At 47.5% G+C, this 70243-nt stretch overlaps 1 protein-coding gene across 2 annotated transcripts; it reads left to right on the top strand.

Moving 5' to 3' along the window:
• Positions 1 to 19774: 19774 nt before the first annotated feature.
• On the top strand, positions 19775 to 57383 carry RFT1 (RFT1 homolog). 2 transcript variants are annotated; one of them, XM_038589255.1, is made up of 13 exons: positions 19775 to 19916; positions 25081 to 25166; positions 27372 to 27488; positions 28725 to 28914; positions 29676 to 29777; positions 33207 to 33344; positions 39774 to 39852; positions 43107 to 43157; positions 44613 to 44743; positions 45891 to 46035; positions 50140 to 50245; positions 56522 to 56771; positions 57102 to 57383. In XM_038589255.1, the coding sequence occupies exons 1-13, from the start codon at positions 19854 to 19856 to the stop codon at positions 57267 to 57269; spliced, it is 1626 nt and encodes a 541-aa protein (XP_038445183.1). In that variant the 5' UTR covers positions 19775 to 19853; the 3' UTR covers positions 57270 to 57383. The 2 variants fall into 2 exon arrangements, with proteins under 2 accessions (XP_038445183.1, XP_038445184.1); XM_038589256.1 differs by lacking the exon at positions 43107 to 43157.
• The last annotated feature ends 12860 nt before the right edge of the window (positions 57384 to 70243 follow it).

Raw genomic sequence — 70243 nt, 5'->3', positions numbered from 1 at the left:
ACTGTGTCATGGGTGACTAAGGTCCCAACAAGCAAAGCAACTTGCCCAGGTTACCAGCAATGGACTCCAACAGATCCCGGAAGAGAACATAATTCATTTTTCTTTCCTCCCTGTGATCATTTCACAAGCACCTACTGTGTGCTAGGCCTTGGACTGGTATCTTACAAAGGTGCCCCCGGCCCAGGCTGGGGAGAAGGAGGAGGAATTCCTTCTGGGGTTGGTAGTGAGAAGCAGAGAAGCCACTTCAGGCAGAAGGAACAGCCAGAGCAAAAACACCCAGCTAATGAACTCATTACATCCAAGGCCAATTCCAGGAAACAGTGAGGTAGGCCTGTGGGGCTTGTACATGGTACCCGAGAGGCAGTGGGGGGTTCACATTCTCAGTGCCTTGGGCACCATGCATGTAGGCTCGTGCTGAATGAAGACAGAGGGAAATGAAGCCTTGGGGAAGGGGTTTTCCAGGCAGGCATGAGGGAGCAGAGCAGGAGGCCAGAGTGTTCTAGGCAGAGGACACGACAAAGCAAAAGTCTAGAGGAGGAGTAACAGCAATTAAGCACCTTTAAATGAATGGCTAAATGAAGGCATGGCCTTTATTGATCATATTCATGCTGCCTGACTTTCCTGGAGCCAACAGGGCAGGGACCAGAGTGCCCTGCCCCATGCGGGTAATGGCCCAGGCTGTGCAGAGGTGAAAGCACAGAGAGGACTCCACTTGCCCACAGGCCCAGCTTCCCTCCCCTGAGGCAGTGCCTGTGGCTGATGACAGTGTGCTCCTTGAGCACAAGGTCTGGCCACCTGAGCAGGCACGAGTGGGTGTGAGTCCAGGGAGCCTTCGCCAATCTTTGCCCTTCTGATCTTTGCTCTGGGAGCTGGGTGGCTCAGCCCTCAACAATGCGCTGCTGAAAATCTGACCAGTAGCTCATGGGGAAGGGTGTGGGTGTGTGTAGGGGGCTCCCAGGCCACCTCGAACACCCTTCCTTTCCTTCACTCTTGATTCTGGAACCTTTGTCCGTGGCCTCAGACTCCCTGGTGCCACCATTCTGGCATGTGACCTTCTTGGGTCTGGTAGGGGTTTTAGACCTAGATTGTGTGTGTCCTTGTTCCTTCCATAGCTGCAGGGTCACTCCCTTGATGGCCATGTCCTCTTCTCCTGGTCACTCCCTATGCACCACACATGCGGCACCACTCTGTGAGGGCCACGTACACTGTAGGTATTTAGCAAAGACTAGCTTTCCTATGGTGGCATCCCTATACCCAGAGATAGTACTCAGAAGTGTTTGCCCACCACACGTTTTTCGCTTCCCTAGCTCCAGCTCTGCCCTTAAGGCACCCTTACTCCTAGCTACACCAATGGGAGTCATGTCAGTCCCTTCCCGCATGAGACCAAGGCCTGGGTGGCCGAGGGCCAGGAGGAAGGGGGGAGGACAAAGCCCGAGAGTCCCCTCTGGGTCTCTGGCTCCCCAGCCTGCCTCCAAACTAAGGCTTCACACTGTGTCCAAGAGCGCCCTCAGCGCTCCCCATCGGCTCTCCCAGCTGCCTGCGTTCCCCAGAGCAGAGGTGGGTCTGGGGAGACTGTGGACTCCGGAACCCTTGTACCTGTGCTCAAAGGTCAGCCATTTTGGAAAGACCTCTTCCCTAAAGAACTCAATCTTTAATCATTAGGCAATGGCCAGCTAGTATGGGGCTGCCCAAGAGCCCTGTGTGGGCTTTAAAATAAAATGTGACAATAGTTGCTCCTGCTCAGTGCCCCAGAGCTGTGTTGGAAGAGAATTATAAGTTGCCTGGGATAGCTGGCTCTGTCCACGGCACAGAGCTCAGCAGGCCCAGGGGCCACAGGGCTGCAGGGAGCCCCTGCTTGTCTCATCTTACAGGGCCCCAGGCTTTCAGTTTCAGAGCATCCCAAGGGCCTGGCTCCAGGGCCCACCACCAGCCTACATGTCTACTGGGCTTGGAAGTGGTCCCCTGGGAGTCTGGGGGGGAATCTGAACTCTGCAGAGGATGTGGAGCATGTGAACTTGGTCTCAGATTAGAATAATAATTCCAGCCCCCACATAGCAAGTGTCCACAACCTACCAGGCCCAGAGCTAACACTTGATGTTCTTTTTTTTTTTTTTCAAGATTTTATTTATTTATTCATAGAGACACACACACACACACACACACACACACACAGAGAGAGAGAGAGAGAGAGAGAGAGGCAGAGACACAGGCAGAGGGAGAAGCAGGCTCCATGCAGGGAGCCCGATGTGGGACTTGATCCCTGGTCTCCAGGATCACACCTCAGGCTGCAGGCTGTGCTAAACCGCTGCACCACCGGGACTGCCCAACACTTGATGTTCTTTAAGTGACAGGCTTCCCACAAAGCCCTTATGACGTGGGCACCAACAGTAGCCCATTTCACAGGAGGGGAAACTGAGGTCCAGGGAGGCTGAATGACATGCCCAGGATACAACCAAACTGAGCCTCACACCCCACACGGCTCTGAATTCCAGACCAGACTTCACAGCCGCCAGGACAGGAGCAAGGGTGGGACATTTGGGAACTGGCCTAGGTGAAGCCAGACCAATGATGGTGTTGAGGCACTGGCAGCTGGCCAGGGTAGGACAGAGCTCCCTCTCCAGAGGCTTCTTCCCCAGAGACAAAGACTTGTACGGACCTTGCCTGTGTGGCTCCATGGGCTGGGTCTTCAAGGGACAGCGGGAGCCTGGGAAAACACTGGTAGCACCCTGGTGGGCTGCCTCAAGGTTGACCTTCTGGGTCCTGCCACCTCCCTCAGAGCCCACCCAGAGGGGACATCCTGGCCCTCCCTGCCTGCTCTGATTTCGCAAGATGCTTCCTGCACGACTTCGAAGCTGTGTGAGGGCAGGTGCTCACATAGGAGCCCTGCCCGACCCCATGTGCCCTCACACCTCACCCCTCGGGCCCACAGGGGATGCCTGGGCCCTGCCAGACCTACAAGGCTGGGCCTGCCCCCTGCAGCACAAGGCCCCGCTGCCTGGGCCCTTGCCTGAATCATCTCTGGAATTTGCCTTGGAAAACTCCTGGTTCCTGCTGACGGGTGAGGGCTGAGCCAGGCCTGCACTTGTTCCTGGGCTCAGGGTCTCAGGCACACCGCTGGGAAAGCCTGATGGGCATCTGACTTGTCACTTGCTCTGTTACTCGTTCCCATTCTCTCCTCCCTGTTTCCTCTCTGGCTCATGCAGATATACTGGTAAAGAGGCCATGCGTTCATATTTCCATCTCCACAAACGGTAACTCCAAAGGACTTCTGCACTGACCTTGTTGTTGGTAATCAGCAAGGGACCCACACTTTTTTATCTAGTCCTACTCCGTGCAGAGAGTGGAGGAGAGGCAAAAAGGGGAGGGGAAATCCTGACGTGGGCTAGTGTGCCCCCACTCTGTGCTGGTGGGGGCTATTGCTACCAGGTCACAGCACTTCCGGCTGAGCCTGGAAGGATACAGCTCAGAATCCTGCTTGACGTGCTTTCAGGGAGCCATCAGTCGAAACCCATTTATCTTTCTGCAGCCCACCTCCTGCGGAGGATTGAGGCCAGGGTCAGGCCAGGGCTTCTGTGCAAAGCTATCCTTGTCCTGTCCCACCTCACACTGCCTGTGCCCTGATTTCTTTGTCCTCGTTCTGACGCCTAACACAGGGTGGGGAGAGGGCAGACAGGATCGTCTGTCTTCGCATCTCAGGTTCCTGTGAGGCAATGATGGCCTGGTTAGGGACTTGGCCCCAAAGTGGTGCAGTGCCTTTAGCCCAGAGGCACCTGGGCTGCTACATCTGAGCACTCTCCACGGCTGCCTCTGTCTGGGAACCTGAGACCCATGCCTGATGCATGTCATCTCAGAGTTGCCCTGGGGCCCAGAGAACACAGGTCCACTTGCCTCCTGCTCCCTGGGCCCTCACTGTGCATACCCTCCCAGGCTGAGGCCAAGACCCTGACCACTGACTTGCCTTTTGTAGTCATTCAAACACATGAATTAGCACCTACTGAATGTCAGAGCCCCTGGCAGGGGTCAAGGGCCTCCCTGAGTGGAAGTAGTGTATCCCTGACTCAAGGAGCTGATGATCTACAGGGAAAAGAGGAGTGTTCCTAGATGGTTTTTTTTTTTTTAATTTTTTAAAAGATTTTATTTATTTACTCATGAGACACACACACACACACACACACACACACACACACACAGAGAGAGAAAAAGAGAGAGAGAGGCAGAGACACAGACAGAGGGAGAAGCAGGCTCCCTGCAGGGAGCCTGATGTGGGACTCGATCCTGGGTCTCTAGGATCACACCCTGGGCCAAAGGCAGGCGCCAAACTGCTGAGCCGCCCAGGGATCCCCCAGATGGGTTTTTGAGAAAGTATTATGATCAATCAGGTGGGAGGTCAGTCCCAGCACTGCCACTCAGGCCTCAGTTTTCTTGTCTGTAGCATGAGGATTACAGTAATAACATCGTAACACCTGCCTCAAAGACTTACGTAAGGATTAAACAAGATAATTTATTCCATCTTTCAACATTACTTGTTGAGCCCTTACTGTATGCCAAGGCTTGCATTCAACTCAAGGGATGTGATTGCTCTCTTAGAGCTGATGGTCAGAGGGAGAGCAAACAAATCACCAGGAAAAGACTAGACAGAGTGAGCAGAACCCAGAAGGGGGAAGCCTAGGTAGTGTGAGAACCAGAAGAACTCCTAACCCCACCTAGAAAATCAAAGAAGGCTTCCTGGAGGAGGTGACTCCTGAGGGAGGAGAGTGAATAGCCAGGCTTAGGGAGAAAGGTGCTCCAGGCAGAAGGAGCAGCCTGAACAAAGGCTAAGCAGTGACGATGGTGCACATGAAAGTGTCTAGCAGTGGGCTTCAGCGTTTGTTTAAAAAAATATAAGGCAGGAGAAGGGCCTAGACAGAGTGTCCTAGGTGCTGGATGTGGGACAGATGAACTGGGTCGGGTGTGTCCAGGGAGCTGCATTATTTACTGTCCCAGCTATAAAATATTTACACGGGCTTCCTGATGATTTATGGTGTTTGCTTTCCTACCTCCGGGCTCCTGGCAGGTAAACCACGTGCCCTAGAGCTCACCCTGGGAGGAGTCCTGAGCTGCTGGCGCCAAGCACCTAACTGGGCCAAAAGGAGGGCTCTGGTCCAGCAAGCCAAACTGTTCGGCAACTCTGAGTTCTAATGAAGTGTGGGACCCACAGGCCTGAAGCTCCTACCCAAGTCCCCAGGACAGAGCCAGGAATCCAGGGTGACAGAGGTCTAGGCTGCCAGGAGAGGCAGGCCTAAGAGTGGTCCAGTGCTCACAGGCTGTGTGGTCTTAGGCAAGGTGCTGGGCTTTTCTCACCCTGTTTTCTCCCCTGTAAAATGGGGTTAAGAGTAGTGCAGTGTTTTGAGGACATTGAGATCACATGGCACAGGCTGTGAGCTCAGTGACAGAAAGCTTGAAATTCCTACATGTTTCATTAAATGTCTGCAAAAGATAATATTAGGACAACTTGTCAACTGTAGCATACCTCAACTCTTATAAAGTGATTCAAAAAGTGTTTTATATGGGAAGCGGGTACATTGTAACCTGCTTGGCTTAAGAGCAGAGCCTGCAGAAACCTTAAAAGGGTCTGACCTTGGTTTTCATGGGAGGGAGACCAGCCTCCTTTGCTCAGCACCTTTCTTGGAATCTTTCTAGAAAGTGGCCCAGTAAAAAAAAAAAAAAAAAAAAAAAAAAAGAAAGTGGCCCAGTTTCCTGTTCAATAGTCTGGGGTGGGGGTGGGGGGACTCGGGTAGACCTCTGTCCAGGCCAGAAGGTACCTCTTATTCCTCTCAGCCAGAGAGCTGGAATCACTCCTGGCCCTGTGGGTGGGAGGTCTAAGCCATGGCTGATGGGCTCTCAGGCTCATGCAGATCAGGCTATGGGGAAGCGTGAGCACACGACCAGGTGGGCTCCAACCTGGGACAGCAGGGTGGACAGGACATTAGCTGAGCAGGGATGCTGAGGTCAGCAGATTCCTGAAAGAGGCTCCTGGAGAATCTTTGTCCAGTTGTGGATGTGGACCAGTGTCTTCTTCCAGGCTGAACTTCTTAGCCCAGCCTGACCATCCTCACAAATCAGAAGGCCACAGAGGATCAGAATTGGGACCAGAATTTGGAAATTATACCCTTGTTCTAAGAGTCATGGTCTCTCCTCAGAGACCATCTGATCTGACCCCCCATCATAGTGCACAAAAGAGGAATGTGCATATTCTGATCTGTTTGCCTTCCCCAGCTCTCAGGTTCCTGTGAGATCTTTGTCTATGGAAGGGGGCCAGTCTCTTCAGGCTGCATTCCCTGCCCTTCATTGTGGCTTGGTTTAGCCTATGGGGGTACTGCAGGGGCAGGGTGGGAAAGTGGACAGAGATAGGAAGAGAGACACTTTAGGCACATCTCCAGTGTGGTGTATCTTCTCCATGGCCTCGGATCCCCCTGGACACAGCCAATGAGGTTGTAGCTTCTTCTGTGTGACATAAGTATCAGTCAGTAATATTTTAGTGAGAATAAACTGGTTGGTTCCTTAAGTTCACTGCATTCCCAGACAGACCTCCATAAAGCAGAGAAGCTGGCACAGAGCTAGGGTGAGGAAAGCATATCACAAAGGGAAAAGGTGTAGAAAGTGAGTGGGCTGCCACAGGCAAGCTTTTTCATCCTAGATAAATGACCTCACCTTTCTGGACTTCAGGGTCCAGCAGGAAAAGATAAGCTACTTTAGGTATTTCTTTTTTTTTAAGATTATTTATTTATTTATTCATAAGAGACAGAGAGAGAGAGAGAGAGAGAGAGAGAGAGAGAGAGAGAAGCAGAGACATAGGCAAGAGGAAGAAGCAGGCTCCATGCAGGGAGCCCGATGTGGGACTCAATCCCGGGACTCCAGGATCAGGACCTGTGCCAAAGGCAGGCACCAAACCGCTGAGCCACCCAGGTATTTCAAATAGATGGAATTAAATGTAGGGAATCCATCACACAGGCAATGGAAAAGTGGAGATATTATACAGGAAATAGAAAGGCAGTCCAGAGAGTAGCAATGGTAGGAAGCCACCACCATCTCTAGGCTAAAGGGACAAAGGACGAAGGGGTGGTGTGCATGTGCTACCCTTGGAGATCCCCTCCCCAGAGCTCCACAGCCTGTTGGACCTTCCCCGTTATGTTTCTCAACCAGGGTGTTTGTGGCAGCAACTTCCCCATTTTGTACATACTTCCCTCCCACGGCTGCAGCTCTAGGGTACCCAGCTATCTGGAAAACTTTTGCTGCTCTGTCCAGCTTGTTTGGGACTGGAGATATTGGGACCTGTTCATCATCCCTACAGTGTCCAGAGAGAAAGCAGCAGGCCTGCTGGGCCAAAATGCTAGGCACTTGGGGCGAGGGCTGAAGACTGAGGCCCTCTGAGCAGGGCCCTGGAAACCCAGAAAGTTGAAATCTCCATCCCACCATCTAGACTCCAAACAGCACCAGCTCCTTGGGGTCTGGAGGCCAATGTTCAATCAACCAATGGATCCATAAGTATTTACTGAGCACCTACTGTGAGCCAGGCTTCATCATGCCACCTTGGTTTCACCTGACTCCAGGCCTGTGAGGTGAGCATTAAGATATAATCTCATTTTACACGTGGGAAATGGAGCCTCAGAAGGGTTAAGTCACTTGCCCAGGGTCCTGGGTCCCTACACTAAAGTGAGGCTGTGCTATTTTATATTTATTCCTTCACAGCCCTGAGGTATAGACATGGAGAACACTTGGCATGTAACATTTCAACATCAGGGGTTTCAAGTGTTTAGGAGTAAGCTCAAAAGTCAGGGATTTTCTGTCATTTATAGCGTGGCTGAGACATGAATTGGAATCTCGCCTAGGTGAAGGCAGGTGGTGGGAGGCTGATTTTGAGGCTCAAGCAAAGCAAAGTAGGCTGAGCTCTTCACTAGCGCCCTGTGGGAAGGCAGGCTCCGGGGTCAGGTTATCCCCCCACCCCACTACAGTTGCCTGACCTGGAGCCAAGCCCTTTGTCTCTTCAGTTATGAGATTCATCATCCTGACCTTGGTGGGTTCTTGCAAAGACTACGATCACATACATAAAGGTCCTAATGCTCTTGGTACATAGTAGGGGCTGTGAGAACAGTGATGTTGATTGTGGCCTTGCAAATGGTGGCATAATTCATGGCTACATGGCAGGCCATGAGGCCTGAGTCAGAGGGAGCTCCAAGGGCAGGAAGGGTGATTCTTTTTTTTTAATTTTTTTAATTTTTTTTCTTTATTTATTTATGATAGTCACACACACACAGAGAGAGAGAGAGGCAGAGACACAGGCAGAGGGAGAAGCAGGCTCCATGCACCGGGAGCCCGACGTGGGATTCGATCCCGGGTCTCCAGGATCACACCCTGGGCCAAAGGCAGGCGCAAAACCACTGCGCCACCCAGGGATCCCTCCATAGTCACTGTTATCCAACATCCGTGTTTACTAGCACATTCACGGCGGCTGGACAGGATCTTCAGGGTATAAGTAGAGGGTGACAGCCCTCCATGGCTCCAGCAGTGTTTCCTGGGGTCCGAGGCCCACTTGCTTCTCAGCTTTGGCCTCCTCTGCGGGAACATTCTTCTGGTTTCCCATCACTTCCCATCAGGCTTGGGTAGGTGAGTGGCCAAGACCTCCTGAACTGTGGTACTTCTGACAATTTCACACACCCCTACAAGGTCGAGTAGGAAATGGGTCTGGATACCCCACTGTGAGTAGCTGGCTCCCCTGCCCTGGCCTCAGCACTAATGTCACTCTGCAGACACCCTCCCTGACCACCCCACTGAAATAGGCCTCCGACTGAATCAGCCTGCCTTCCTGATTCCAAGGCACTTATTGGGATCTAGAGTTGTCAACTTGGTTATCCATTTGTGGTCCACCTCTCCACGTGAGGAGGAATGCAGCTTGAGGCAGAGTCTTGCCTGTACTTTAGCTCCCAGTTTGGCATGTAGCACTTTATGGGCACTTGGCAAACATTTGCTGAACTCATGAATGAGGGATGACCAGAGGTGGAAGGTGTATCTTGGTGGGAGCCACAAGAAGAACCCTAGACAGAGACGGGAAGGCCTGAGTTCCCAGCCTTGCTCCTCCCCAGCTGTGTGACTCTGGGCCTCAGTCTCCCCATGTATACCATGGATGAAGCTCTGGGGAGAAGAGATCAGAGATCCTTTCATTTTATGCTCCCAAGGGGTCCCTGCCAACCTGCAACTCAGAGAAGCCTCCTCTGCCACAGGGTGACAGGAAGTCCTTGTGACAAATGCAGCCAGGTCTATTTTGAAATATGTTCTCGAATTGGCCATGTCTGAGCCATGAATGACTAAGCCTAAAGAATTCTCCCTTTCCTCAGGGCTGCCTTCCATAGCACGTGACTTGGGGCACCACCACCCCCAACAGGAGCACATGCATACACACACATGTACACATGCATACAAGTTCATACACACTTACACATCCAATCACCCAATCTGAAGGCACAACTCTAACAACTGCATATACATGCTCATGTTCACCTGTTCACATACATACACCACATAGCACAAGTGAACACTCGCCCACATGCGTACTCGGTACATTCTTACTCAGACACATTCATACTCGCACATATACATGCATAGATGCTTACTCACACACTCACACATACCTACTCACACCTGCACACTCACACACGCTCACATTTACTGTCACACATGCTTACTCATGCAGTCGTGTACAAACTCATGCAGTCACACACACATACACACACTCATACATAATCACACACACCCTCTGTTGGACAACCCAACCCCCACCTGTCTGGCAGCTTGTCTTTCTAGATCCACACAGGCCTGACCTCATCTGGTGGCTGCTCCCTCCTCTTTTCCCTCTTGGTTCTATTATTTTCTTAGTCATGATGAGCATATTTGGAGAAGGATCTATTTTCACCCTATCTGGAAGCATATTTCCCCTTGGCCATGAGCTCTGCAGATCAGTGAGAAGGCTCCAGCTGCCATGGTATGGGCCAGGAGGGTTGAAGCCAAGCCAGGATGGAGACCAGAGCCACAGAGGCCAGATGGCTTCCTGGGGTGGTCTTACTGCCCAAGGTGGGACCCCCCCCCTGAAATTCTTTTTGGATAACTCTGAATTCAGGGCAGCTGCTCCCCACAGAACACAGGGCAACTGTGGTTGGGAGGGTCTAGCACTCCTCTTTGCTTCTTCCATCTGACCTAGGGGTATCCTTCACTCTTTACCAACCTCTCCTTTCTTCTTCTTCTTTTTTTTTAAGATTTTATTTATTTATTTATTTATTTATTTATTTATTTATTTATTTATTTATTTATTTGAGAGAGCTCACATGAGTGGGAAGAGGGGCAGAAGGGGAGGGACAAGCAGACTCTCTGCTCAGGGCAGAGCCCAATTCGGCCCTTGATCCCAGGACCTTGAGATTATGACCTGAACCAAAGTCAGATGCTTAACAAACTGAGCAACCCAGGCGCCCTGTCAACCTCTCCTTTCTATAAGGGAGTCAAGCCTATAAAGATCATCTTTTCCCTCACAGTTCTCAGATAATAAAAGAACATGAGTTATATTTAGTGAACATTTCCTCTGCCCTAGCCTGTGTAAAGCCCTTTACATGCATCATTTCATTTCAGCCTTATAACCACCTTGAGAGATCATGCTAGTATTCCCCTGTTTCACAGATAAGAAAACTGAGGCTTGGGGCACCTGGGTTGCTCAGTTGGCTGAGCGTCGGACTCTTGATTTCGGGCTCAGGTCATGATCTCATGGTTGTGAGATTGAGCCCCACATTGGGCTCAGTGCTCAGCAGGGAGGCTGCTTGAGCTTCTTTCCCTCTCCCTCTGTCTGTTCCCCCTGCTCATGCACTTTCTCTCTCAAATAAATAAATAAAATCTTAAAAAAAAAAAAGAGAAAGAAAACTGAGGCTCAGGGAGGTCAAAGAACATGCAGAAGGCACACAGCGGTGGGTGCAGAGCAGGGTCCTTCTGCCTTCCTATTGCTCAGGCCTCAGCAGAGCTTCACTGCCACCAGCACTCATCCTGCAGTGCTGCCCACAGGGGCTATGTGGCTGGCTCTGGTTGGGTAGTAGTAGGTTTAAATTGAGAATCCCTGAGGGAGCATACTCAGGAGACCTGCCACTCACAGTTAGCTTCTGGCTGCACAGTATTGATCACACTGGTTTCAGGTGTGGCAGGGCAGCCAATGGGCAGGTTGGCCTTTGGGAGGCTGCATCACAGAGACAGAGCCTCTGAAACCTGAGGCCCTTGTCCAATCTCTGCCTCCTCCCGTCTTTGGAGCATTGTCCCTTCCTTCATACACATGCTCCAATGTGATAGCCCTGGGAGGCAGAGCAGGACAAGCTTTCATGCCCCAAGCAGAGTCCCTAAGTATGTCAGCACATGGCAGGTGCTCAGTAACTGTTGGCTAAAATAAATAGAATTTTAAAATGGGCAAAGGAGGAACGCCTGGGTGGCTCAGTGGTTGAGTGTCTGCCTTCAGCTCAGGGTGTGATCCCCAGGTCTGGGGATCCCATCCCACATCGGGCTCCCCTTGAGGAACCTGCTTCTCCCTCTGCCTATGTCTCTGCCTCCTCTCTCTATGTGTGTCTCTCATGAATAAATAAAATCTGTAAAATAAAATAAAATAGGCAAAGGGGGGCACCTGAGTGGCTCAGTCCATTAAGCGTCTGCCTTTGGCTCAAGTCATGATCCTGGGGTCCTGGGGCAAGCTCCAAGTTGGCACCCTGCTCAGCGGGGAGTCTGCTTCTCCCTCTCCCACTTGTGCTCTCCAGTTTGTGCTCTCTCTCTCTCTCTCAAATAAATAAAATCTTTTAAAAATAAATGGGCAAAAAAAAAATAAAAATAAAAATAAATGGGCAAAGGATTTAAAGAGAGATGTCTCCAAAAAAAGACATGCAAATGGTCAATAAGCACATGAAAAGATGCTCAACATCATTAGTCATTAGGGAAATGCAAATCAAAACAAGACACAGCTTCACACCCACTAGCATAACTATGATCAAAATATGGACTATAGTAAGTATTGGTGAGGATGTAGAGAAATCAGAGCCCTTCTACACTACTGGTGGGGACATGAAATAGTGCAGCCACTGTGGAAAACAGATTAACAGAGTTAGCACAACCTCACACTTAGGTACCTACCCAAGAGAATTGAAAACATGTATGTCCACACAAAACACTTTATGCAAATGTTCATAGCAGCACTATCTATATCAGCCAAAAAGTGGAAACAACCCAAATCTCCATCAGCGGCTCAGTGCGTAAACAGAATGTGGTCTAGCTATATGGTAGAACAGTGTTCAGCCATAAAAACAAATGAAGTGCTGATACATTGCACAACATGGATGATCCTCAAAAAAACATTAATATTAGGGGCGCCTGGGTGCCTCAGTAGTTTAAGTGTCTGCCTTTGGTTCAGGTCATGATGCCAGGACCTGCATTAGGCTCCCTGCTCAGTGGGAGACCTGCTTCTCCCTCTCCCTCTGCCTCTTCCCATCCCTCATGTACACACACTCTCTCTCACTCTTGTTCTTACTCTCTCTGTCAAATGAATGGATAAAATCTTAAAAAAAAAAAAAAAAAAAAGGAAACCACCACATTATGTTAAGTGAAAGAATCCAGGTGCAAAAGGCCTCATTCTGTATGAGTCCATTTATATGAATTGCCCAGAATAGGCAAATCCAAAGAGACACAAAGTGGATTCTTGGTATCTAGGAGCTGAGAAGAATTGGGAAAGGGGAGTTCCTGCTGATGAACTGGGGTTTCTTTCGGGAATGATGAAAATGCTCTGGATGAGATCATGATTAACGGTTGCACAACTCTGTGCATATACTAATACCCATTAAATTGTACACTTTAGAAGGGGTGAATTTTATGGTACAGAATTATGAAAATATGAATTTATATTTTAAAATATTTAAATAAGTCTAACAAAAAAAAGTCAAAAGAATCTCTACGGGGGTGAGGAATGGAGGTCCAGAAAGATTCAGTGCTTTGTCAAGGTCATAGGGAGAAATGAGGTCAGCCCTGTTGTTGCAAATCCAATGAAAACGTCGCTGATAGCTCCTGTGTGTCAGGAATGCTCATTCCGTGTGCCTGGCAGTGTGGAGGCTTCTGCATGCATTACCTTATTTAATTCTTGCCATGACCCATGTGGCAGGGATTCTTGTTATCTGCATTTTACAACTGAGGAAGGGAGAGCAGAGAAGTGAAATGACTTGCTCAAAAGGCATTTGACTTATTTTTTTTTTTAAGATTTTATTTATTTATTCATGAGAGAGACAGAGAGAGAGAGAGAGATGCAGAGACAGAAGCAGGCTCCATGCAGGGAGCTCGACACGGGACTCGATCCCGGGACTCCAAGATCACGCCCTGAGTAGAAGGCAGGCGCCAAACCGCTGAGCCACCCAGGGATCCCCCAGGCATTTGACTTAGATCAGTCCATCTCCAAATGGTAGGGAAAATGACTTTGGGAGACCGTTTCCTTGTTTTTTTGTGTTGTTTTTTTTTTAACATGGCAACCTGCATCCTGAATGTGAGAAGAAAGACAGGAATGCAAGTTGGTGGGTGCTGCTGCAGCTAACAGGCTGTTAGGGCCCAGGGAGGGGTCCTGGGGATACTGGTCCCCAGGCTGGGATCCTAGACTTTTGCAGGAGCAAGTGCTTCTAAGCAGCCTCCAAGAAACTAGCATAGTAGAGTCTAGGGCAACTCTCCATGCTGGACTGCTGTTCCAAAGAGCAGGACACTCAACATTACTTAGGCTAGGGGCCTCTGCTGGCTCCAGCCCAAATTCTTTGGGGTTTTGGATAAACAAGGGCTGCCCCATTTCACCTCTGTGTGACCTTTCTACATGTGTAGCCCTGGATCTCAAGAACCAGGCCTCAGGGGCAGTTCCCGCTTAGCCTGAGAGTAGCCCTGGGTGTCTGTGTCATGTCGAGGCCAGCTGTATGCCAGTGCATCTCCTCACTAGGAGCTTCATCAATTGCTTAGCTGCAGCTTATAGGAAATGGTAAGGGGGGCACGGGGAGGGAGTTCTGAGGTTCCACAGCTTGGGTTTAGTCTTAACTCTGCTACCTGCTGGCTGAGTAACCCTAAGCAAACCACTTTACTCTCCTGAGCCTCAGTTTCTTCATCTGTAAAATGAGGAGTAATGACACACAGGATCATTATGTAACTATTATAAGCCCACCTCATAAGATTGATGAGAGGATGAATTGAGGTATTGCATGGAAAGTGGGGGCCTGACTCTCCAACATTAACCATGATTACACTTATAGGGGCTACGGACCCAGAATCAGGAAGCCTGAGGGCTGACTCCCAGAGCAGCACACGTGTTTGTATAATTGCATGTATCCACATCTTCATATCCTCACACGTTGCATGCTCTGCAGGTGACCAAACATTCACACTTACATATCCACACTCACATCTGAACTCACAAGCATGTGTACATTCATGTGCTCATACACACACATCCTCACACGGACTTTATGCATCTGAAGGCAGACCCTGGCAAGCAGGCCTGCTCACACATGTGAGCACATCCCCACACAACCCCTTCCCCCCACGCATATGAGCACATGTACCTGACGTTGTACTCATTCACACATGCATGCGCATACCCGTGAACTTGTTCTCTGGAGGCCACCAGCCCAACACTGGGCCCCAGAGCAGTCATAGAACTCTGCACTCCAGGGCAGTCAAAGCCAATCCCAGGGTCCTCCAATGGGCTCGGTCAGTTCCCTCCTACAGGCCCTCACTGCTATCGCTCTCTCAGCCCAGCATGTCCCTCGGTTTGACCAAGCCCTTTTGCCCTATCAGGCACAGTTCAAAAACAGCTTCTGCTAGGGATGCTTCCCTGACGCCCCAGCCCCCTAGCTAAAAGATCTGACCCCTCCCTCTGAATTCTCCTGGCCATTTTTTTTCTACCTCAGCCTGCCTGGTAGCACTCTTGTGTTCTGGAGAAGGACGCCAGGCTCTGAGAGTTGCAATGATTGTGCCTCATTCACCCATGCCCAGCACAGGGTGGTGGTTCTGAAATTGAGGCCACGCTGAGCTGAACCACACTGCATGCATGACAGGTCACTCTCCTGTCTCCGCACAAGCCAGTGCCCAGAGGAGCCAGCAGAATCAAGGGCCTACCGCTGCTCACCCACAACGTATGGGCCAACCCTGGGGCCCCAGGGCTGCACTATGTATACTTCCTGGCACGGAATTTCCCCAAGGCCCTTACCCAGCCACTGCCTTCTCCGACCCCTGCTGCCATGACCACTGACCTGCAGCCTAGTCCCGACAGCAAGACCCCTTGCAGCCTGGACAAATCTGGGGACAGATCTCAGGACTTGCTCTGCCAGCTTTAAGCAGACAGACTCTCAGCTCATCAAAGGAGGCAGCTTTTGCAGGGTGCCTGAAGACGTGCCCTCAGGCAGTGCTTCTCAGAGCCCAATCCACTGGTCTGAGCCACTCAGGGTGCTCGTTAGAACATATTCCCAGGTCCATCCCAGCCTCTTGAATCAGAACTGCTGAAGTGGAGACCAGGAATCAGCATGAACAGTAAATACTCTGGTATAGTTCTGTTTGGGGGTCTTAGAGCCACACTGTGGTGCGGGGGGCAAATTCCAGCACCACCATTTATTAGTCCTTGAGCAAGAGGCTCAGTTTCCTGATCTGTAAAATGGGGACAATAATGATGCCTACCTTGTGCAGCTGCTGGGGAGTAAAATGGGATCATGAAAGTGAAATGTCTAGCACAGTGGCTACATGGGCTCAGCCATGTTCTCATGCCCAGAGACTTCTGAGTGAGAGGCAGAGCCGTGAGCTTCCCTTGAGGGAGGGCCCCTGGGGGCGGTCCTCTGGGCAGCAGGGCCCTCATCCAAGACGCCCGCCACCTAGTGGCTGGTGCCTGGGACGGTGCCTAGCTCGGCCTCCATTCAGCTGAGGCCCAAGGCATAGCTTCCACTGCCCGCTGGCAGCCCCTCTCCCTGCCCTGCTGCCCGGGGAGCCTAGCTGGCTTGGCATCAGCCCTGGCACTCCCTCTCGCTTTGTAATAAAATAGGCTGCTTGGGTCAGCTTTCCTTGGCAGGGAGGCCACCTGGCACAGAGGGCAGGATGGAGGGGGCCAGCCTGGGGAAAGAGCTCCTTCAGTGACTGCCAATTATAGTCTGGTGTTCTCCAGGGATCACTGGTTCCTCAAACCAGGTGATCCCTGGGGAAGAACCCTTCTCATCTTCCTTCTTTTCCTAGTGTTTCATCATTCATTTATCCATGCATTCACTCATTCAATATCCAAATGTCTACTGAGTGTCAGGCACTGGGGCTTGATCACCAGGACCGGCAAACTTTTTCTGTAAAAGGCCAGACGGTATATATTCTCAGCTTTTAGGGGCACACTATTTGGCTCTTATAGCACGACAGTAGCCACAGACAGTATATAGACAAGTGGGTGCATGTGGTTGTGCTCTGATGACATTTTATTTGTGGACACTGGAATTTGAATTGCATATACTTCTCATGTGTCAGAAAATATTCTTCTTTTGGGACATCTGGGTGGCTTAGTTGGTTAAGTGTCTGCCTTTGGCTCAGATCATGATCCCAGGGTCCTGGGCATTGAGTCCTGCATCAGGGTGTCTGCTCAGTGGGGAGTCTGCTTCTCCCTCTCCCTCTGCTGCTCCCCCTGCTTGTGTGCTTGCTCTCTCTGTCAAGTAAATAAATAAAATCTTTAAAAATATATTCTTTTGACTTGTTCCCCCAACCATTTGAAAATGTAAAAACTGTTCTTAGTTTGTGGGCTGTACAAAAGAAGCAACAGCCAGCAGGCAGCAGTTCACCAGTCCTGAGCTTAGCCGACTACAAACAAACTGTGGATCGTGCCATACCCCCGTGGTGCCAATGCTTTTAGGAGAGGAGAGGCCTTTGGGGAGGCTTAGCACGGAGGGGAGGGAAGCCTCCAAGCTCAGTGCTGCTCAACCACTGCAGCTCTCCCAGAGTCCATCCCCTCAATGCCACATATATTCTCTGTGGTTTAGATATGGGGACTCTTAGGTCTCCTTTGGGACAAGAAGCTTTTGAGGGCAGGAATATCTTCAAGCATTCAGGGTCAGAAAGCACCTGGGTTCTAATACCAGCTTGACTGCTCCCTAGCTGAATGATCTTGGGTGAGTTACTAACATCTCTCTGTGCTTCATTGTCCTCATCTATAATATGCACCCCCAAGAGTTGTTGAGGGGGATAAAGGAGTTGAAACATGGATGTACAATGCACACACAAGAGCCTGACATGGAGTCCGTGGTCAGTGCTCATTGAACCCCAGCACAGTTCCTCCCCTTACCCACTCCAGCACTCAGGATGGCTCTGAGCACAAAGTACATGTTCAATCTCTCCTTACTAAGTCCTAACTTTCAGAATGAGAGAAAAAAGCCCCCAACTCTGTACCCAGGAACCCCTCAGAGTTTGTGTCCTGGACTCCTGTGAGGCTTTGCTCTTTGGACTTAGCTTGGACATTTCCCTTTTGGCTTCTTTGCTCCCAGCAAAACGATCTCCTTGTCCCTCCTAGACCAGCCCATCAGGATGCCCAGGGTTAAGAGTATGTGGACATGAAGAGCTCTTGGTTGGTTCTGCTTCAGGGACGAGTCATGGAGGAGGAGGCTACTTGGCTGGGGATAAAGGGAGTGCAAGCCTACCTTGCTTGCCAGCCCAAGGTCCATGGCGATGGGCAAGCTGCCCAGACCAAGCCCTTGGGCATCTCAGCCATTAGGCCAAATACATTAGGCCGAGCCTCCAGCACTTTGCCCTCCTCTCTGGGTACATTCCTCTCCCAGGTGGGTGCCTGATTTACTCTGCCTTCCAGAACATGCCCCCTCCCCCTCTAAAAGCCTCTTTTTGTCTAGTTTCATTTTTTCATAGCACTTATCACTATGTGAAATTTTATTATTAGGACTGTTTCAGTTAGTCTTCCTTCCATTAGATTTCAGGTTCCTGAAAGGCCAGACTTTTGTCTGCTTTCATCCTTATGATTACTCTCACAGAATAGATAGATAGATAGATAGATAGATAGATAGATAGATAATATCTCCTATTTAATATATGAGCATACTGAGTTCCCCCAGGTTAGTGAGTAGCAGACTGAGGATTCAGTGCCAGGTCTGTCTCAGAGTCAAACACATTCTGAACCTCTACCATCAGACACAGTTTGATTATTGGCAAGATGGAGCGGGGAAGGAGAGGACATAGGCCTTGACCCCTGTAGTCTGTTTCTAGGAGCAATAGCAGCCGTAACAGGGCAGGTGGCATTTATGGAACTCCCAGGAGCCTTCTCCAGCACTGCTGCAGGAGGCAAAGCCAGGAGGGCTTCACTCTTGCCTTCTTGGAGCCCATGAGCTGTTTAGACAGAGACACATACTCTAGCCTCTTCACTGCAAAGCAGACTGTGCTAGAAGCTATAAACATAAAGTGCTTTCCAGGTGGTTAGGTTGCTGTAAGTATCTACCAAGGACTAGGCGGCTTAAACCAGAGGAATTCATTCATTGCAGTTCTGGAAGCTACAAAGTCCAAGATACAGTGCTGGCTGGTTTGTAGATGGCCGCCTTCTTGGTGCATCCTTGCATGGAGGAGAGAGAGCGAGAGAGCATTCCTCTCTCTTGTCTCTTCTTATAAGGGCACTAACCTCATTCATGAAGATACCATGCTCATGACCTAATTACCTTCCAAAGCCCCCACCACCCCCACCCCTGCCCCTCGTAATACCATCACGTCGGGGATTAGGGGACTTCAATATGACTTTGGGGAGGATGCTAACATTCAGTGCATAGCAGATGCTGACTGTGGTACTCGGGAAAGTCAGCACAATGGGGCCTGGACGAGTGGTTGGTGTGGAGGGATGCCATCGGGGAAGGCACTTTGGGGCAGAGGGCAACAGGAACAGGAGCCAAGGAGATAGGGCCTGTTTGAGGAATGGTAAGGGCTCCGAATAGCTAGGCCTGGGGCTGCTGGGAAAGGGCAGTGGTGGTGTGACAGGTGGTTCAGAAGGTAGGCTGGCGTCAAATCACGGGAAGGCCTAAAAGAGACTGGGCAAGGGGGCTTCCTACGGCTGCACAGCAAGCGGTAAGAACAACTACACGGTGGCTGGCGCCGGGCGTTGGGTGCTTCACGTTTTACAAGGCGCTTCCCGACCGTTCCTCTGCTCTGCCCTCAGCCCTGGCGGCGAGTAGGCAAAGCGCGGCGAGTTTAAGGATCTGAAGCCCGGGGTCGGCTCAGTCGGGCACAGGTGGTGCAGATCTGAGTAAGCCACATCTCCACGTCTCATCTTACTCGTCTGACGGCGGGGCCCAGTGCTCAGCTCTTTGGGAAGGGGCACACAACACCACGCGCGCGAAAACGACGACCTAACTTCCAGGCGTCCTTGGTCCTTGCAGTAAGGATGCTGACAATACCTGTGCCTGATTCCGGGCGCTGTGGCGCAACTCGGCAAGCCCAAAAGGCAAGGACCTCATGAACAAGGCGGGAGAAGTCAGTGTTCCCTGGTCGCTAGTCCGAGGCCTCGGGGAAGGAAGTCCGGCTCCTTTTAACAGCTTCTCTTCATTTACTTGGGACCGGGAGGGGCAAGCACTGAGCGCTCACAGGCTCAACCCGAACGACCAGGCGCAGGCCCACTGACGTCACTCAAGCCGGCCGCGTCAAGGGCCGGAACTTCCCGTGCTCCGCCTCCGCCGCCCCCAAGTCGCCAATCAGAGAGCGGGCCGCTCCGTGACGCCTATCTCCGAGCGACGAGGCGGGTTGGTGGCGGCATTTCCGGGGGACTGAGCCCCGGCGCCCGGGCTATGGGGAGCCAGGAGGTGCTGGGTCAGGCGGCCCGCCTGGCCTCCTCGGGTCTGCTCCTGCAGGTACTCTCTGGCCGGCCGGCCCCAGCCCGAGCCGAAGCCGGGATGCGCGGGGAGGCGGCCCTGGGCCCTTGAGAGCGCGCCCCCCACCCCCCACCCCGGGGAACACCCAGTCCCAGGCGTGGACCCCACCACAGAAGGGTTGGGCAGGAGGCGGTGCGGCGGAGAAGGGGCGCCCGGGCCTGGAGTTAGAGCCCCGGCTGGGAGACTGCAAACAAGGCACCTTCGTTCTGAGCGTTCGTTTTATCTCCCATGTGGTTGTAGGAGGCAGGCCGGGTGGCAGGGGTCCCTTTGGTGCGGTGGCATCGAACGTTTTTAAGGCAAAGGGTTCACTCTCTGCATATCACATCGCTGACCCTCAGAACACCTTCTTCAAACGCTCTGATCCCCGCTGAGTTCAGAGAGACAGTATGGCAGAGCTAAGAAAAAGATGCTTGGGCTTAGGAGTCCCGGTTCTGCCCTACGCCTGCTGCATGACCCAGGACAGAGAACTTCTAAGCCTCAGCCCCTCATCGGGAAAATTGGGGTAATGATAGTACCTAGCTCATAAAGTTGCTGTGAGGCTTGACTGGAGTCATCCAGGTAATTGCACTTAATGCTGTACCTGACTCTTAGTATGCGCTTAGTAAATGTTGGCTGCATTTTCCTTCTGGCTATGAGACCTTGGATAAGTCACTTCCCCTTCTTGGCCCTAATTTTCATTATCAGATAAGATACATGCCAGTTGGTCCAAATGGTATCTAAAGATTCTTTTAACCCTCAGAGCTGGTCATTCTAAGTGGCTCAATTTTCCAGTGGTGCACTCTTGAGCCATGCAGCCTTTCCTCAGAAGAGTCTGGAATCCACCCTCTCCCTTTATTTTTTTTATAAAGATTTTATTTATTTATTCATGAAAGACAGAGAGAGAGGCAGAGACAGAGGCAGAGGGAGAAGCAGGCTCCACGCAGGGAGCCCGATGTGGGACTCAATTCTGGGACTCCAGGATCACGTCCTGGGCCCAAGGCAGGCGCTAAACTGCTGAGCCACCCAGGGATCCCCTCTCCCTTATTTTAGAGGCAGCATTTCTCTTGCGTATTAGGAGAGAGAACCAGCTACCTTTGAGCTCAAGTTTAGTCCTTGTCACTTGGCAGATCTCCGGCCTTGTGAAAAATTGCTTTGCTTTGAGCATCAGTTTTCCTCATCTTAAATGAGAACAATAAAGCAACCTCATAGGGTCATTAGCAAGATTAGATGACATGACTGTAAGTGCCTGGCTCATTATAAGTACTTAGTAAACACTAAGTATTTTTATTATGGTAATCAGGATTTTTAAAATGGCCATTCTAGGGATGAAATGAAACAATCACATAAAACATGTAGAAGAGCTCCTTGCACAAAATAAGTGTTTGATAAACATTCATCTAACTGTGAAGTAGGTGAACCCTGAATTTACCAAATTGTTTTCCTTCTATTCCACAGTATAAATAACTGAGTTTAGTGCTTTATCCACAACGCTAATTGTTTAGGCTTTGATGATACCTTACCAGCCAGATTGGCTTCATAAAAAAAAACAAGCAAGTCACACCTTAACAGAAAATACAACGGACCAGGAGTCAAGTGGCCTACCTGTGAAGTCAAGCTGTGTCATGTGATTGTTGTGTGACACTGAGCCAGTCACTTTGTTCTGAGTCTTAACTTGCTTCCTGTGAATTTACCCAGTTGCTTTTAAGGGTCAAATAATTAACATATGTGAGAATGCTTTATATTAAACTGTAAAGTCCTTGAGGGAAGTGGATGGAGGATGGGCTAGATGGGCAATGGATAATGAAAGAGGGCACTTGTGATGACAACAACTGGGTGTTGTGTATAAGAGAGGAATCACTGGATTCTACTCCAGGGATCAATATTGCACTGTATGTTAACTAACTAAAAAAAAATTTTTTTCCATTCATCTTTCTTTTTTCTTTTTTTTTTTTATAAATTAATTTTTTATTGGTGTTCGATTTACCAACATACAGAACAACACCCAGTGCTCATCCCGTCAAGTGTCCCCCTCAGTGCCCGTCACCCACTCACCCCCACCCCCCGCCCTCCTCCCCTTCCACCACCCCTAGTTCGTTTCCCAGAGTTAGGAGTCTTTATGTTCTGTCTCCCTTTCTGATATTTCCCACACATTTCTTCTCCCTTCCCTTATATTCCCTTTCACTATTATTTATATTCCCCAAATGAATGAGAACATACACTGTCCTTCTCCGATTGACTTACTTCACTCAGCTAAAAAAAATTTTTTTTAAGATTTTATTTATTTATTAATGAGAGACAGAGAGAGAAGCAGAGACACAGGCAGAGGGAGAAGCAGGCTCCATGCAGGGAGCCTGACGTGGGACTTGATCCCAGGTCTCCAGGATCAGGCCCTGGGCTGAAGGCGGCACTAAACTGCTGAGCCACCTGGGCTGCCCCTAAAATTTTTTTTTTAAAACCCACAATATATATACAACGCGTGTAATAAATCTTTTATTAAAAAAAACTTTATTTATTTATTCATGAGAGACAGAGAGAGAGGCAGAGACATAGGCTGAGGGAGAAGCAGGCTCCCTCTTGGGAGCCTGAGGCGGGACTTGATCCCAGGACCCCAGGATCACAACCTGAGCCAAAAGTAGATGCTCAACAAATGAGCCGTCCAGGCATCCCAAATCCCTCATTTTTAATATAAAAAAAATGGTAAAGTCCTTTACAAAGTTAAATGAAGACTATGTTGCTAATAAGGGCCACTGTGGAGCAAACCTCAACCTTCATTGAGGCATGAACAACCTCAGAGCTTCATTAACTCAGCCCTTTCTTCAAGCCAATTAGGAGATAGGGAAATAGCCTGAGACATTTTCTTAGACAATGAGAACTTTGGCTTTTAAGTTAGCATAAATATGTGTACATTGTTTTAAAAAAAACTTTAATTTAGGTTTCCTGAGTATTTTAATCGGTATATGTTTAATCTTGTATGCTGCAAACACTTGAGGTCGGTTTGCAATTACATTCTATTCTGCAAGAATTTGAGAGCTTATTCTCTGTCTTAATTCTGAGCTGGCCATAGTGAAAGTATTAATGCTTTTCATTTGTATGCATTTTTCAAAAATACTTTCACCTCCATAATCTTTTTTTTTTTTTATTGGTGTTCAATTTACTAACATACAGAATAACACCCAGTGCCCGTCACCCATTCACTCCCACCCCCCGCCCTCCTCCCCTTCTACCACCCCTAGTTCGTTTCCCAGAGTTAGCAGTCTTTACGTTCTGTCTCCCTTTCTGATATTTCCCACACATTTCTTCTCCCTTCCCTTATTTTCCCTTTCACTATTATTTATATTCCCCAAATGAATGAGAACATATAATGTTTGTCCTTCTCCGACTGACTTACTTCACTCAGCATAATACCCTCCAGTTCCATCCACGTTGAAGCAAATGGTGGGTATTTGTCATTTCTAATAGCTGAGTAATTCACCTCCATAATCTTGTTTGATCCTTGTTATCAACCCTATGAGATAGGTAGCCTCATTTGACAGGAGGGAATTGAAGCTCATAAGAGTTAGGAGATGATGGGTGATTTGAGGTTATCAACTGAACGCTTTTTCCATCCAGGGCTCCATGAATTGGCTTCAGACATCTAAGATTGAGTAAAAAGTTTGGTTATATATATCTGCATGTTTCCAAGGAGAGCTAAAGAGCTTTCATCAGATTCTCAATGGCTACCTTTGATTCCATAAAGCTTAAGATTGTGATATCTTGGCTTTGGAGACCTTGTTGCTCTGTGACACTTATATGTTATAGACACTGGCAGTGTGAAACTGCACTCTCCCTTTTTTATCATACCTTTCCCCAGAGATTTTCAAACCATCATGGCCCATTGGCATATTTTGATTGAATCTTTCAAATTTCAGCAGTTCAGGGGCATCTGGGTGGCTCAGTCAAGCGTCCACCTTTTTTATTTTGGCTCAGGTCATGATGTCAGGGTCATGAGATCAAGCCCTGTATCTGGGTCCACGCTGGGTATGGAACCTGCTTAAGATTTTAAGATTCTCTCTGTCCGTCTCCCTCTGCACACATATTCTCTCTCTCTCAAAAAAACAAAACAAAAACCCACAAAGCACAAAAAAACCTAACTGCAGCTGTTCACAGGTAACTGAGAGTGATTTGTCATTTGCTGTGAAGCACACTTGAGTTACACCTGCCATGCTTCCTGGATGCGGGGTGTGGGGGGGTGCTGAGGTTTGCATCTGATCAACATCTCCATTTAGCATCCCCACTTAGCACCCTGTTGTTCTCTGTCTCATGGAGAAATTCTTTGGTCAGGTGGTTTTCTTGAATTGTTTGAAATCCTGGGATATATCCCCTTCAAATGGCAATAGCTAGCTAGACCATCTCCCTTTCCCCATTTTGTATTATCTTATTATTTGCAGTTATCATTTAAAAGGTACTTCATTATATGTTAACAGTAGTCCTTTTTTTTAAGATTTTATTTTTAAGTAATCTCTATATTACTTGGAGCTCAAACTCATAACCCCAAGATCAAGAGACACATGCTCTACTGACTGAGCCAGGAAGACAACCTTGTACTCAAAAAAAAGAAAAAGATACTTCAACTCCTCTCGGGAAAGTGGCAAATATTCAGTAAATAAATACAGCCCTTTTTTTTTTCTTTTCTAATTAAGAAGACAAGTTCAAAGAGATTAAATGTCATCAGAATCTCCAGATATTACTAGGCAGAGAAGAAAGAGGAATTAGACCATGTGATGCCTAGAGATTTTGCCATATGCTGCAGGCTCCCACTTGTACTATTTCTAAACAGGCTGGAGAGTGGGCCAATGTGGAAAACTAACTAGAATTCTGTGTCTCCTGGAGTGCCTAACTTTGAACCTGAAGAAATTTACTGAATATTAGAGTCTCCCTCTTATTCATAAATTAGAGAGACTTCTAAGTGCCTTTGTGGGTTCTTTGACCATAGCACAGGAGTGCCAGGGGACTGCAAGGAACTCAACTTCAGAAGAAACTCAGGTGGCGCATTTTTGAGAGGGTCTCTCTGGCAAAGCTGCTGTATGTCAGTACATTATTAGGAAGAACAGCCACATATTTTCATTTCACAAATATATATTCCCAACATAATTTATTCTCATGTATTTTTCCTCTTTTTCTGTAGGTGTTGTTTCGTCTGATCACTTTTGTCTTGAATGCATTTATCCTTCGCTTCCTGTCAAAGGAGATCGTTGGCATAGTGAATGTAAGGTAAGAAGGGTTGTATCCTGGTATTGTCTACAACTCACGTCCCTAGTCAGGGTATCTGTGTGCCACCCTCAGATTTTAGAAGCATGGACTTTTTCCAGAAGCAGAGTGTTTTAGCAGTAGGCTGAGGAAGAGCACGCCGGGGTGGGGGAATGAGCAGGCGATGTTGCTTTTAATGGCCCCATGAAGTGTTTTCCATTAGTGGCCTCCAAATGCACATTTCTCTGCCAGCTGTTCCGGTTTGCCTGCTCTTAGAACCCAAGAGAGGAGTGGGAGTAATTCTCTGCAAACTCTGTCTCAGGTATAATCCTGTGTTCTTGTCCTGCTGACAGCAAAGGAAGCAGGAATTCTGCAGTTCGTGAGGATGTGCTGTGTAATTGCAGGGCTGGAGCAGCCTCCCTTCCCTCCTCAGTGAATTTTTATAATTGGAAAATGGTAGTTAGGGTGAGAGCTTGAGTTCTTGTCATGAGTCCCTTGGAGGCTCTTAGAAAGCTGCCTTGCTTTGTCTTTTAGACTCCATTTTGTTTCTTCTCTCCTTTCTGTTCAAAGGCACCCACACATACTCTGTATTCACAAATGACACAAAAGTATATGAAGTGATGTGAGTGCTCAGAATAGCTCAGCTTCTCAGGTGTATCTTCATGTCCTGATAAACAAGACAGTGTGTTCTAGACAATATTTCACATCAGATACCCACCAGACATATGCTCTGGGCTCTGTTCTCAGAGTTTGGAGGAGATTCTCAAATTTTGACGGGCAAAGGAATCATCTGAGAAGTTTTGCACTAGGTAGGACTGAGGAGGAGCCCAGGAATCAGTATTTTGACAAGCTCCTTAGATGATTTTAAAGTAGAGGCCATACTTTGAGAAATACTGGGATCCCTGGGTGGCGCAGCGGTTTAGCACCAGCCTTTGGCCCAGGGCGTGATCCTGGAGACCCGGGATCGAATCCCACATTGGGCTCCCAGTGCATGGAGCCTGCTTCTCCCTCTGCCTATGTCTCTGCCTCTCTCTCCCACTGTGTGTGACTATCATAAAAAAAAAACGAAGTTTAAAAAAAAAAAAAGAGAAATACTGTTTTAAAAGCAGGAAGAAGGGTGCCTGGCTGGTTCAGTGGGTGGAGTGTGTGACTCTTGATCTCAGGGTTGTGAGTTTGAGTCCTACATTGGGTGTACAGATTACTTAAAAATAAAATCTTTAGGGCACCTGGGTGGCTCAGTTAGTTAGCTCAGGTCTGTGGCTCAGGTCATGATCCTAGGGTCCTGGGATGGAGCTCTGCATCGAGCTCCCTGCTGTGTAGGGAGCTTGCTTCTTCTTCTCCCTGTACCCCTACTTACTGCTCATGCTCTTTTGTGCACATGCACTTTCTCACTCTCAAATAAATAAATAAAATATTTTAAAAAATTAAAAAGCAGGAAGGAAGAGGACCAAATCTTTTAGGTGCTCAGCTTTGAAAGCAGTTTGGGCTTCTTATCATCCTGTCTCCCCTAGATTAGCAGGTCTCTGCTTTGACAACCATTGTCTGGCCTGCCCCTTATTACTTAACATATGATTTGATCTCCTCATTGGCAATGGTGGACAGAAGCACTGGGTAGCAGCATGATCCTTGGACAACCTCAGAGAGACCTTAGCCCTGGGCTGTCCTCACGTGGCTTAATCAGCCACGTCTATTGATGAGGGAAAATCTCAGCTACCTCTCACATAGGTGCAGGAGAGTCTACCTAGGTACTGCCTATCCAGGAAGTATGCAGACAACCCTTGCTGATCTGGGTTGCAATGACCTCTGTAACAAGTCTTGCCTGTCCTGAGATGCTTTTGGCCAGAGCTTCCACCCAGTAGAGCCTCAGCTTCTAAGAATTGACAGGTCACCAGTCTCAGGGTGACCAAGAGGTTCCCTTGTTGTGTATGGTCATATCTTGTCCTTTTCTCCTCCATATGGTCAGAGCCGTACCTCTGCCTATAGCTGTGAAACATTAGGTTTTGGGGGCCACTGTGGCAGTGTTTATCCCAGCATAATGCCTCTGTAGGCACACACTCAGGTGTCCCGTTTAGTAACTCTTAGTTCCAGTGGATCAGATAAGTATGAGACCCTGTAAGAACTCACCTCCCTTCAGAAGACTACGTCTTCCTGTCCCTGGCAAAATCTCAGTAATTCTCTCTGTGGGGAAAAAAACTAGAGTCATTATTGATTTCTGCTTTTGCTTTACAGGCTGACACTGCTTTACTCGACCACCATCTTCCTGGCCAGAGAGGCCTTCCGCAGAGCGTGTCTGAGTGGGGGCGCCCAGCGAGACTGGAGTCAGACCTTCAACCTCTTGTGGCTAACGTGAGTTGTGCTTTGGCAGGAGACAGTGTGAAAGCAAGTCTTCTAGGTTAAACAGCAACACTTGCCCAAAGCTGAGTGGTTTCCAGCTTCAGTTAATTGGGAGGTGGGGGTTTGGGGAGTGGTTTCTGGAGACTGAGCATGGGACAGGAAGGAGAGAGCGTCCATGTGGAAGGAGTTTGTTGGCTGTTTTCTCTGTGGATGGCCAGGAGCCGGGAGGAGGCTCTGGGTGGGGGTTTTGAGGCCTGGTTTCTAGTCCTGTTTCTACCCTCTTGGGAGATGGTTTCTGCTGTTCCTGATGCCCATTCTGGGCCCCACTGGGCCTGTGCCATCTTTATTCCTTATCTTTCTTTCCCCCTGTAATCTTTTCTGGGCTTTTAACAACCACTTAGGATTTTTTGAAAGCCTTTTAGGGCTTTCATTATATCTTTTTTCAATTTTGTTAGGTGGATTTCAGTTCTGAGCCTTTTAGAATATTCTTGAAGGCCAAGTACATCAGCTAAAACTTGTAATGGCTTTTTGCAGTTAGATCCCTGCAGGGAGGGCTGGTCCTTGAGGTTGTTTCTCGGTGCTGCCTTACGTAACTCCTTCTTGCCTCGTGGAAATGACTGTCGTAAGGCTGGTAGGTGTTCATTTTATTAGAGGAATGACAGTTAACTACTCAGTCATATTTAAGTGCTCTGTGGTGCACATGCGAAGAGACACTGTGCAATGGACTGCTGCTTATTTGAATGTAAGAGCCAACTGGATACTGACTTTAGTCATTTGAGGTACAAACAACAGGCACGTACTTTCTGGGAATTTTGCTTATCTTGTCAACATAACACAGTGGATAGGAGTGTAGGTTTTGGCATTAGATGGAGATTGGGTCCTGCTTCTGCCCTTGACTAACTGCCCATGACCTTGGCCAAATTACCCAGTGCTTGTCATCAGTCTTGGTTCCCTCATTACTTAAATGAGGATAATGAAGGGATCTTTGTGAGGTGTCCATGGGATAAAGGGGGTGCATCTGAGTTCCTGGCATGTAGGAAGTGCCTTTACTAAGGCACTAATGCTAGTGCTAGCTATTACTAGTGCTAGCTATTCTTATGACTATTTTTTATAGCTATTTTATGACTATTACACTTAGTAGTGCTAGCTATTTTTATGACTATATTTCCTTTCTGTTCAGTGCTACTATTTTAATTTATTTTTATTTTTATATTTAGCATATTAAAAGACATTTTTCCCCTTTTCCAGAGTCCCCCTGGGTGTGTTTTGGTCCTTGCTCCTGGGCTGGGTGTGGTTACACTTGCTCGAAGTGCCTGATCCTAATGTCGTCCCCCACTATGGAACTGGAGTAGTGGTGTTTGGCCTTTCGGCCGTGGTAGAACTTCTGGGAGAGCCCTTCTGGGTCTTGGCACAAACACAGATGTTTGTCAAACTCAAGGTCAGTATGCTTTTTGCTTTGATGGGAAATGTGAAGAATAAGGGAAAGGGTGGTTTCTTAAAAATGTTTTCTAGGAGAGAATGATTTTTTTCAGATTTCCATCTAAAAGGAAATTTGGAAAAAGGCAATATGATGAGTTTAGTTCATCCCCTTGAAATTTGGCAGATGGGCTGGGCTTAAGTTTACCTCTGCTGTATTATTAATGCAAAACAGGTTTACCAATAGGGAAGTTCTTAGTTTAGATAAGAATTTAAGAGGACTGTAAAGGTTTTTCAGATTTTTCTAGTCATTTTATTTTACTTTTTTAAGATTTTATTTATTTGAGAGAGAGAGCACAAGCAGTAGGAGGGGCAGAGGCAGATTCCCCACTGAGCAAGGAGCCTGACACAGGGAGCTCGATCCCAGGACCTCAGGATCATGACCTGAGTCAAAGGCAGATGCTTAACTGACTGAGCCACCCAGGTGCCCCTAATGATTCTGTGTTTAATTGTGTACTGATATTAACCTTTCATCTTTCAAAATATATAATTTGATATGTACAAAAGAGTATATAGGATATGTCTAAATCTTAAAGGATGATAGTATACTGAAGATCTGTGAACTTATCACCCAGCTCACCTAGAACATTATCATTGCTATGTTCTAACCCTGTGTCCCACTCCTGCTGCCAGGGTAACTACTATCCTAGGTTTCTATTCATCATTCCTGTGCATCTTTAGTTTCTAATAATGTAAAGTGCACCCTTTATCGCGTTTTTGCAGGTGATTGCTGAGAGCCTGTCAGTCATCCTCAAGAGCGTCCTGACAGCTTTTCTTGTGCTCTGGTTGCCTCATTGGGGGCTATACATTTTCTCTTTGGCCCAGGTAAGAGTTACAGCTTTTCCCTTTTGTATAACCTATGTTTCCCCATTTGATTTTTTTTTTTTCTTCTTGTTCCCGTTACTATGTGATTTACATTCACAGTATTCATGCATGTGAGGCAGGCTGGAAGCTCTAGAAAGATAGTCTTGACAGTGCTTTTCCTTTGGCTGTCTATCCTGCTACCAGTGTCCCCAGGGACCTGGTGAGGGCCCCACACTAGGCCTCACTGTCAAACTTAGCAACTCCTTTAGGTGTTCTGTGGGCAAGCCCATGCCAAACTCACCTGTGATTGTCTTATGTTCTTATGGAGGAGGGAAAAAAGCAGTGAAGGGGTGGGGTGGGAATTGAATTGCATGTGTGTGGTTTTCCTTGGATTTCAGTCAGGTGTTTTCAGAATAGGAGGAAACTCTGCCAAGCCTGTTTGGAACTTGGACTGTAGTCTCACACAATGCAGAGCACAGGAACCAAGTCCTGGCAGGCACGCTCTCACTTCCAGCAGCCCCGGCCTCGTTGCCATCCCATGTTCTAGTTCTCGTTCATATCCCAAGCTCTAATGAAAGTACAACTAGAGTACAGTGCTCATTTTAAAAATGAATCTTAAAATTAGATAGTTACCAGAACAGCTTATAGTACAAAGCAGTTTGTAATTTTTCTTAATGTATAGGAAGATAAGTTAAAATTTTTAGTAGTGATTTATGTGAAAGTCTTTCCCGTGTCCTGAGCAAAAAGTACAAATATTTTTGTGAAACACAGAAAAAGTAGCTTTCAAATTAAAATTATGAGTGAAAATTGCTTCCTAAAAGCAATTTGCAAACAGTTGCGTATCTTAGAGAAGTTATTTGTGATTATTTTTGCCATGTTTTATTGGATCTGGAACTACACTTCTATGCATCCATTGTGTTTTTGATACACTCTTCCTAATAGGACAGGAGGCCATGGAGACACCCAGTTGTTGGTTGACTCTTCTTGGGAAAGGCACTTGCATTAGGACTTTCTGATGCATCCACCCAGGATACATCATAGGTCAACAAGGCCCATTCTGAGTTCATTTGCTTTCTTATTATAAGACTTCAGAGAGCTCTTGCCTGGTACATTCTCTGTCAGTGTCTATGTGAGAGGTCTAAGAGCCAATAGCACCTCAAATCAGCAGGCAGTCCCCACCAGGATTCTGGGATTCCCCTTTGTCCAACCTACCTCTTAAACAACCCCTTACAACATGACATCATATGTCAAATAAAAGAGTCACTCTAGAATATATAAAGAATTCTTACAACTCAACAACAAAAAGACAGACTACCCAAAATTGAGTAAAGGACTTCAATAAGCATCTCTCCAAAGGAGATATACAAATATATAGCCAATAAGCACATGAAAAGATGCTCCATATCATCAGTCATTAGGCAAGTGCAAATCAAAACCACAATAAGATACTACTTTACACCCATTAGGATGGCTGTTATTAAAAAAACAGAAAATAACAAGTGTTGACATGGATATGCAGAACTTAGAGCCTTCACACATTGCCATTGGGGCTGTAACACTGTGGCCACTGTGAAAAACAGATTGACGGTTCCTCAAAAAGTTAAATGTAGAACTGAAGTGTGCCCAGCAATTCCACTCCTAGGTATATAACCAAAAGATTGAAAATATATTCAAACAACTTGTATAAAGATGTTCATAGCAACACTATTCACCATAACCCAAAGGTGGAAACAACCCAGATGTCCATTACCTGATGAATGGATGAACAAAACAATTTATATGTGTGCTATGGAATATTAGCCATAAAAATGACAACGTGCCACAACATGATAAACTTGGAAAACATACTAAGTGGATGAAGCCAGATACAAAAGGCAACCAATTGTATGATTCCATTAATATGCAGTGTCCAGAATAGGCAAGTCCATAGAGATAAAGCAGATTTTGATTGCCAGGGTGTGGAGGAACAGAGAGTGACTGCTTAATGGGCATAGAATTTCCTTTTGGAGTGATGGAAATCTTCTGGAATGAAATAGGAGTAGTGGTTGTACAATATTGTGAATGTACTAAAAGCCACTGAATTAGATGTTTTAAAATGGTTAAAATGGTCAGTGTTGTGTGATATGAATTTTTCCTCAATAAAAAAGGTGGGGGGATTGTTTAGTTAGGATATACTGTATGAAGACTACCCATAGGTTGTTACTATGTCCCCAGGCACGGGTCCATGGGAAGATGAAGGGAAGTGGGGGAAGGGGGGTCGTCTTGTCACAGAGGATGTTGTATCTGGTGGCATGACTCACGGCAGAACTGCTGTGTCTTCTTAAAGGACCTGAGGCATGAAAGAAGGATGGTGGTTGGGAGCACCTGGGTGGCTCAGCGGTTCAGCATCTGCCTTCAGCTCAGGGCGTGATCCCAGGGTCTGGGATCGAGTCCCACATCGGGCTCCCTGCATGTAGCCTGCTTCTCCCTCTGCCTATGTCTCCGCCTCTCTCTCTCTGTATCTCTCATGAATAAATAAATAAAATCTTAAAAAAGAAAAAAGGGAGGATGGTGGTTCGTGGGCTCTGTCTGCAGGCATAGACAGGGGTGGAGAGCGAGGAGCCCAGATGTGCAAAACAAGGCTCTCCTTTCTCCTTGCTCTGTGCCTTTGCCACAGGAGCAGGCTTAGCATTTCCAGATTGAGGGTGGCACCTGGAGGTCTCCCGTCCTTCCTGAGCTAGTGTGCATTGCTGTTCCCAGCGGGGAGAGGAGGCAGAAGAGAGCTTGTGAAAGGGGCTCTTTGGATACTCCTCCCAACCTGCAATCAAAACCCCAGGCTGTGGCTCCTGGCCAAAAGCCACCCTTTTGTCCTGGCTGCGTGGAGGGAAGGGTGGGCCTTTTTATCACCCCTCACACACACACACACTCTCCCCCATCCTGGAATAGCTCTTGCCCTGCCTGTGCACCTGGCCTGAGAGGAGGGAGCCAACAGCTCGGTTCTGCTTTGTAATCCATGTTTACATGCTTTCCCGAGTTTTTAGAAAAGCCCCTGTCATCTAGGACAGCAAGTCTTTGGATATTAGCACAGGACACACGGGTCCTTGCAGTGTGTGTTGAGGTGGGAGAGTCATTCCTTTGGCCAAAAAAGAACCTTTTGAGAACATATCTGACATTGCCGTTGGTGGTGGCACTAGGGGCCGGCCGTCTGTCAGGGAAATGATGTCCTGCTTGCCCAGAAGACCTGTTCTCCCAGTCTGGTGAAGTGTTTAGAGCACTTTCCCCTGAGATGCCGCAGTGGAGCTGGTACTTGGAGTAGTGCTCTTCTCCAGAGGGGGAAGCATTGCTCACTAGAAGATGCAGTTAATAAAGACAGTTCTATTGCTTGTCTGGCCTTTGTCACATCTCCAGGCATATCTTAATTCTGCCTATATGAAAACAGTGCTGTTTAAATCAATTATTTTCTTTTTTCAGCTTTTCTATACTGCACTTCTGGTGCTCTGCTATGTTACTTATTTCACAAAGTTATTGGGCTCCTCAGAGTCAACCAAGCAGCGGGCTCTTCCTGTCTCCAGAATGACAGATCTGTTACCCAGTATTACAAGAAGTGGAGTAAGTAATACACTCTATCTCTTACCATTTTAATCACAGATGCTGATTATCCCTGAAAGAAGGAAACAATTACTTTCTTGTTTATTGGTATAACAGGATAATTTCATAGCTCATGTTTATTGAGTGCTCGCTGTGTGCTAGGCCAGGGCTTCTCAGCCTCGGCACTACTGACATTTGGGGCTGGATAATTGTTTGTTGGGGGCTGTCCTGTGCCTTGTAAGATGTTTAGCAGATCTTTACTCACTAGATGCCAGTAGCTACCACCTCTCAGCTGTAATCACCCAAAATGTCTCCATGGGAGACAAATGTCCCCCAGGGAACACAACTTCCCCGTTTAGCCCCTACACTGAATGCTTTACGTGCCTGAGTTAATGCTTATACCAACTCTGTGAGGCTGACATTATTATTTCTATTTTAGGGTTGAGGAACTGAGGCTTAGAGACTGTCTGCTCAAGTTGAGGGTCAGCATAAGGGCAGGAGCCTGGAGTGGCTTGAATCCCCGCAGATCACAGGCTGTGGCCACTGCGTGCCACACTCTTTGTTCTTCCATGTCTTGGCTTTTCCCAGGATTGGCTTCCAGCACAGAGTCCGACGCCCTAACAAAGCAGAGATGACTTCCCTGTAGCTCTGTTACCTAGAGTCAGGCCAGTCTTTCCGGTGCCCCGCTTTCCCCTGGAGAAATCCCCTGAGGATTCTAGGTGCTGATGTGTGGGAGCAAGGCATAACCTTTTCCTTCTGAACTCTTCAACTGTCAGTCCATTTGACTTTTATTTCCTGACTCTGGTGGGGTCGTTGCTACTGTCTGTGGCTGCGGAGTTGTGCACGTGATGTGATGCCGCATTGCCTCTGCTCAGAGGCTTTGCAAACTGGCCCACCCACATTCCCCTTTCCCCCTGTTTGTTTGCCGGCTAGATGTGGTGCATGTAGTTGAGGTGAGGCTTCAGCTGGACTTCTCCTTATTCCTCTTTTGTGATTACTTGAGAAAGTAGTGAAGTATTTGAGCTGAAAGTTTTAGAACTTATGGAATCCTATTATACAGCTTTTCAAGAAAGATCAGATGTTACGTAACCAAGACGGATAATTCTCATTTGTTAAATGAGAGTTCTCCATCCTGATCAAACAGATCCCACCTTTAACCTAAATGGACATAGCATTTTGGGATACCAGGTTGCTTCATCTGAAGGCTGAGAAGATAAGGATTTGGGATCACTTCTGCCTGGAGCTTCTGCTGCCTGCATGCAGAGCAGGTCTGAGAGTGCAAGAAAGTCTCCCTCCTCAGTGCTCCCCAGGGTTCATCTATACCAAGCCTGGGTCAGCCCCTGTGCCCAGGAGTATTTTGAAAAGGAGCATTTGGACCATTATTAGAGGCAAGGAGATAGAGGGCAGCGAGGAGAGCCTTAGGAGGATAGGAGGATAGGAGGGCAGCGAGTGTATATTTAACCCAATGGTGGACTTGCAGCTCTGAGCTACAGTTTCCTTATCTGTCAAGTGGGAGAGTACCACTCTCCTCAGGTGCTTGTGGGAGTGGGATGAAATGGGGCATGGGAAGTACTTAGTACATGGCTGGCACAAGTGGGTGTCCATAAGTGACAGCTGATACCGTCACCCCCATGCCGCTGCTGCTTTGTGTAGGAGTAGCTCCACTGGCACATCCTAGTGAGGTGGTGTCTGACAGCATTGGGCTAGGGCCTCAGTGGTTCCATCTGGCATACCCCCCAAAAGTACCCAGACTCATACTGCCAAGACAGAAGCCTTGACTGTGAGAGGGTATGTGTACCTCCTCTTACACAGTGGTGCCATTCCTGCTGACAGCACAGCCCCATGTGGGGTGCCATCAGGGTTACAGACATGTAGGAAGGTGATTGCTGGGCCTCAGGGAGCTTCCTGTATGTTTGGGAGGCAGGACTCTCTCCAGACCTCAGAGTCCTTATTTTTAAGGTGAGATTATTGGTCTGCATGACCCATGAGGCCCCTTTTAAGACTTAAAGAATTGTGAAATATTTGAACTTGGACAAAGAGCCATTTATAATAACTACCATTGCTGACTGTGCCTTGCACTATGCTGAGCACTTTACACAGACTCGTGTGTTTAACCATCATAGTAACCCTGTGAGACATTTGTCTCTGTTTTGCAAATGAGAAAACTGAGATTCAGAGGAGTTAAGTGACCAAACCAACATCACATACCTGATTTTGGACCCACTTCTCTGTAACATGGGGTTACATGGGTTGTGGACTAACCTTAGTCTATGTGTTTAATCTCTGTTGTGTAGTCTTCTGAAAGAAACTGGCTTATTGCCCTAAGTAGTTATTTGTTGACATAACAATTTTTCAGATAGAACAATTCATTATTCAAGTTTATTTTTGTGAAAGAGGAAAGAAATGAGATGAGTCTGAATGCAGTTGATGATTTTACTACCAGCAGCGTGACTCTTGGAAGCTGCTTTGCACACTGGAGGCTCCTTCACACAGAGCTGGTCAAACAGTTACATCCAAAACTGATTTGAAAAAAAAAAAAAAAAAAAACTGATTTGACCAAATTGGGAGATAGATTTCTTGTACTTGCAGAATTCTATCTTCTATAAGAGACTTTTTTAGCCTTATAATAAATGATACCTCAAATAATGGCTGCTTTTTATATCTTTTATATTCTTTAACATCTGAGTGATTTCATAGGAGAGATCTGCAAATGTTTAAGTACATCTGAGGAATTTAACACAGCAAGCATGTGATAAGCAGTATTCTGTGTTAAGTACTGTTTCAGGTACCTTGAGTGGGGTCCCCGCCCTCAGAACTTGCATTGTGAAAAAAAAAAAAAAAAAAAAAAAGAACTTGCATTGTGGTGAAGAGATAAGGTATGTACTCAGATAATCACTGTGTGTAGTGTTAACAAAATAGAAGCACAGAGAAAGAACATGAATTCCATATGGGAGCATGGAAGAAGACTTTCTGCAGGAAGCTGCTTTTTTGAGCAGGGCCTTGACACTTGGGCAGGCAGAAGTGAATGTGCATGTGTAGTGAAAATGCACATTTGCCACTGCGGGAAGAAAGAACATTTGCTTGGAACCAGTTATATGCCCATCACTGTCTTGACATTGGGATTGCAGAGGTGACTGCTATACTTAGGTTGGCTGGACAGTGCACGAGGGGAGAGGAAGCAAATGGTGGAAGGAGGTTATGGCCTGCTGGGCTAGGGCCAGGTAGCAGTGGCCTCAGTGTCTTGGAGTGTGGACTTGATTCAGGGGCAGGGGATCCTAATGAAAGTTTTGTGAGCAGTGCTGTGATCCAATTGCCTATGTTGAGGCGCTTGCCATCTGTTTCACATTGAGTGTCTTGTTTTCTCTCATTCAATCCTCATATCAGATCTAGGAGATATGACTCCTTACCCATTTTGCAGATGGGAAAACTGAGGCTTAGCAAAATTAAGTGTCTTGCCCATAGTTTTTACGCTAAGAAGTTGAGAACTGCAGCTTGAGCCTTAGTGTCTGAGCTTGACTCCGAAACCTGAACCCTTCCAGGAGAAGGATGGGCTAGAAAAAAGGTTGGAAGTGAAAAAGCTCATGAGGAGGCAGTGGCAGTTGTCCAAATGAGGAGTGATGAGGACAGTGGGAGGGTGGGTGGACGTGTGAGTGTGGACATAGCTGGGGCAGAGTTGATGGCCCCAGAGCAAGAGGGAGGGGAAGGGGTCCGGTGTGGGATGTATACGTGATACAGGGCAGGACAGGGCCATTGGCTGCAGACTCCTCGGTGACTCCTGTCAGTATGGGAGGCACATGGCTGCTGGACCATCCTGAAGCAGAAGAGTTTGGGAAGGGGAAGACTGACTCACATTAAGCCATCATGTATCCTCGAGTTCTGACTGCATACCTTTCCCTGAGATACTGCCTATCACCTTTTGCCGTCCACTAGTACAGCAAGGCAGTGGAATGGCTTATTGATCAGAGGATTCCAGAGAAACACAGAGTTGTGAAGACCAGCTAAGCAGTACCAACCTAGCTCTTGTGAAATAGGCCTCTTTTGACCTCCCAAGTGATGAATACATTCTAAACAAAATGGTAAAAGCCCAAAACCCATGCTGCTTCTTTTCTACCACTTAGCAGACACCTTGAAGAAGAAACCCAATCTCTGATCAGACTTCCTGCCTCTATGTCCTGAGTGAGCATTTTTGAGATAAGTGGTGTCACCATTCCTTCTAAACTGCAGTTCCATTTAAGTTGAACGCATTAGGAGAATGGAATGCTCCCATATGAGCTTTCAGATCAGATACACTGTCAAGATTACACTCTAGTAAACAACCTTTTTTTAGAGAGCTCAGTCATATTCCTAAACCCATTCACAGCCTTCTGGCAAGTAGTCTTCACAAAAGCTCCATGGCCAGCTGTAACTGCTCCTTTCCTCGGAAAAGAACACAGGCACTGCTGCCCAGGCCTCCCCAGAGGACCACCTGGTGTGGGGCGCAGAGTGTGACAGAGAGACTGAGAGAGAGAGCTGCCCACAACTCCCCTGGAGCGAAGGGCGGGATCAGTGCTAGGATGATGTGGCTCACAGTGCCCCCTAGTGGTGTACTCTGGCGCTCTTAGTTCTGGGGAAAGGAGATGCCTAATTTTCTTTTTCTTCCTTCCTTTCTTTCTTTCTTTCTTTCTTTCTTTCTTTCTTTTTCTTTCTTTCTTTCTTTCTTTCTTTCTTTCTTTCTTTCTTTCTTTTCTTTCTTTCTTTCTTTCTTTCTTTCTTTCTTTCTTTCTTTCTTTCTTTCTTTCTTTCTTTCAAGATTTTATTTATTTATTTGAGTGAGAGAGAGGGAGAAACAGACTCCCCACTGAGCAGGGAGCCCAATGTGGGACTTGATCCCAGGACCCTGAGATCATGACCTGAACTAAGGCAGACATTTAACTGGCTGAGCCACCCAGGCGCCCTCATGCCTACTTTTCTTGTACAGCAAAGAGGGGAGATTTACTCTTGGACTAGAGCTCCCAGTGGCATCTACTCCAGGTGCAATGATGCTTTGAGGGCAGCGTGATTTTGGAAGATTCAGGCCTGTTTTCACAGTGTCTAGAAGAAAGGCTCTGAAACCAAGGGCTGAAGAGATTTGAAGACTGAAAGTGACCCTTGTTTTCAAGAGATACTCTACACTTACTGTGTCCGGCCACATGTGGCTTTAGAGCATTTGGAATTGAGTTGGGCTGTACATGCAATGTAAGCACTGATTTCAAAGACTTAGTATGAAAAAAACATGAAATGCCTCTAATATTTACTTACATGTTGAAATGATGTTTTGGATTAAATAAATATATTAAAATAATTTTACTTTATTTTTCTTACTGTTCACTGTGGTTTCTAGAAAAACTTAAATTATATATGTATTTATATAGCCTGCATTATATTTCACTGGACAGCAGTGCTCTACACCAGTGGGCTTTGGGCTGAGATGAGGGGCCCATGTGACTGGGACAGGTTCTACATCTGCCCTTCAGGCAACTTCTATAGCTGTAACTGATCTTTTGGAGAGGTGGAATGGGCTTGACCTTTGTGATTTACCCCTTTCCTCCCAAAGAACCCTATGAAATCCTCCCTTTCAAAGTCATCACTTTGAGTTAATAAGAATTTTTCAAAATTCAGGTCCTTGAAATGAAGCACCTAACATAACACCCAGACTAAATATTCTGGGATCCTAGGATCCCTCCATGAGAGAGGAGAGGCCCCGGGGTGCACTGGGGAAGAAAGAAAGAAATCTCATCCAGCTAGCTGCCTCCCTCTTCCATTTTGTGGTCAGCAGTCTGGCTTTAAGACTGCCTACTCTTACAAGTTGACCTCTGCCCTTCCTAAGTGTCTGCTTTCTTCTTACCTTCCTTGTCCTTAGGAAATGGACAGCTTGGGAAGAGCTATATCAAAAGTTCTGGGTTTGTTTTTTTTCCTTTCCTCTGTCATCAGTTCTGAGCGGTTTGCATGACCTAGGAAGCCTGGCTTCCTTTTGAAATACACAAAGTTCATTTATACATTGTGTGAAGGGACCCTGGATGGCTAAATATAGCATTAAGGTGTGGGGTGTATGGAGTAGAATTTGTTCTGCAGCTTGGCATGCTTCAGACATTGTCTAAGGAAGGAGATGACTCTGAGTTGCGTGGGTTAAATATGGTCAGCTTAACTGAGCAGCAAGGGGACAGCACAGTTCCTTAGGGCTCTCAGCAAATGATTCCTGGGTGGGCTTCTTATACCAACACTCCACCTAGAGAGTTTATCTCTAGGACAATGGAAACCCTTTGCCAGGATTTGTCAGGTGCCTTCTATGTGCTTAGCATTAATTGAAAAATTTGTAGGAACTCCCCAACTTGGGATTTAGGGACCAAAATGAGTTTGCCTCTCCTGTAGGATTATTTATTTTACTCTTAGACTTGCAATACCTAGGAGCTTTTGTTTTGTTTTCTCTTCTAGGCTTTTGTAAATTGGAAAGAGGCTAAATTGACTTGGAGTTTTTTCAAACAGTCTTTCTTGAAGCAGATTTTGACAGAAGGTAAGTGAAAAGTCACTCTTAGCAATCAGGACACCATAGTTTGAAAAAGGGGATTCCACAGAACTACCGATTACCTAAACCCAGGCAACATGCTTTCTGGAGCCCCCTGGGCAAAGGAACCTCAGAAATAGAAGCTTTTTAAATAGGGAGAGGGAAACTGACATTTATTTAGCTTGATAGTGAGGGTCAGTGCTATTGTATAACTTCTGCGGGGTCCTAGTAATGAGGAACAACTTAATTTGAATTCAAGTCTAATTCCCAAATCCCGTGTTTTATCATTTAAAGAGATGTATCATGAAGTTCTATATCAATTAGAGAAAATTTGGAAAATAAAGAAAATATCTGTAATCTCATTATCCTATTCTAACTTTTTATATACTTCTTCTTTTGAACATTTTTAAAGAACCAGATTTCCATCATTTTATTTTCTTAAATAATAAGATTCACCTGTGTGATAGTTTGCCAGAGTCCCAATTTCTTATGGCTTTCCAGTTTAACAGTGACAGAGCTCTCCACACAGAGGGCTGGCCTGGAGCTGAAAGTACATCTAGTTTTTCTGTGCATGTGTATTGGTTTATTTATGCCCAGCTTTAGTTCAAAGAATGAGATTTGAGGCAGCAAGAAGCTGGTAAAGTTAGTGGTTTCTCTCTGTATAAATTTCATATGTCTGTATATCCATATATCTATTACTGAACGTATTTTTAAATCTTTTCAAAAATTGTCTTTTTAAGAGAGCAAGGGAGAGTGCACATGTGTGTGAGCTGCAGGGCTGATAGCCAGAAAGAGGGAGGGAGAGAATCTTAAGCAGGCTCCATCCCAAGCACAGAGCCAGATGCAGGGCTGGATCTCATATCCCTGAGACCATATCCTGAGCCAAAATCAAGTGTCAGTCGCCTAACCAACCAAGCCATCCAGGCGCCCCTCAAACATTATCTTTTAATTGTAAAAATAGTATAACCTTGTTTCAAAAATTTTGGAAAATAGAGAAAAGTTCCCTATAATTCTAGCATTCTAATATAGCCATCATTATTATTGTTATTTTCCTTTTTCCCTCTTTATTTTTTGTTAATTATGCTTTTAAAGGGAAATAACTCTTCTAAGCCTATCCCCATCTGTGAGTTAAGGGATGGGATCAGGAGGGGTCTGAGGGCTCCTGAGCCCTGAGAGTGCTTATTTCTAGCCTGAGCCTATATAACATTGCCATTACAAAAGTAGAACTTGTTCACAGGACTTCTGGGGAAAGGGTCAGAAGCCTTTGGAGAGCTTTTAGAGCTCAACTCTAAAAAAAGTTGAGTGAAGGTGCCTTAACTCTATGTTTATTGGGAGCAGGATGTGCTGTTTACTACTGTCTCCCCAATACCCTGCTGGGACTGGCACATGCTTGGTGTTCAACAAGTATTTGTTGTTGATAAAGAAAGGTACCTGTAGTGAAATTGTATATTGTGATAGTTTACATTGTTAGAATAAGGAAAATCAATAGAGGGAATTTGGAAAGGGTGTTTGCTTTTATGTACTTTCTCCCAAAGTTTTAAGAGCAGTTTAAACGAGTTGAGGAATGGATCCAGTCCATGCAATGGCCCTAAATTGGTTGCCTGGGCCGCAGTAGCTAGACGGCAGCAGGTATAAACCAGGCCTGAATGTGGTACCGATTGCTTGCTTGCTCTATGGCTAGACCTTTGCTGGTGTGACAGCAGAGGGCTGTTGGGAACCTCTCAGGGCTTCCGTCTCCATTGCTGTGAAATAAGGAAGTGGCTGGACAAGAGAACATCCGCCCCCCAATTATTTTTTCTCTAAAAACTACAACTCTAAAAAAAGTTGAAACCATTCGTTGTAATAGCAAAAATATAGATGCTGTTACCTTCTGCCCCCACATTTCCTGAACACTGTGTGCCAGGTGCTGAGAATATACAGATGAATGAGTTATAGGCCACAGCCTCAAGGAGCTCATTCTCTCACCCAAGATGCTGTGAGGGGTGTACTTGGAAACATTACTGTCTCTCAAGTGCTCTTGCATTTCCTGGAGCTCTGCTAGGAAACCAGGGACAGAGAAATGAGGGAGATGTAGTTCCTGTCCCCAGGGAGCTTAGAGACTGTGGGAGGAGAGGGCAGTTGTACCAGAGCAGAGTCAGGTCCCTATGGAAAAGCCAGACTAGGTGGCCAGCATGCTAAGAGCCGAGGCTGGGAGCAGGAGGGGCCCAGCCCAAAGCTGAGCAGCTCAGAAGGGCTAAAAGCTGGTCAGGTAAACCAGAGGATGACAATGTAGTGCTGGGAGATGGGGATGAAGTCGGTGAAAGAGCACTAAAAACATAGCACGGGGTCAACTTACAAAGGCGTCAAATGCAGAATTAAGGAACCTGGAGTTTTGCAAACACTAAAGAGCAATTTAAAGGTGTGAAAGGAGGGGTGGCCTTAAGATCTGTATTGCTGAAGCTGGGACTGTTAGCAGTGAGGATGAATCAGAGCAGTGCAGAGATGCAGATAGGACCTAGTGCTGTCCTGTGGGCCCCACCTGGGACGGCCTACAGAGGACCCTGCCTCAGACACAGTGCTGGGAGACTGCAGGGAGTCCAGGACCAAAGGGAGACCTAAGAACCTCACTGCTTCTGGCTTCTGAATATTGTTTTCCTTTTTGAGCAGGTTGGTAGGAGGTGAGAATTTGCCCTCTGGGCTGTGGTCATTCTTCAGAGCTCCATCTCCATAGTGGACTGTGTTTTCTACTCATGGATAATAAAATTTATGGAAGGTGGGGATGGGGCTCTGGGTTGGTGTCTTCACCTTGAAGGCGTTAGCCTTAGATTTGAATCATGAGCTTGCATTCCAGAGCCTCTCCAGCCTCCATGGAGCTTTCTCCACCCAGGGAGGCAACTTGATGAGTGTATGCACATGATCATGGACCTATCATTTCACAGAACTTACACTTAAAATTTGGGACAATCATCTTTATTATTAACATTTTTGTAATCTTCCCCCCCCCTCCTTTTTTAAGTTATTAGACTGGTTTTATTGATTTTTGTTTTGTTTTTAATTTAATGGTTTGGAGATTTGCTGTCAATAAATCCCCTAGCACTCTCCCAGTTGTTACTATTTTAAGATTATTTGAAATCAACATTTGGATGAGGAAGATGTCTTCAATTGGTTATATAATTTTTCTTCTTTGAGAGTATTTGCCAGCTGAAAAGTTGATGGACAATAAGAAGGAAACAAGAAAATAATGTGCCCTTGAAATGCTAATTATTTTGCTTCTCTGTTTGTAGGTGAGCGATACATAATGACTTTTTTGAATGTGTTAAATTTTGGTGATCAAGGTAAGATGAAAATGCTGTAGTGAACACCATTAGTAGATACTTTCTAATATATTTCTCAGCAGTTTGATACATTTAATAAAGAATAATAAACCTGATGATTATAAAAGATGAGGGCTGTAATAAAATGATTCCTGAAGATTGCGGGTCTTTGCAAATATCTACAGTGCATGCAGTGACTACCCCCCCCCTCCATATGACTCAGCTGGCAGGCCCTCGTTTGAGATCCCCTGGTTTCTGCAGAGCTCTGGTGCCCGTTGGAGGGGTTGGAGTGCTAAGAGAAAAGGGAGCTCATCATGACCATCACAGATCTGCTCCATATTTATACAGCTAGATAGGTCTCAATATTTTTTCTTTCTTTCTTTCTTTCTTTCTTTCTTTCTTTCTTTCTTTCTTTCTTTCTTTCTTTCTTTCTTTCTTTTTTCTTTCTTTCTTTCTTTCTTTCTTTCTTATTTTTTTTTCTTTTCTTTCTTTTCTTTTTCTTTCTTTTCTTTTTCTTTCTTTTCTTTTCTTTTCTTTTCTTTTCTTTTCTTTTCTTTTCTTTTCTTTTCTTTTCTTTTCTTTTCTTTTCTTTCTTCTTTCTTTTCTTCCTGCCTTTCTTCCTGCCTTTCTTCCTACCTTTCTTCCTGCCTTTCTTCCTGCCTTTCTTCTTGCCTTTCCTTTCTTTCCTTTCTTTCTTTCCTTTCTTTCCTTTCTTATTTAAGAGAACATGACCGGGGGGAGAGGCAGAGGGAGAGAGAGAGAGAATTCTTAAGCAGACTCCCTGCTGAACATGAAGCCCAGCTTAGGACTTAATCCCAGGACCCTCAGATCATGACATGAGCTGAAGTCAGATGCTTAACCAAATGAACTACCCAGGCACCCCTTTTCATATTTATTTTTGACTGTAATCCTCAGGTAATAGAAAGAAAAAATTTTAAAAACCAACTTAGCATTAGTGATTTTTTTAAGTTTTAAAATTATTTTTAAATTATTTTTAAGTGATTTTTTTTTTTTAAGATTTACTTATTTATTTGGGGGAGAGAAGGGGTAGGGGGAGAGGCAGAGGGAGAGAATCCTCAAGCAGATTACCTGCTGAGCCTGGAGCCTGACGTGGGGCTCAATCCCAGGGCGCTGAGATCAAGACCTGAGGTGAAACCAAGAGTTGGACACCCAACTGACTGAGCTACCCAGGCACTCCTGGCATTAATGATTTTTATAAGAGGGTGCTGGTGATAGAAATGTTCTATATCTTGACTGTATCAATGTCAGTATCCTAGCTGTGATATTGTGCAATGCTCTCACAAGATGTTACTTGTCAGGAAACTGGGTAATGGATCTGTTATTTTCTAGAACTACATGTGAATCTCTATCTCAGTTTAATTTAAAAAATTAAATTAGAAAAACTGTTTGTGGTGCTGTGAAAATTCAAATAGAAAAACCAGGAGGAATCATCATTTCTTCCTTTTTGTCTTATAGGTGTATATGATATAGTAAATAATCTTGGCTCCCTTGTGGCCAGGTTAATTTTCCAGCCAATAGAGGAGAGTTTTTACATATTCTTTGCTAAGGTACTGGAGAGAGGAAAGGATGCCACACTTCAGAAGCAGGTACTCTTGGTCTTATGTCATTATCTCAAGTGAATTCTCCAATTGCAGGATAAACAGCAATGAGTTTCTCTTGTTTGATCTGAAATTTCCTTCTGGGTTTCATTCTTCCATCACCTTCATGAATGATGTCAGGACTCTGAGCTCACTTCTTTTGCTCTGGCTTGCCCTTCCCTTCTTTTTCTTTTTCTTTTTTTTTTTTTTTTTTTTGCCCTTCCCTTCTTACCCTTAGTCCTTCCTTGTGACCTAATTCTTGAACTCTCAGAACTCTCTGCGGCTGTCCCCCGTGCGGCATAGACCACCCCCCACCACCCATGCTCTAGGCTTAGCTGGAAGAATGAGATTGTCTCCTCCATCCTCAGATTCTCAAGAACCAAAAGTGAGCCAAAGGAGGCAGAGGTTGGGGCAAGGCTTGCATATGGTGTGGTGAGGAAAGGACATGGTCATTAGGTTTCACCACACCAGGTGTCTAAGCTCCTTAAATATAGTGAATTCATGTGCCCAGACTGCACTCTGGCCATGGAAATCTGCCTACTCCGATTGGTAAATGCAGAAGAGATTTTCATCAGGCATATTGGTTGTTAGAAACCCCTTTTTCTAAAACCATTGAAAATGTCTGACTTATCTTAGAATTAAAAAGAGGCTAAGTCAGCCTCTTATGTGTCTTAGAAGACACTTTGCAAAATACAGTTTATGCACAATATCTCAGAATGAACTAATCTGGTTCTCTGTTGATTTAGGAATATTTTCCTAAGCATGCTTTGACAGGAACGTCAGGATTTGGAGACGTTTGTCAGGAGAAGCACACTGACAAAACTAGCCAGCTAGCAATTTAAAAACTTGCTGTCTATTGAAGAATAAATATCAGAGAGGAAGGTGAATGTTTCCTAAGCAACCTTTGAAATAACTTATCCTAAATGAGCTAAAAACCAAACCTTCCCTGCACTACCTATGGAGGCACAGATTGGCTTTTTCCCTTCATTTCCCTCTTGCTAATTGACGTGAAAACAAACACAGGCTGTAGAAAAGCAAGGATACCTCTCAGCAGTTGAAAGAGTGATCTGTAAGACAGCAGAGAAGGAAAGCCAGATGTGAGGTTTTTCTTTAGCTCGTGATTCATCCAACTTCCTTCCCTCTCCCTCCACCCCAGGAGGATGTTGCCGTGGCTGCTGCGGTTTTGGAGTCCCTGCTCAAGCTGGCCCTGCTGGCCGGCCTGACCATCACCATTTTTGGCTTTGCCTATTCTCAGCTGGCTTTGGATATCTATGGAGGGGCCATGCTTAGCTCTGGATCAGGTATGCGCAAGAGTGTTGGCAAATTTGTTCTAATTTCTGAACAGAAACAGAAGAGTCTTTTGCAGTTCAAAAACTTGCGTGCATATATATAGGTTGGTATCTGCCAGTGTAGGGAACGCTGTCAGTGCCTGGGGCTCTGAGACCATTCCCCACACTCAAGGTCAGAAACAGCTCAGTGCCGTCCAGGGGCTCTGGCACCAGGGCATTCAGTCTCCCAACCTCACTTGGAGAAGTCATTATGAATCCTTGGCTTTCCTCCCAGGCCTAAAATGTGTTTTGCTGGGCACTTCCCTGTGCACCCTCTGGGGTGAGGGAAGAAGGCAGAGAGCAGATTCTAATGAGTCTCCGCTTGATACTAAACACATCTGAAGGTAGTAAATGCCACATAAATATCACAGCCTGATGCATGAAAGTCTCTGAAGGATAACTCAGAGCCATTTGCAGAGAATAAAATTGATCTCGGCAAGTAAAATGGCATGTTTAATCTAGTGACTCTTGGTTCTGGAAGGACAAAAGTATCGAATGTATCTAACTTTGAAACACCTGGTGCCCATGCCACCGAGCATCTCACAACACTGCTAGGCTTTGGGGACTTCACCAGTTTCATAATGTGCAGGGCCATACGCTGGTAGTCCATTTGCAATGTTTCTTCTTGGGGTCAGCAAAGATATTTTCAGTTCCTCAGGTCACTAGACAAGAACTCTGAAGACTTCTTTCTGTGCCACATCTCAATGAAAGGGGCTTTGTCCAGTGCCATTTTACAAGTTCACTGGCATGTTTTGGTCTCCACTATAATGGGCCCAAACTTTGGGTAGTAGGGGAGGAGGGGCCAAGTCTCTACCCGAGAGCAAAGGTCATTCATTTTGGAGAAACACCTGCTGTGAAACCGTAGTGTGGTTGGCAGCCGCCTGGGGCGGATGCTGTGAGGCTTGTGTTTCCATCACAGGCAGGAAGGCTCATTAGGAAGCTGGGGAGGCTCGCTGGGGAGGCTCATTAGGAAGCCATTCTTAAGTCCTGTGCAAAGACTGGGCAGTCAACCATTTCACACAGCACTGCCTTCTAGAAAGGTGATCGCCAATGAACAGCCTTTATTGTCACAGTCACAGGACGTGGTTGTGAGAAGGCTGTCCCGTCATTACAGTGTTCACCTGGTGAAGTAATGAGTCCTAGAAAGTATGGAACCTGATAGCTGTGGGCCTTTGGCTCAAGGGAGAGGCTGGTGCCAGCCTTGAGCCTTGGTCGTAGTTATCAGGTACAAGGGTCAGTGTTAGTTGATATCTAAGGTAGTACATTCTATTTCTAAAGCCTTATGTCAGAGCCATTAATAATATTAGACTTAACACGATGAGCACTGAGTAATATATAGAATTGTTGATCACTGTATTGTATACATGAAACTAATATAACACTGTAAAAAAGCAATTTTAGACTCAAAAAGATATTCTCTTGGTATCATCTTCTGAAAGAGAAGAGTCTCAAGAATAGCCTGGTTTCTCAGTTTCTGAAAAGAATGTGCTGTTTGGTGAGCTAGGACCATTGTCATCTCTTGCCTGGCCCAGAGCTCCATCAGTGTCACTGTCCCAACAGGGTCTTCTAGCATTCATCTCCTTATTGTAGCTCCCTCGTACTTTGACCAAACTCCCAGTTCTCTGTGAAGCCCATAGTGGCTCCTGGTAGTACATCATCCCTCATTGGCCATTGCTGGCTTTCCTTCCCTCGTTTCCACGCCACCCCACATCTCTTTGCTCTGCTCCTGACTCTTCAGACTAGTGCTGAATGAATTCCCCAATTTCAACCTCTTCCGAAAATGGACTTGAAGCCTTCTCCTTGAATCAGTGTTTCGTGGAAAACTTTATGTTCTCCATGTCTCAAAGTGGTTCTCTTTCTACTTTTAGGTAGACCCACACATGCCATGAGCTTTCAGTTGTGCAGTGAGAGGCACAGGCTGGGAGAGGGGCCCTGCCCCTCTCTGCCAGAGAGAAGAGGGTGGAGGGAACAGGAAGCACAGCCTTGACACACCCTTGGTCCTGCCTACACCACTGGAGCAATCCCCCAGCTGCAGTGGGAGCCAGGCTACTTCCCACAGAGGCTTGGGGGGTGAAGTACAACAGGACCTGATGAAATGTGGGAATCAACAGAGGGGCCTCGGGAAATAGCTTTCTGTTGGGCTTCACAGCTGCCCCATTGGGACTCCGCATGTAATTGTTGACTGCCATAGAGGTATTCAGGGTGCCCCTGGCATGAAGATCTTTCACATTAAGCAGCTTTCATAAACTATGAGTGAGTTCCAGATTCTGGGACTCTGGAGCTTTAGCCCCCCACCCCTTTTCTTTTAATGACTAAGTCTTTCTTGAGGTCTAGTTTACATGAAGTAAAATTCTTTACTCTTAAGGAGTACAGCTTGGTGAGTTTTGACAAATACATACACCCATTACCCCAGAAAGTTCTTTCAGGACTCTTTCCAGTCAACTGCCGATGCTGCCCTCCCGCCCCCCACCCCGCCCCCCCCAGAGGCAAACACTGTTCTGATTTTTATCACCATAGATTAGTTTGCTTTTTTAATTTTTTAAAAATATTTTATTTATCCATTCACCTGAAAGTGAGAGAGAGAGAACAAGCAGAGAGGAGGGGCAGAGAGAGAGGGACAAGCAGACTCTCTGCTCAGCACAGAGCCCAGACATGGGACTCAGTCCCAGGACCCTGAGATCATGACCTGAGCCATAACAAAGAGTTGGATGCTCAACTGTCTGAGCCACTCAGGTGCCCTAGATTAGTATTACTTATAAAAGGGACTTTATATCAGTGAAATCATACAGCATGGACACTTTGGCGGTTGGCTTCTTTCTCTCAATATACAGTTTGTGGGGTTCATCCATGTTTTTACATGGATCAGTATTTTTTTCTTTTTGATTGCTTCTTTGAGAAGTATTTTTTATATGGATGCCCACAGTCTGTTTATCCTTTCTGTCGTTGATGGTCAGTTTGGACTATTAACTGCTATGGACATTTTTGTACAAGTGGTTATGTGAACATGTACATTTATTTTTGTTGGATGTATATTTAGGAGTGGGATTGCTGGGTCACAGGTTGTTTTATTAGAAGTTGCTTGACTTCCTCTTACTAATGGCCTTCCTAAAATGGGATCAATTCCATTTTTGGGGCTCCCAGTCTTTTGTTAGCAATTTTCTCAGAGCTTGTTAGTGAGTTATAGGACTGCATCACCATGTTTTAGCAAAAAAACATCATGGTTATTCTGATTCTCTCTGCAGATTTGTGGGTGTGTTCTGTCTCCAGTTTGCTGCTGCTCCCGAGCCCTGGGCTTCTCCCCATGGTCTTTTCTTCAGCTCAGTTCTCTTAGCATTCAGGGCCACTAGTGCCCTTGGGTGCTCAAACAGCAGAGCTCTTCATGCTGATTTAAAAAGAGAAAAGATTTGCTTACTGGCCAGATAAGCTTTTAGTTGTTAAGCAAGACATTTGTAGACTTACTCCTTTTTTTTTTTTTTTAAGATTTTATTTATGTACTTGAGAGAGAGTGTGCACAAGCAGGAGGAGGGAGGGAGACAAGCAGACTCCATGCTGAGCACGGAGCCTGATGCAGGGCTTGATCCGAGGACCCCAAGATCATGACCTGAGCTGAAACCAAGAGTTGGCCACTTAACTGACTGAGCCACCCAGGTGCTCCTGTAGATTTAGCCTTTGCCCTTTCTCTCTCTCTCTTTTTTTTTTTTTTTTTTTTAAGATTTTATTTACTTATTTGAGAAGGGAAACACAAGTGGGGTGATGGGTAGAGGGAGAAGCAGACTCCTTGGTGAGCAGAGAGCTTAACATAGGGCTCAATCCTGAGACTCCAGGATCATGACCTGAGTCAAAGGCAGATAGATGCTCAACCGACTGAGCCAGCAGGTTGCCTCAGTTGCCCTTTCTTGTTTCGCATTTTATTTTAATCAGGGCTATGGAATGGTGGACATCATTCCAGATGATTAAGACTTTAGGCTTGAGCATGTATCTGCCCATGTACAATACCAGCAGGGCTCCTGACCCAGTTCTGGTGCATGTGGGCCTCCTGTTTGTGTTCTAGAGTCTTGATGGGTTGTTTCCTTATAGGTCCTGTTTTGCTGCGTTCCTACTGTCTCTATGTCCTCCTGCTTGCCATCAATGGAGTGACGGAGTGTTTCACATTTGCTGCCATGAGCAAAGAGGAGGTTGACAGGTAAGTAAAGACCCTCCTTTAATCATGGCCAAACTGAATAACTTGCCAATCTTCTTTCTTTTCATTCTGAACATGCATTCACAGAAAGCCCTTTTAGAGGTAACGCCTATCCCACTAGTGTAGCACCATCCCTGGACATTCAGCAGTTGCACAGGTGCCACAGTTAGTCTTCCACGCACCGGGCTGGGGACAGCAACTATCCTGTGCCTCCTTTTGGAGAAGGAAGAAATCTGGAACTGAAGGTTTGCAGAGATGGCACAGCTCTGCACCCCCACCTCCTTGCCCAGTGCCTCAGTGGGTTACCATGGAGCTTCTTTGAGATACAGAGTCCTGTCTCTGAAACTGTGATTTGTAGGCTGTGAGGAAGTTCAGGAATCTGTATCACCTCTCTTCAGAGAAAGGCCCATATGCACATACACATTTTGCCACTATTTTTTCCCATCCATGGACCCCAGATCAGGACCTCTACCCTGGCACCACAAACAGTGGTTCTTAGCATTGGTTATCAATCAAAATCTCCCGTAAAGCTCCTTAGATGTGCAGATTCCTGCCTGCCCTTCTTCCACCACTCTCTCCTAGCACACCTGCAGAACTGGCAGGCCCCTGAGCATTTGTGTGTTTTTTAAAAGCTCCTCAGTGATTCTGACATGAACTAGTTTAGAGCTTCTGACCCACACCCGGGATGTATCCCAAGTGCCAGAAGTAGCATGGCAATATCTTAAGGCACCACTACAGGATGAGGTTGAGAAGGATGAAATTGATAGGGAGAAAAGGAGAGGAAGAGAAGGAAAAGACAGTAGAGGATGGCTGTGGGTAATGGGGCAAGCGGTCTTGGTTATCCCTCTGCCTCCTGATGCATGGATCCTTTGGGGGCTTTTATGCTGCCTGTGTAAGGCCTTGAGTGCTTAGACCAACAGAGCTAGCATTTGAGGGGCTTGGTCCAAGGAATCTGTCATCACACAGCCCCAGGAGATTTCTGAAAATAGAGCTTCAGGAACCACTAGCCCAGACCAGCTTATCAGTAAAATTACGTGGAGCCCTATGACCCTCTACATATTCAGGTGGGTGTGGGTGAGTGAGGCCTTCACGAAGTAGTAAATACCCCAATGATGTGCAAGACACCTGATGGCTTTTAATCCTGTTATATTTCATTTTTCAGACTGCCATGTCATGACCTACTCAGCTGATTTTCCCACCTACTTTTAGCTCACAACCCGTAGTTTTCAAATATTGGTCTAGATAGGTTTTTCACTTCAGAGAGTTAAATGTGTAGCTGTAAAACTACTTTGCGGCCATCCTCCTCACCCTTTATTTTTTTCATGGATGAAAAGGTCAATTTAAGTTTGATTTTGAGATAATGTGTTTTTGTTTGAAAGGCACCTCAAAGATGAAATAATTTTTAGATGTAACGTAAAACATACTGAGGCAGTAAGCCATGATGGAAAGAGCTCTGGACTAGTTATCTCTATCTGTTTGAAGGGAAATTTTGTTGAAATGATTTCAGCATTAGTATGGAAGGGGAGAGTCAGCTCGAAGCCTGCTTAAAATGTTAAAATGTCTCTTACAATCAAATCATGAGGGAATATAATATAGACAGTGGCTAGTTGCTTTCTTTCCTCTTGCGTGGCATTGAATTAAAAGAAACCACTTTTTAAGTTAGTTTAAGTTAGCTTAATGGGATTTTGATGATATTTAAACGTCTGGAAAATTATTTTCATGATATGAGTAGTCAACATAGAGAAAAGACAGAACCAGAGCACCTTTTTTTTTTTTTAAGTGATTTTATTTACTTATTCATGAGAGAGACACAGAGAGAGAGAGAGGCAGAGACATAGACAGAGGGAGAAGCAGGCTCCCCTTGGGGAGCCCAATGAGGGACTTGTTCCTGGGACCCTGGGATCATGACCTGAGCCAAAGACAGACACTCAACCACTGAGCCACCCAGGTGCCCTGAATTCTAAACTTTTTAACAGAATTCCTAGCACTGGTATGCTAAAAAGTCAGAATCCTAAACAGAACCAGAGCACCTTCTAATGCAGTTCTCATCTGCGGTAATGCACTTCCCTTAAGAGGTGTGACTTCAGGCATGATTTTTCTAGATGTATTAAACACTGCAGCCCAGCCCCCAGCCCTGGTCTGAGCACATGGCATCTGTGTTCATCACAGACCCCAGCATTTTTTCAATTCTGAATTTAACCAGATGTAAAACTCTAGCAGGGATTTTTATGGATGGGATTAGGTAGCTTAGTTAAATGTTATGATTGATTTACATTGGATGTTTCAGATTCTGAATTGGAAAAAAACACCGTATTGATAAAATCACGGGCTTTTACTTAACAACTTCAGGTCAATCAGTGTTTTTCACTTGATCTTAGCCAAAAGGCCCAGAAGTGATTATCCGAACTTTTTTTTCCCAAATCAGAAAAGGATATTTGGTTGGATGTGAAATATTAGAACATCCTTTGAATTCCAAGTTGCTTTTATGTTAATAATTTCATATATTGAAGATAATTGATGGATTTTTCAATCTGCCCTATTTTTTAAAAAATATTTTATTTATTTATTCATGAGAGACACAGAAAGAGAGGCAGGGACATAGGCAGAGGGAGAAGCAGGCTCCCTGTGGGTAGCCCAGTGTGGGACTCGATCCTAGGACCCTGGGATCGGATCATGACCTGAGCCAAAGGCAGATGCTCAACCACTGAGCTACCTAGGCGCCCCTCAGTCTGCCCTATTGAAGAATTTTTGTTCTGTTTTGTTAATTTTTTCTCAGTTTCTTCTGTTCATTTGACAAGTGTTTTTTGAGCCTCTGTTCTCTAACGGACATTTTAAGTTCCAGGAGTACAGCAGTGAAAAAAACAGACAAGATCCCTGCTCTCCTGGAGCTGATGGTGGGGGAGCAAACAAGTAAATAAATAAATCTTGCACAGTACAGATAACTAAAACAGGGTTATGCAGTGAGAGTGGGGCTCTTTTAGATTGGGAGGCCCTTCTGAGAAGGTGGCATTTTGGCTGGATGACCAAGCAGAGTCTCCTAGGCACAGGGGACGGTGATGCAAAAGCCCAAGACTGTTTTCTTGGCCCTTGAATGTTCACCATGGAGCTGGACTCCATAACTGCTGAGTGAAGGATGAGTGCGATCTTCTCATATTGACACATGAGACACTGGCACCGTCCCTACCATTTGCTGCCGAGGCTGCAATGATGGCTGTGCCTTGAGGTTTTCAGCCAACACCCACGCAGGGGCACTTCAGTTGCTGCCATAGTCAACATCTTTGACTGTCCATCTTCTGATAAGCCTGATTTTAAGCCCAGTATCTTCTTGGGGCAATGGAAAAACTAAGCATTCATAAATAATTGTTATGTTAACCAAACCTTATAGAATAGTCATTATTTTCATTAATTTTGTACTGATTGTAAAAGTGGCTGCTGCTGCTTTTTTTTTTTTTTTTTTTTTTTAGTTTAATAGACATCCCTTTAGGTGAACAACCTCTACACAAAAAATATATATGGTTTAAGATCTCTTTTTTAGTGGAAGGGAATTTAGGTCCCAAGAGATTTTGAGCCTGCTATGTTTTTTGGAAATCATTTAACTGAGCTTAAGACCCCTGAAAAAAATACAGAAACTGGTTCAAGGAAACCAGCAATTCAATTTTGAAATCATTTTGTGGGTTAAGTCAGCAAACTTAGAATTGGGGCAGTTCCTCTTTTGTGTTTCTCACACTCAAATTCACCTTGAGAAACAGAAACTTCATCTACTGGAAGACAGAATGGAAAGGCAATGTGGTGGCCTTGACATCAAGGTTGGACACAATTGATGGGCTGGCAAGTTTATGGAATAGTAAGGATTTTGAGGAGTTTAAGCAACGATGAGAAAAGTGACTATAGACAACACATAAGGTTAGATATAAACTGGTATTGACCCAAACTCCATGATTTTTCTCAGTAACCTGTAGGAATGCATAAGGTGGGTTTACCCAAGGTGACTTAAGACTTGGCATGAGCAATGGTGTACTTTTAAATAAAGCCAACCATATTTCTTCCCCTAAGGTGGCTAGTGGGTTCTTAATGTTTACAAATACCACAGATAAAGCATTTAAAATTCTGATCAAAGCCAACTTTAATTTTTTTATCCATGCACTTAAGGGATTATCTAATGACCACCAGTTTCTTAATCCTGACATTGGTTATTAGCTTACAAATCTTAAGGTAAATCCTTTCCATTTACCTAATGTTCAATTCCATCAGTTTTAATGTACACCAGTATAAATACCATCACTGACTACTTTGTATGAAATTCAGTATTCTGGGATCCCTGGGTAGCGCAGCGGTTTGGTCCCTGCCTTTGGCCCAGGGCGCGATCCTGGAGACCCGGGATCGAATCCCACATCAGGCTCCCGGTGCATGGAGCCTGCTTCTCCCTCTGCCTATGTCTCTGCCTCTCTCTCTCTGTGTGTGACTATCATAAATAAATAAAAATTAAAAGAAAAAAAAGAAATTCAGTATTCTATAGACTTCATGGAGTCATGGTTAGTACCAGGAGCCCCCACCTTTTATGTGAACTTCAGTGGTACCATGGAGAACAAGGCAGTTTTGCCTAGTTTAAGCAGGATTTATTCTCATTTGTAAGAGAACCTTCTTGCAACAAGTTTATTCAGTTTAAAAAGTGGTATTTTAATTGCATCTTTAAATTTTTTTTTCCTGATGTGGCTTATACCTTTAAGGCTATAGGTTTGTGAGTTCTGGAAAGTTCAACAGTGGCAGCGCCCTATTCTAGTGATAAACAGTGGACCCCTATCATTATCAGCTCTTCCCAAATGGCCACACCAAAGAAGCCACACTGTTGAATTCATCCTTGCTTGAATTAGCATGAATTAGGTACTGATTTCTTTCATTATTGACATTTTACTTAGAGTTGGATGAGGATGACTTTGAAAGTTTGTGAACCTGTAGTCTCAACTCCAAGGATCTGAGATTGTTTCTGGGGAGACAAAAAAGATCATACATCTCTACTTCTTTTTGGAAAAGAGATCAGATAACTAACTGGCCTATGATGGTCTCTACCTTCAGTGGCTTGTTATGAAGTTGGCCATTCTGATTATTGATCAGTAGTTAGTGAAAAACACACCTCCCTTGTTGGAGGATTGTGTATGTGTGTGTGTGTGTGTGTGTGTGTGTGTGTGTGTGTGTGTATGGTATTCCTGTTACCCCTCCGATCAGGTATATCTCCATAGCACCTGGGGCTTGGTCCACCTGAGGACCAGTACCTGGGCATTCAACAGACATAGCAGCTTTTTACCACCCTTTGTGTACAGAACCGGAGTGGCCTCTGAGTTCCCTAATTCAGCAGACACAGCTGAGAGACCTCATGGTTTGATTCTCTACAACTATGTACTTAGAATGCCTGCTGCTCGCTAGGCAGAAACCAGTGCTGGACAATTTTGTTTGTGGCCGTACCACAAGCCTCTTTGAAGACCACAGCAGCTGTTTTGTCTTTGCTGAGACTCAGTTTCCCTTGCTCTGAATGGAAGGTAACTAGGCTAAGTGGAAGTTCAGCATAATCCATCCAGTGAGGAGGCCAGAGAGCTCTGGAGATGTGGAGAGCAGAGGGAAGGATGTCTAAGAGTTGGGAACACTGAAGTGATTTAGGCCTACTCCCCCGTGTGCATGTCATTTTGAAGGCTGGTCACTTGCTTTAAGTGAGATCTACTAGCCAAGTTCCCAGGGCTTCTGCATTTCCCAAGGAAAGTGGTGTGCATTTCCCTAAGTTTAGTTGCCAGAGTCAGGTCACTCCTTAGGCAAATTACTCAGCCTCCCTGTGCCTGGTTTCCTGGTCTGTAAAACATATACAAACCTCATAGAGTAAGGGTTATGTGTTTTCACTCATCACTATATCCCTGTTCCCCTGTCAGTGGCTGTCACAGAGTTTGTATTCATATATAATTATTACCTATGTCATAATTCTTGTGCCTCACATTGAAGACTTGGACTGAACAGGATTTTTATGTGTTTTGGTCACAAAGTGTCACTTAAACTAACCAATTATCCTTAAAAACCATAATATCTTGCGTTGTTTATTTCCTTACTCTTCAGGGATGAGGGGGATAGTTATGGATATCCATATAGTCATCCATATAGTGTCCACAGCTATGAAAACCAGCCGGGTTATGGCAACTCAGAGGTACTTTCTGTGATTTCATGTTATGGCCACTTGTTTTGGAACAGTCTTGTTTGGGACAAGGTACCTACTCCTCTGTTTTGTCTCCCTCTCCCCAGGTACAATTTCACAATGCTGGCCCTATCGTCTTCATTCCTGGTGTTATCCTATCTCCTGACCCAGTGGTGTGGCAGTGTGGGCTTCATCTTGGCCAACTGCTTTAACATGGGCATTCGGATCACACAGAGCCTTTGCTTCATCCACCGCTACTACAGAAAGAGCCCTCACAGACCCCTGGCAGGCCTGTACCTATCACCCGCCCTCCTTGGGGCATTTGTCCTCAGTGGCGGGATTACTGGTGTTTCCGAGGTGAGACTCCCTGCAGCCTTCACACTACATGCTTTTGTAGGCTGCTCGCTGTTCCTGGCTCTAGGCTTCCCCTTCTTGCTCTTCCTGACCCACCTAGGCAAATATTTGCCTCCTCTTACCCCTTCCCCAAGCCTCAAGGACAGCATGTTATGATAGATGTGGCAAAACAATGTCACTAGTGGGAACACAGTAGCCCCTTGGTACACAGTTGTCATACCTTTTATCTGACTCGAAGCTGGAACAGCAAGGCCTCCGTTCTCCCTGGCTTAACCCTGAGGTAGGATGTTAAGATGGAGGGGCCATGGCAGTGACAGTGGTTTCTTTCTGCAGGTGTTCCTCTGCTGTGAGCAGGGCTGGCTGGCCAGGCTGGCACACGTGGCTGTGGGGGCCTTCTGTTTGGGAATGACTTTTGGGACAGCATTCCTCACAGAGACCAAGCTGATCCACTTTGTTAGGACTCAGTTACGTGTGTCCAGACTGGCTGACAAAACCTCATGACCTCAGATGCATTGACACCTGTGGCACCTGGACCAGCTGTGGGGCGGTTTTGTGGGTAGAACACATTAACTGTGCACAAGAGCCCTGCTGAGGGGTCTGTGGTAGTAGAAGAGGACCGACCCTGGCAGGCGAGACGTCAGAGAGAATCGCCGCCCCAAACATCATCCATTTGAAGCCTCAAACAGGAAGAAGGAGTTCCACTTTTAAGGGAAGACCAAAAGCTCTTTTAAAATAGACACATTATTTGTGTCACCATTTTGTTCTAATCAACAGTTTTATTTTTTGGTTAACATATCCCCGTTGGGTGTGAGGGACCTAAGGAGCTGCGTAAGCCAACAAACTATATCTTGGATGTGATAGTTAACAGTAATCTGGCCCAGAAAGAGAGATGTAGCCATTTTACACTTCACAGGAATGTGTCACTTACTCTGTAAAAGCAGGAAGGAGGCCTGCTGTTGTGCACCCAGCTAAACCAGAGGTGGCCCTGGAGCGGTGGCTGTCCCAAAGCAAACACTGTGGTCTGGGTTTTTAGAGAGGGAATGATGTTCCTCACTGAAAAATCTGGGAAATGAAAACACAAAGTCTCTCGGGTCACATTCCCCAGAGTCAACTAGGGAGTGTCGTGCCTCTTGCCCTTTTTGCCGTGTGCCTTCCCAGAGCCGGAGCAGGCTGGCCATCGGAGAAAAAGGCTCTGAAGGAAGCGGTGATCCTGTGTGAGCTACATTGGCCCCCCCAAAGGAAACACTGCTCATGGGAGATTGCACAGGTGGCTGCTGATGGTGAAGTGATGTATATTTCCCCTCAGAATAAAATGAGGTACATGCTATATGGCACACCCTTCCCACCGCTTCTAGCACTGGTCAGCAAACCTGAATGCCAGCTTCAGGACAAGCATGGCCAGCCCGGGGGGTCTGGTGCTCCAGACAACAGTGTGAGCCCAGGCCTAGGCTCATCTCCTTGCATCCCATACCCTGCACCCAGCAGGCAGCATCACTGGGCATTATTTTGAGGGTGACAAACCATTTTTCTTCTTTCAATAATATATTAATTCCTTTTGGGTGTGATTGACCTTCGGAGCTACACACAGAAACTGTATTTCAGATAATAATAGTAATCATCTGGCCCTGATGTCCCAGACTTTCTGTTTATACCCAGAGAACAGGGCATCTTGTATCAGATGGTGGTTTGGCTAAAGTGCACACATTTAAATCCACTGGCTGGGAGCCAGAGCAGAAGGGCCAAGGATCAAAACCCACCACTGCACTGAGACTAGCACCCAGTCACTTGGACTTTTTATCTATTCAAAGGGGGAATGCTTTGCACTAACTGGGAAAGCAGTTAAACGTAAGATATCACTGACTAATCAGAGACCTCCCAAAGCATGGTCATGGTTATGCACTTTAGGAGGCACGGTCAGGCTAGCTCAGAAGAATTGATTGTTCCATGGGGTGGCAGTGGGGCTACCTCCTTCCCTCGAGTGTACTTTTGTCTCTTGAGTGCACAGAAATGGACCTTTGGTCTGCAGCATGTCCTTCTCTGCTGCCCTTGACCACCACTCCCTCCCCTCGAGCCCCGTTACCCACCCCATGCCCACTTGACCCAGACTCCAAGCATGGCCCTTAAAATACCTGCCTCAGAATTACCTGGTGCAAGTTAGAAACGTAGGTTCCCAGGACCCACTCCAGACCTCTAGAACCATTGTCTCTAGGGACGGGGCTATGGGATCAGCTTTTTTGGCAAACCAAAGCTGGCACACCTTGTCCACCAGCATCAGGGCTGGAGAACAGTTGTACATGTGTTCGCAATGTCCGTTCTCTGCTCCAGGAAGAGTTGCTGATGCCTGAACATTACTGGCTCCCCAGCTTGTGAGAGGAAGCCCACCCAAGTTTCTGCTGTGCTCTCCAGTGTGGAAGGAGGCTGTGTCTTACAGCCAGTGCTCGATTTCTCTCGTCCCGTGCAGTCCTGCTGGCACTTCTGTCGTCAGCACAGGGCTGCTGCAGGCAGGACCAGCTCCTCTTGCAATATGGTCAGCTAGGCCGGCAGCCCAGTACTCTCCCATGTCCTACTTCCCTGTTTATAGGAAAAGTAGTCCCATGGCCGAATGTTTTCAGGAAGTGGGTGTTTTCTTACTGCTAGCACCTGCCTCCTGGGCTGTCAGCATGGTGGCAGCAGGCCCTTTGCACTTCACTGACCTCTGCCTCCACCCTCTGGCGGCCTCCTGGAAGAACATTGGACCTGGCTGCTGCCTCTGAGGCTTTCCGTTGCTGGCTCCCCTAAAGCCACACCAGTGCCTCAGGGTGCTTGCATACACGTGTGCTGAGCTACCTCGATTTACCCAGGAAGGGTTTCTGGGGAGGATTCACATGTTTGGCTTTAAGTACCACTTAAAATATAGTGAGGCTATTTCTCCATGGAAACAAGTCTCTAAAGCACATCCTTTTATGAAATGAAGCGTTTGCTGGTGAGAATAGCAGCATTCCTTCCTTCTGTGCTGCTCTGGCTACATGTATGTGTTGGTGACTTCAGGTTTGGCCTGTCAGGTCCCTTGGTGAGGGGACCCCGCTGCCACACTACTTACTGCCCGCTCGTGGCTCTGGGGGTGCTGTGTGGTCTGTCCCACTCCCAGCCACTTGCCAGCCTGATTCCAGCAGGACACACCCTCCTGCCTGTCTCCTTTCATTGTGAATATGTGTTGCTGGTTTCATGGCAGTCTCCTGATTTTAAAAACAAATCAGTGCTTTTCTTCAGCTCTTTTCCTTCCAAAGAAGAAAAAAATTTCAAAAGGAAGGTGGACCAATAGCTTGAGTATGTGAACCATCTTTATTCCTCATGGGAACTTTTTTCCCCACACGGGTGCTGTGCCTGGGCTGTGGGTCCTGGCTCTGAAGAGGGGCCGTTGCCTGGCCTCTGGGGAGCCTTCTGTGTCTGGGGCAGAAAGACTTGGCAGCACGCTTCTGCTTTTCCCTTCCCACCCCAAGCACTATTTCCCTTTGCTTACTGTGCATTTTTCTCTCCTGTTTTCTCTGCCTGGTCTGGTTCTCATCTTGGTCATTTTTTTTTTTTTAATTAACCAGCCATTCTTTGATGGGTGAGGGCTCCTATATTGGACTGGTAGGGCAAGTGTGTTAATTTAGACTGTGATTTTGGGGGAGTCCAGGGTGCCCTCTGCCCTTTATCAGGTTGCCATACCATGTATTTGCTCTGGACATTGGACTTGTGAGCCAATCAGCTACCGTTTTGTTCTACCCTGCTTGCTGTCCCTGGGTGAGGGAGCCTTTTACTGTCAGTATTTCATTTGCTAATTAACTTTCAAAGGTTTAAAAAAAAAAAAAAAAAGATGCTTTGTTTGAAGAATTTGAGGGGAAGGAAGACTCCTATTGATTTGCCGCATCAGTCTGACCCCAATTACCGTGGCATCATTAGTCCTGCTATTTAGCGTCAGTTCCTTTTTAACCAGAGTCGTCTGGGTCCATCACAGTGAAATTGGAAAACTGGGCTCCTAGTATCCCTCGGCGTCCCTTAGGGGCCTGATGAAGAAGACTTTATAAATACTTGTTAGTTAACAAGTTGCTGGGTACCCCCGTCCCAAAGTGCAGTGGATTCTTTGCCCAGCAGCTTCTCCATTATCCCTGGACAGGGCGGCTTAGGTGGAGGTGAGGTGCAGGGGGTTAGGTCTTCCCTTCGGGACTAGTGCTCCCCAGAGTCAGTGTATCCAGAACCCCGTGCCAGCCTCTGCAGGCTCCAGCACCCTCATGGAGATCCTCCCCACAGTGTTGTCAGAGCTAGTGCCCCCCCACCCCCAATCGAATTGTAACAAGCGTACAGGTGCACAAAAGTTTGTAGTTGGCAAATTGGCGTGCTGTTTTGTCCCTGGGTCGGGTTCCTGAGGAGTTGGCCCCTAGATGCTGCCCCCACAAAGCCCAATGAACCAAAGGCCCCAGGAGCTGGGGGAAGGAGGGAGGGGTGCCTGTGAAGCCACCTGGCTGGGAGGCTGGAGGCAGGGCAGCTCCTGGCCCTCGTGCTGGGCTGATCCTCACCTCTCCTAGGGCCCAGACGGTGGACAGTGCCAGGGGTATGCTGCCTCAGGGTAGAGGCCTGGGCTCTCCACTGAGGAGACCTCCTCTTTCCCCACTTTTAACTCCAGCTCCCGATCCTCTCAGCTTTAATTTCTGTTCCCAAAGCAAAGCCCCTGCAGGAGAAAGGGATCTGGCCCAGAGGCTGTGGGTCATGTTTTAAGTGAGCCAGTGGCTGGGCCGCCCTTGAGGCAGCTGAGCCCCCATTCAGTCAGCTCTCACTGGGTTGGGGCCAGGCAGGGTGGCATGCGCCATCCAGGGTTGCCCCTTCAGCCTCAGGAGTGGCATGAGGGCCCATGACGGAAGAGCTGACTGCGAAAGAATCTAAACCACCATTGGTTTGTCTCATTTCCTCCCTCTGTCCTCCCATAAATGTGTCCCCCAAATTAATACCCTCTTGACCCCACTGGCTAGTGTTGCCCTGGCCTGACAAATGCATTTGGCAGAGGCCACCTGGTTCCAGTGCTTGGTGGGAAAGAGCCTAAAACACTGGGGGCTCTGGGTCCTTGCATCTCATCTGCACTATCCTGTCGCAACGCGGGGCCTTGAAGCCAGGCTGTGATGCCGTCGGAGCAGGCAGTGAGCAGGGACAGATTAAGACATGACTGCGTTGGTCACATTGGACATGACAGCTGAGCAGTGTGTTTCTGGTTCGTGTCTGAGAGGACCCTGACACCCTTTTTCAATTATGTAGGAGTAACAGTGTGTGGCTTCCACACAGCCATATCTGGCAGGGGAAGAAGTTCTGGAATGGAAAGCATGACTCCCTGTGGGCAGCCCGGTTGTCTTCCCAGCTCACCTACCCTCACTCCCTTGCGCTTGCTTTTGAAAATGACAAGCTGGGTGACATGAGAGAGAATGGTGTACAGGGTATTAGAGGGCCTCTCCTAGGTGGGCCTTTCAACTATGAGGACAACCAGGTGACACAGGGGCCTCCGTCCTTTCCATAGGTGCACGAACCACCCCCCCAGAGCTGGTTGACTCCAGCCTCCCCAGTCTTGGAGCATGCTCTTGTCCAGCCCTCATCAGGGCCTGGCATGGCCATGGGGGGAGAGATGATGTGAAAACAGGAAAAGCCAAACTCTGCAAGCCATGACAAAAATGGGAATGTTTCCTCCACGAATAATCTCAACCAAACTAGGGAATGTTGCTAAAATAGCTTCTGTATCCCCTAGGGCATTAACAATTTTATTAACAAACCAGATGAGCAGAGTGCATTTTTTATATTCCTGAACCAGAGCCCAGGATTCCTTTCTCTCTGTGGCTCATGGGATCTCTGAGTGGCATCTCTCCAATGACAAGAGAAGGTCTTGCAGGTGTGCAGATGTTCAGGCTTGTGGGGGGCAATAGAAGGGACAGAGCTCCTTGCCATTTTTTTCTCTTGTATCCCTGAGTGAAATCATGTGGCTCTCTGGCTCCCCAGCGGGGCTGATGGCATGATGCCCAGGCACTCTGGCGACTTGTCTTCGCCGCCCCCTCAGCTCTCCTGCAGCAAACCTGCAAACACAGGCCTGAGAGTTGTGGGGGGACAGGACCCCAGAGGTGTCCTGCCTGTGGTTGTTCTTCCATCTGCACTGTCACTGAGGGAACCCACTGGTTCCACATCTGCCTTCAGAAGCACGCGAGTGGGTTTTGGCTTGCTAGACGGCATGTGGTGATGCACACGTGCCATCGGTTATACCGCAGCCTGGCCGTCCTCTCCTAACTCACTGGGTGACCTTGAACCCCCTCTCTCTGCCAATTACGGGAGTACTGAGCCTGTGCCTGGTACTCGGTGACCGCACACCTGAGACGTGTTAGTGGTTAGATTTCCCAGCAGCCCCATCCGTTGTCTGCGTGTTACAGAGGAGGAAGCTGAGGCACAGAGCAGTGGCTTTGATTTGCCGTGGACCAGCCAGCTAGGAAGAGGGCGGCAGACCTGGGGGTCGGCCCGAAGCCCCACCCATTTACCTCCGCAGGTGCCATCCTCCCTGATATGAAGGCCCCGGGCTATCTGTGGTGCTAACGCCAGAGTGGGCGCAGCCGCTGTCCTGCTCCTCCTCCTGCTCTTCCTCCTGCTCCTGCTCTGCTCCTCCATGCCCCCTCCCTCCTGCTCTGCTGCTCCTCCTGCTCCTCCTGCTCCTGCTCTGCTCCTCCTCCTGCTCCTCCTGCTCCTCTTCCTGCTCCTTCTTTGCTCCTGCTCTGCTCCTGTTCCTGTTCTATTCCTGCTCTGCTCTTTACTCTGCATCCCCCTCCTGCTTCTGCTTTACTCCTGCTCTTCCTCCGCTCCTGCTTCCAATTCCTGTTCCCACTCCAGCAGGAGCAGGACTGCTTTTATTAAGTTTGAAATTTTGGGGGTAAAGAGTTTGCTTGAGGGACACCCTGGGTGGCTCAGTGGTTAAGCCTCTGCCTTTGGTTCAAGGCATGATCCCGAAGTCCTGGGATCAAGTTCCACATGAACTCCCCGTGGGGCACCTGCTTCTCCCTCTGCCTATATCTCTGCCTCCCTCTCCCTATGTCTCTCATGAATAAATAAAATCTTAACAAAGAGTTTGCTTGAAATAAAAGTTATTTTTGTCAAGGAACAAAAGCAAAAACAATCGAAATCCACAGTATTTGGTGTCTTTAAAGCTCTTCTCTGACCTCCTAGGGCTCCTTTCCCTCTATAAACTCCTACCCCGCCTCAGTCTCTCAGTCTTTATTCCATGTTTAAAGAATTTGAGGTTATGCTTTGCACAGGTCCTAGCATTCGCTTTGAATGAGAAACTTTGAGAGAAATAAATCTTACCAAAAAATGATGTTGCTTACAAAGAAAAGGCTCCCCCCACTCTGTCTTGTTGGTGTCCTGGCCCCAGGTGATACCCCCAAGAAGTGGGAAAGTGGCTGACTTCGGGGCTCCCAGGCCACTTCTTCACTTTGCAGGACATCTTGCCATCTGTGTTTCAGCTTTCTCATCCGTCACTAGCCACCCTGCCGGGCCCAGGGAAGGGGCCGAGAGCAGAGGTGAGCCGGCAGCTCTGAGAGCCGCGGGGAACAGCCCAGAGCAAGGCTTCCTTCCAACACCGGGTGTCGCCCGCCTCCTTCCACTTTCTCCTCTGCTCCCCATCCCCCTGGCTGGTTTCTCTCCTGACACTGCCCCCCAATGTGCGCCGGGGCCCCGCTCTCCCACCCTGTGGACCCAGCTATTTCTGGCTGAGCTAGCAGAGAGAGAGAGCAAAGGCATTACACACTCGGGAGTTCACCACTTTCCTTAGCTCTGTCCCCCACGAAGGACATCACCCCAAAGTGCATGGCACTGTACGTCCCATCACGTCCCTTCCTCGGCTCCTTCAGGGGTGACTCAGGGCGCACCGGGGGAGCTCGGCTGCTGTCCGCACCCGCCATCCGGCCTCCAACCCTCCCCACCTCTCCTCACTCCCCAGCTGCTGGGCCCTTGCCCCTGTCAGGTCGGTTGCCTGTGCCTTTGGCCCTCCCGGGCTGCTCTGTCCCCGTCCCACCCAGCAGCCCTGTGCTCTTCTCCCTAGAGCATTAGGAAGGCAGGCTGTGGTGGGGGTTCCTCCAGGGCGGGGCATGGAGGAGAAGATCCAGCCCCACTTCAAACCGTTGATCCTGAGCAAGGCATTTTCACTTCGAGCCTCAGTTTCCTCATCTGAAAATGGAGATAAGAGCACTTGCCTCCAGGACGTGGCCAGAAATAAAGGAGACGATGTGGGGCCTTGAGCAGGGGGGTGCCTAAGCCCGGCCTCGTGTTTGCCCCGTGAGCGGAGTTATAATTCCGCCAAACAGAGTGGTGGGGACCTGTGGCTCTGGGGACTTAGGGTCTCACCCCTGCCTGCTGCCTCTGCCCCATCCCCAGTTCCAAGAAGCTACGTGCACGTTGCTGGGAGTCCTTTCTTCCGTTGCTTGAGGGCGAAGCTACAACTGAAGAGGCAACGGAAGCTCCTTTCGGCCCAGCCTCCCGGAGGAGCCGACGAGGGTGAGAACATGGGTTGGAAGGCTGTGCGGAGCCAGGCCTGGGCCTCCTGAATCGTGGCAAACTCTGGTGCCAGGCCTGGGAGGCAGAGCCACGGCTTCAGGAGGGGCCACGGGCGGCCGGCACCCCGAATGAGAGAGGGCCCTCAGAAGCTGGTTAAGGGATTTTCAGCGATGTCAGAGATGGCCTCGGGGTTGTTTAGGTTTCCCCACAGCCTCGATCAAAGCAGAAAGAAAAGGCCCCGGGTGATGGGCAGAGAGCGCGGCTGTGCCCTCGGAGGGCCGGCGGCCGCTTGCGGGAGAGGAAGGCCCGACTTGCTCCGCCAGCCGCGCGGGGGGCCCGGGCCAGCACCCCAGCACAGTTCTCTCACCAGTTTGCCGGCGTCCTCGGCTTGAACCACTCATCACGGCTGAGACAAAACTCGTGGAGTTCTTCCTCCTTACCCTGAAGACAACCCACCCAAGCACTGTCTCTGTCGTCAGCCTATCAGACTTAACCTCTGTAGACTGTGGTTGCTTCTGTTTTTCCTTCGCTGGACTGGGATGAGGGTGCCGGGTTCAGGTCAACTGGCTGTCTCCTTCAGAAGCAGCTGGGAGGAAGAGAAAGGCCAATTCTTGGGGTACCTGTGGGTGTGTGTCTTGGGGTGCCACTGTTGAGATGGGGTTTCCTAAGAAGGGACACGTGTCCTGGCCACAGCTAGGACTCCTGGACAGTCCGCAGACACCAGACATGTCTGAGCCTGGCGCTGATCCTAGGGGGAAGGAGTAAGGCTGTTGACATTCAGTATCTGGGGTCATATCTCACTGATGGGGGGTCCGTCAGGCCTTCCTCTTGCTCCTCCTCAAAGAGCTGTAACCTGAGCGTGCCTGGGGTGCTGACCCTCACAGCCCATGCTCCAGGTTCCCCCATTTCCATCTGCCTCCATGGGCCACTCCTCCAACCTCCGCCAGGGCTCCAGTTGCTTTCATGGCCTGGGAGATGAGGTTTGGGCCCTGGAACCAGCTGGTGATCCAGATAATCAACAGAGCCAGAGAGCTGGAGAACCACATTCTAACTCCAGCCCTGCCTTTGTCTCTACAGAAGACCCTGGGGGTTAACCTGACCTCTTTTCCATCTCCAGAAGATTCTCATCCCTGCTCACTATTACTCTGGCATCATCATGGGAGCCAAGGAAAAGTCACCGAGCAGCAGTTCTTGGGGTCTGGAGAGCGGAGATGCCTGTGTGCTCTGAGGCTGGAGCCGGGGCCATGTTCAGACAGAGGAAGGGCCAGAGTCACATGTCTGCATGCACGGTTTCTCCTGACAACAAGTGATTTTATCTCCTGATATTATTTTGCATTTTATAGATTTCTTAATATTAAATTACAAGCTGTAAATTATACAATATATAATTATCCCTGGGCAGGGATACCTGGGTGGCTCAGTCAGTTGAGGGTCTGACTCTTGGTTTTGGCTCAGGTCCTGATCTCAGGGTCGTGAGATCAAGTCCTGCATTGGGCACTATGCTCAGTGGGGAGTCTGCTTGTGCCTCCCTCTGCCCCTGCCCCCGTCCTCTGAAATATGTATATATAATATATATATATAAATCCCTGGGCAGCTAGTGCCCTATAGACTGTTTAAAAGGCCACATCCTGTCCATGCCTCTTTTCACTTCACACATGGTACACATACCTTACCCTGCCTATACTGTCCTCTGTAATTTTTTTTTTTAACTACATGGTATACTTTTTAAGGTTGTCTCCAATTTTTTGCTAATTTGTAAACTGCATGATAGTCCCTGACAGGAAGACCTCTAAGTACCAAACCTGCTTCTGCATTTTGCCTACAGATAGAGGCTGATAGCGCAGTTGCTATATCAGAGCAGGTCACTGCCTCTTGGCGCCAGGCTGAGCCCAAAGGAAGCCTGGGATGGAGAGAAGACAGCCTAGGTCTCGCTAAGTTAAAGACTGACTGGCCAACCTGGAGGCCCAGACTCAGGATCTGCTGGCCAGTGGGCCAAACCTCTTCTTTCACTTGGGTTCCACATCTGGAAAGGGCTTCACATGAAGGGCACCCAGCTATGGTCAGCATTAACTGTGGTATCACAGCAGCCTGGCACTTGGTCACTTAACCAACAGCCTTTCTCACTGCTGAGGCCAGGAGAACCCTGGAGGAACAGTGGGCCTCGGAGTCCCTAATGACCACAAGCGGGCAACGAGGACCTGATGCTCCAGGCTCCGCTGGCTCCCTGGCCTCAGAGGGGTGCAGCATCAGCGTGGAGAGTGTGCGTCTGTCACAAAGGATGGCTTCCCAGAAGTGTCAGGAGCATCATAGATGCCCCAGCTCTCCTCTGATTAATCTGATTAATCAGCCTGACTGCATGGGGCACTTGAGAACAAAAGCCACCAGTCAGCAGAAAGGAAGCGGAACAGCCCACGGAAGGCATCTCTGCCTGCTGCTCCCACTCCACCCCCCAGGATGACGTGCCCTCCACAGGCCGGTGGCTCTGAGCCTTTGTGCCCCTGCCCAAAGGCATGGCGTGCATCCCCGTAAGCTCCAAGCCCATTCTTGCGGCCTTTGTGGGTGCTTGGTGACCACCAGAGCATAGGTTAAGTCCACGGTCTTGACAAGATCACCCCAAGCTCTCCTGCCTTTGGCCACAGACGTGAGCCCAGATCCCCGCTTGTTCTCTCCTGACTTCACTACCCTGGGTGATTCACTCTTTCTCAAGCCTCAGCCTGCTCTCTATCTAAACCCTACCTGCTTTTATTTTCAATTTTTCTTTTGATCAAAATAATATGTGTGCAAAGTTTTAAAAGTTGAATGATACGACAAGGCTGGTGACACAAACCTGGCAGGTTCTGCTCCCCACCTTGAGCTTCCCTCTCTGTGGCCCCTCCTTTCCATTCTTTTGGCCAATTCTTCTTCCATTTCCCTCCTTATTTCTAAATAATTTACTTATATTGCTATTGCTTGATTTTTTTCCCCTTTATTTAAAAATTTTTTTTTAGATTATACTTATTTTTTCATGAGGGACACAGAAAGAGAGAGAGGCAGAGACACAGGCAGAGGGAGAAGCAGGCTCCACGCAGGGGGCCCGATGCGGGACTCGATCCTGAGACCCCAGGGTCACGCCCTGGGCCGAAGTTGGCGCTAAACTGTTGAGCTGCCCGATTTTCCCCCTTTTGAACATAGAGCTCCTATGTGTGGGAAAATGAGCTCTGATAGCCACTTCTCCACACACATCACTCCGTCCTTTTTTTTAAAAGATTTATTTATTCATAGAGACACAGAGAGAGAATGAGAGTCAGAGAGACACAGGCAGAGATAGAAGCAGGCTCCATGCAGAGAGCCTGACGTGGGACTCGATCCAGGGACTCGATCCAGGACTCGATCCAGGGACTCGATCCAGGGTCTCCAGGATCACACCCTGGGCTGCAGGCAGCACTAAACCGCTGTGCCAGGGGCTGCCCCTCACTCCGTCCTTCTAATGTCACCATCTGGGGCAGATTGATATTCGGTGTTTATGTGTTGAAAACCACGTAAACATTGTTCTCTGCTGGACCCAGTGGTATACAGTTTCCTTTCTGCTACAGTCCGTTGTTTTTCCTCAAGCTATTCATTATCTCTTATCTTTCCATTTGCTTCTTCTGTTTTTTTTTTCCTCCTGTACTTTATGCTCTCCCCTACAAAACTCCAAGCCCACACCATAAATGCCTAAACCAGGAGACAGCCCCGGGGCTGCCACAGCCCAGGGGGGTGGGTGAAAGCCATGTGGAGGGTTTGACGTGCAGCAGGACTGTACATGAGCCCTGAGGGCAGATGGCAGAATGAATGCTCCCCCATGCCCTTTCCATCCCTAGCCGGGCAGACCTGACCACGGTGGGGCCATACCTTTCTCTGATCATGCTCTGGCTACCTCCTCTTAAATGTGTTAAACCAGGCCCCATTCAACTGCCAGGGTGACACTGGGAAGAGTCCTGGCTCCAGACGAGGCACTGAGCATTCATGAACAAGATGGGCCTGCGGGTCCTGGAGGCAGCTGGCATCCAGGGTAGGAGGTGACCAATGACAGCCCAAGCCCTCTGGAGAGGACTCCATGGCCACAATGCCCCCCTCCCCCAGGGAGGCCCTGCATGCCTCCCAAAGCCACCGGCACCACCACCCCACAATCCCAGACAGGGCCTTCTTCCCCCCTGCCCCAGGTCTCCTTCATTGGGGGGCTGGTCTCCGACCCCACTCCCAGTGAGCTCTGATCTCTGTTGGTCAGAGTTGGCTAAGGTCAGGGAAAGTGCGGAAGTTAAGGTCATTCTGGGGCCTGAGGGGCCCAGTCATCCAGCTGTTCACACAAGGCAACTCTCAGCCATGGTTGCCGGAGCCCCTAAAAGTAGCACACGCCCCTGAAGGGGACAGAGGGAGCCTCCTGAGTCCAGAGCTCTTGCCAGAAACCCCTGTGCCTCACATCAAAGAGGCCCATGCATTGTCTGCCGCACTGGCGTCCACTGCCCAGCTCACCTGAGAGATGGCACACCAGAGTTCTGTCCAAGGGATGGTGCAGGTGGGAAGCCAGATCTCAGGGGCTCTGACACAGGGCAGGACCACCCCTGGGAGCAGTGCACCAGGGAGCAGTGTGAGGCGCATCCCCTCTGCCCCAGCCATCAGGAAACAAGGAGTGGGCACCAGAAGCACCCGGGAAATTGAGGATGCGTGCATCTCTCCAAGCAGACACATGCTTTCTAACCAGACAACTCACCAGGATTTAATCTGCAACTCAGATTCAATCTGCTAAGTAGGGAGGAAGAAAGTGTGTGGTTGTCATGGCAACACCAAATTGCCCAGGACTGGTTGATCCCTAAGGTGGGGAAGGAGGGGAGCCGAGCCAAGCCTCTGTCTCCCTGGCGGGGATGTTCTGGGGAACGGGCGCCAGGACCGACACACCTGCGCTCTTGTCACGCATCAGGACGGAGGCC

The sequence above is a fragment of the Canis lupus genome, unplaced genomic scaffold (assembly GCF_011100685.1).
Source record: "Canis lupus familiaris isolate Mischka breed German Shepherd unplaced genomic scaffold, alternate assembly UU_Cfam_GSD_1.0 chrUn_S1797H1994, whole genome shotgun sequence".
Taxonomy (NCBI): Eukaryota; Metazoa; Chordata; class Mammalia; order Carnivora; family Canidae; genus Canis; species Canis lupus.
This window is presented reverse-complemented; position numbering and strand designations above follow the sequence as displayed.

Coding starts and splice junctions, on each gene's coding strand:
- RFT1 (XM_038589255.1), top strand. CDS start 19,854: ATGGGGAGCCAGGAGGTGCTGGGTCAGGCGGCCCGCCTGGCCTCCTCG. Junction 27,489..28,724: donor TTCAACCTCTTGTGGCTAAC/GTGAGTTGTGCT, acceptor CCCCTTTTCCAG/AGTCCCCCTGGGTGTGTTTT. Junction 46,036..50,139: donor CATGCTTAGCTCTGGATCAG/GTATGCGCAAGA, acceptor GTTTCCTTATAG/GTCCTGTTTTGCTGCGTTCC.